We start from the raw sequence: 72,089 nt of genomic DNA on the forward strand, positions 1-72,089 counted from the left end.
ATAAGAGAAAGGGGATATACCTTAATATAAATGAAAGACATAAATTTCTATTTTCTAGTCACAAAAATTACTTGTATATTTTGCAAACCACTTAAAAAGGCTAAAAATTGAAGTCCATATGAACATTTAAGAAAGGAATAATAATTTTATAATAATCATTTTTTCGTAGTTGTAACTGGAGAGGAAGAAAACTGAGAAATGATAAAGGGAGGAAGGGATGCTGTGGGTTTCCATGAGTCCTGCTGCTGAGTGTAGCATCAGTTCTTGCCTTTGCCTCTTCTCTAGCCTCATCTCCATGAGTCCTGAGGACTCTTCAAGCTGTCATTTATTTGTTTGGAAACCAGGAGTACTGACCACAATTTCTGTTTCAGCTCACCCTCAGCCTCTGCCAAGGGAAACAGGAATAGAACAAATCTTTTCAATTCTAATGTAAAATTCTTTGTGTATATATTATATAAACTGAACTATAAACATATCACACTCCTTGTTCTGTCCATATATTCTCACATCTTGTATTGACTGATATCACCTCTGACAAAAGCCAGTCAGTACGAAAGGCACTAGAAACCTCTTTGAATATTCCTCACAAAACTTCAATAAGGGAATGCAAAATAAAATAAAACAGAGTTGAGGTGAACAGGGCACCTACCTCAGAATATTTTTTTTTTCTTGTGGTAGAAAAAACCTTTGGAGTTGGCCATTGGGGGATGCTTCTTTCAGCAATTTGAAGCATTTCTCAGGGGAAATATCATTGTGTCTTCTTACCTGCTATTTTGCTATGAGACCCAAGAACTTGATCTGAGGTATTTCTTTTCCCACAGACAAATAGAAAGGTAATATTTTATATGAAGATGAGCACAGTGCTCTCATGCAGCTTAATCTATATTTTATAATTCAAATATTGCACTGCCACCACAATGGGTCAAATTTGCCCATGGGGAGTTGATTTTGACGAAGTGACAGGAGGACTATGAAAGGCAGAGAGCAAGGTAAATATGTTGAATGTATTTGCCTTGGGAATGTGTCAGGTTCTACAGGAATGGCTTCTCCAGAGGAACTAAACACATCTCAGAGCCTCCTTTAATATTTTAATATTTAATCTCAGTAGAGAAGTGGTGAAATCAGATATGAATTGCATGACACACATTTAATGAGGGGACAATGACAAGCAAAGTTTAAAGAGGCTGAGCCTGGCTGACTGCACAAGTAACCCTCTTTCATGCTCCTGTCCATGCCTGCCAATGGAGTCAGCTGTGCTTCTTTTCCCTTTTGTATTTGCAGCCAGTTCAATCCAGGAACTGCAAGTGAATGAGAAGACACCAGCAAAGAGCACAGAGGAAGTGAAAATACAAAGGACAAGCACATACCATTTTCTATCTTCCAGAACCAGACCTTAAAAATCCCTGAGGCTTTCTGGAGTGAGTAGACGTATATGTAGGTGGTGACAAACAGATTCAAGGCCACAGCTGCCATGAAAAAAATGACAGCGATCTCTTGGTCCTTTGTGTGCCTAATGACTGGAGAATATGGGAATGGCTCAGACCAGCCACTTTGGGCCTCATGGTATTAGTAAGGCAACCAAGTGCCATGAGGAACAACACTTAGCTATGATTCAGGCTGGCAGAACCTGGACATAACTCTTCTTAAAAAGACATTCTTTTCTTCCACTGCTTTTGTCTCTGCTGCTGGTGCAGTAACCAGCACTTCAACCTCCCTCAACACACCCAAGCATGAACACTTTCCAGGTGAGATAAGGGTGAAAGAAGTAACTACTTTTCTGCTGTGCTTGCTTATTAGAAGATAACAAATGTGTTGGGGTGCTGGATGGTCAACTGCCTTATGATATGTGTTGCAGTCTGCCAAATCAAATGTAAAACACCATCTCATCCAGCTGGGAGAGGGGAAACCACGTTCACACACTTTGCTGAGGGTATGAATATGCAGGGTGCTGAGAAACAGTAAATCCCTCCTGAATTGTTTACTCTGCACACCTGGAGGATTTGGGGTATGTAGAAGGTAAAATAGATCTGGGTAGAGACTGAAATCAGCTATCTCCCTGAATTCTGATTTCTATTTGACTGATTCTTTCCAAACTATCCCTGATGAGAGGGCAATACCTTATTCTGACTTTAAAGTCTGACTTTTTCAGTAGGGCTTTGTGTTTTAAATGAGAATTAATTTCATGTCAGCCAATTCCATGATTTTATAGCCACAGTAAAGAAAGTACAAGAACTGCTTTTGGGTCGAAAGGACATGAATTTAGATTAATCACTGCACCTTTTCCCTCAGTAATCTAATTGTGTAAACATGGATTTGTAGAAATATGCGGCTGAGGCGTAGAGGTGGGAAAGATGATGTTCTTGCCTAAGGGAATAGATGTGATATAAACATTTTTCTCATGAATACATCTATTCCTGTACTGTTGTGTCATATTTATTCTTTTAAAGGTATACATTCTTTGGAACCTGAAGCAAATGTTACACCTCAATTGTCTGAGGGAAACACTAACTGCTTAGTTTTCTATTTGTATTTTGAAGTCTGAAGATAAGGGAGTGCTGTATCAGTACACTGGTTTTTAAAAGCTGTGTTACAACCAGCTCTTCATTCAACCTAAGCAATAGTAATGATGCATGGTAATAATCTATATTTTCATCACAATTGAAGTCAAAATTTTTAATTTATCATGAGATGGAGACGCAGGGGAGGAAGATTAAAATTTCTGGGCTGGACAATAAAATGTCTGAGGAGCCCCAGATATTTGTGGTCAAGGACCATTTCTGTGAATTGTTGCAAATGCTGATAACTTCATGGTAGACACAGTTCCTGCTCCCATGGCCTTGTGGGTGGTCCTGGCCTGGCAGTCCTGTGGTGGGGGTGGTCATCCAGCCTCTCCCCAGAAACTGCCCAAGTAATGAGGGTAAGATGTTCTGTTTATCTGAGTCAGTTCTTGCTCTGTGGCAGTGGGAGTAAGGCTGCTCAGCCAGAGAGGAGCTGTGAGGCTGGGGAGGTTCTCAGAGGACTCTCTGCGTACTTAACTACATGAATAGTGAGTCAGTGGGGCATGAGAAAACAGCTGTCACATTTATCTTCCTCACACTAGCAACTGAGAGTCATTAGCAGGATCCTAATACACCAAAGGATACTCGGAACAGAGATGATCCTCATTTATTTGTCTACACATACTTAAAATGTTGCTTTGTGGTGTAAGTTACTGGCACAGAAGGAAGAGTTTAAGCTAAAGTTATTTTAGGGACTATTTAAGTGCAAGAGTTTAAAGCTGATTTGTTCTTTTCCAATATCCTCTTTCTCACTGTACCGTAGGGAACCTGTTTTTGTGAGCTAATCATCATTTTTCTTAAACGTATAGAGAAATTATAAAAGATAATTATATCTCAGGGGCACCTTAATTGCCCCAATTACTTGGCCACTTTTGACAGCCAGATCTGATGAAGAGAGGGAGGAAGGGAGATCTGTAGACATAAGGCAACATTTCATGGGTTACTTGGACAATACCCATGCTACAACTTCAATAGTCAAAGTATCTGTGTTTAAAAGCATACTATATGCAATATAAAACTGGACTAGAAAGAGAGATTTTCTGAATTATAAGAAATCCTTTACCCAATCAGCCTTCTGTATGAGATATAGAGCATTAGCACTAAATCAATTATAATTAAGTTGCACGTAACTAAAATTGGCCAATTCAATTTCCGCAACTTTTCATTATGGCTTAACTATTATAATGATAGATTGAATTGCAACACCTTCCACAATATCTTCCAGGTATATTTATGATCAAACATAATTTTACTTTTTACTTTTTTTTAGTATGACAATTAAACAATATATAATTGTCTTGGATCAATGATGAGGTTACTTGTTCTGATACAATAGGCAATATAAAATCCCTGACATCATATTAGGGTGCACAGATGCTAAAAACACATTTCAGGAGTTCTTAGGAATAATGGGTATTTTTTAGTATTAAAAGATGAAAGCCAAATATTTGAACTCACAGTGATAAAGCTAGATGGAAGACAAAAACAAAAACCCCAAAGAACCTGCAGAACTGTCCACTCTCTGCAACTTCCAAAAATGAAGTAATTGTCCTCCTCTGTTGGAAGGCTTTGGTGTTTGTATGCTTTCAAGAATATGGTTCATGTTGAGCACACCCTTGTAGAGGTGCTCTCTTGAACTGAGGCCATAGCTAAGCGGATATGTATAAATAGGGGTCTTCCTCTTTTTCTGTCTGAAATGCTGTTACACTTGTAACAATATTTTTACATCTTGCCCAAATCACCAAAATGTTATTCACATCACTAATCGGCAGTTGCACAAAGGCAATTGGATCAGATACAAAATGGATGCTCTTCCACGAGGTTATTCTTTGGGGTAATCAGGGAGCAGGCAAATTATAGCAAAACCTTATTCCCTGGTCCCTAAATCTCCAGGAGAAGCCAGTAAAAATATCTATGTGCAAAATGCACATATTTTGAATACAGATGTAAGATAGAAGCATCCAGCTGCTTCAGCCTGGGGTCCTCAGTAAAAAGTAACAAGAAAAAAAGTTAGATTTGATAAAAATAAGGAGTGATTTTCAGACTCTCTGAAATCATTAGGGACATATCTATGCCTGCACAGACAGAATGCAGCACAAAACACATCTCCATGATGAACTACTAGTACTAGGCATAATCCATAGCCCCTGTCCATAATAAAAATTTATTCATCATGTGAAGTAAACATGGTAATACGGTCAAAAGCTTGCTACTGAGCCATTCTTACCAGTGCACATGTCATCTATCACACTGAGCCCCACTGGCAGATTGGCTCTTGAAGGGAAGATCATCTTCCTGCAAACCCTAATATTACTATAAGCCACTCTAGGCAAGCAGTGGGGTGCCTGTCCAATCCTTTTTAATCAGATTTGTTTTAGTGGAAAACAAATTATTAAAAGCAAGGAATATAACAATCAGCTTTAAGATTCAGCTCACTCCTGTTTACTGCTCTGATTCCAGAGATTAGCCTCTTTATTTCCTACAGAGATATTAGCTGTCATAGCTAAATTATATTTTAATTGAATAAATGATTTACAAGTACTTTGGGGTTTTGATCTTAAAGCTTCAGCATAACTGTAAAAGCTCTGCTCTCATTTCAAGTGTATTCAAGTGGAATCTATGTGTAAACTGGTCCTATCACCTAGAAATTCCAGATTCCACTGAAAACTATAACAAACAGATGTAAAAACCATTATCAGCTAGAGTTTTGTACTGAATATAATCCTTAGGGAGGGTGACATATTTTATAGTTTCTTTGGACTCAGGCTGCATGGCTACTACATGGAAGACTACATTACAGAAAACACGACAGGAGCAAAATACTTAGTAAATGCAAAAATGTCAAATAATCTCGATGCTGCAGACTGTGTGCTTGACACAGACAAAACCCACTGGATATATATCATACATCTGAAGGATGAATGGACTTCAAAATTCATAGACAAAGCTTGAGAGCCACAATTCATAGAATCATAGAGCACAAGGTTGGAAGGGGACCTCAATTCATCTACTTGTGACACATGTGCTCCAAGAGCCAAAAGTTAGTCATTATTTTGTAAATAAAAAGAAAATGAGGTCATACCTACAATGTTTAAGCACTTTTCATAGTTTTCTCTAGTCTAGCCTTAGTATCAAAGCTGTTGGTACTTGAGAAGTGCAAACAATGTATTCTGTACAAAAAAATCCCCTTATAATTACTTAGCAATATTATTCTTATTTTCAGTGTGTCATTAGGACTAATGTCCATCATACTCTTGGTGGAGGACAATGGATCAAAGGTAGAACATATGTGCTTGTGCCAGGACAAATATCCAATCATTTTATCTTTTACCAGGATTGAAACCTGCACTGCTTAAATCCTGCAGATGTCAGCCAAGCAATGCATCTTCTAGAGGATGAAATAGTAGTGCCCAGATACTAATTCTGTTCTCCTCAGTTTGCTTCCTTCTTGGCATTTTAAAATCTCCAAGCAAAATATTTTTTTCCAGCATGAAGAAAATCCTTCAAACAAATAGAAATAACAAGTGCCCCTGGACTCCACTACAACTACAAAAGTAGTGGAAAGCATGTTGACTCCTGCTTCTTTTCTTCCTGTTCCATCAGAAGTGATTCATGGAATTCTGCAGGGCTCACTCTGGCTCTTCCCTGGGTGTTGGAGCAGAAAGTACGTTTAGATGATGTTAATATTCACATCCAGGGATGCTTGCTGCAGAAAACTTGCTGGAAATGGACAGTTCCTGCTGATGAGCTCCTCGCTGCTGGCCCTCAGGGGAACTGGGAGTCTGATTTAAGTCTGCTGTACATTTTGGAGACAGAACAGAGCACATGTCCCAACCTCAAGTGCTCAGCTACCTTGGGCCATCAGTTTTCTAATTCACATTAGTTAGCACTTAGTGCCAGTGACAGTGATGTTTTAAGTATTGACCCACATACACAGGTAGTATTTAATTTTCAGTGGTACCCAGGACATCTCAGATAGTGGGTGGTATAATTTAGCACTCTATCAAATTGATGAGAACATTCCTGCTTTCACTGGTATGTAGAAGAGCACAATTGATCAAGTATCCTTATTACATTCTACTAACAGGATTGAAAGTACCAAAGATAATTTCACTGTAATGCTTGCCTTGCATTGGCAAAGTACACACAGAAATTTCATAGCCTTCCTGATTTTCAATCATTATGAGGAAATTAATCCATCTCTGGGGAACTAATAGAAATTCATCAGTGAGTCAGATTATAAAAGGACTTGAAGAGGGCTGATCAATAAGGTTGGATTTCACCCCAGGTTGCTGTGCTTTCATGTACACATGTAGAAATCAAATAAGCCATACAAATATCAAGTTGTCAATTTTTTGTATATACTTTAATATAGGCTATGGATGTCTGAATAGATTATTGAAGATCCCTGGAAGCAAAGGTGGACAATACTGAATCTAGGAAAAAAAAATAGTGCTATCAAAATAAGAGCAGTTTATTAAGCGAAACTTCAGTAGTGATATTGTTAAATATGATTTCATGGCTCCACCCCTTCTATAGAACCCACTTCATACAGTGTTTTCTTACCCTTTCCTTTTAGTTTCCTCTCTCGTATCCACTCATCCCCTCAGGTAGCAATAAAGATAAGCTGTACTTTTTACTCACTTGCTCCCATTTCTACGGTCCTCCAAAAATTTATAGCATATCTCAATAAGACTTTAGAAATAATTACTTAGGTTTCTATCCAGTAGAATCTGTGTTAAACACACAAGAGTAAACAAGACAGCGGATAGGGCAGTCAAAACTGCTTACTTACAAAAACTCTGGCAAATAAATGCCAGTGCTTTGGAAAATTTACCTTTTAAACATCGACTTTATCGTTGGTGCCATTATTAATTTTCTCCCTGAAAGCAGGTAAGGATATTGGGCACGTCCCACTATACACTGGATGAACATACACCAAAGAAATTTAGTTTCAGGCTTTACCTTGTAAGATGAAATAAAATAGATAAATACAGTGCAGAAAGCAGAAAATCATGCTAAGGTCAGGCTAGAAATTATGTGCCAGAAATATTCTCAGTGGAAATTTAAGTGTTTGAAAAACTATTTTTTAAAATGAATAATACATTTTTATTAGAAAGCAATTGAATGTTAAATTGCCCTACAATAAAAAGGGATCAGAAGCAGCTTAGGAGGCAGCTATAACTTCCCAGAAGCATCATCTGAAGGTAAACAAAACTTACCTTCCTTTTCTCAATCTTTTGATAGCTCTGCCAAACTGGTATTTCTAGAACATGGATCAGAAAGAACTTGTGTGGTAGCTGTAAGATTTTAGAGTAATTTCCCTGCTTTTGGGTCAAGTCATGCAAATACAGTTATAGAAATATTGAACAACTTAGATCACTGATAAAACAATGCTGCAGAACTAATTGATTTTAAGCAAATGATTCAGCTTGGAGGATCACAGGATGGCCTGCTGTGAAAAGGAGCATCTGGAGACCATCCAATCCAAGCCCAGCTCAGAGCAGAAGCAGCTAAAACAGGTTTCCAAGGGACATGACCAGTTTGATTTTCAGTTTCTAGCCCCTGTGGGCATCCTGTTCCAGTGTGATGAGAAAATGTTTTCTTATATTCAGATGGAATTTCCTGAATTTCAGTTTGTGCTCATTGCCTCTTGTCCTTTCAGTGTGCAAAGGAGTGTGGTTCCATCTTCTTTTCTCCCTCTGTCAGTAGTTTATACACAAGGAGAAGATCTCTGTGAGCCTTCTCTTCTGCAGGCTGAACAGTCCCAGCTCTCTCAGCCTCTCCTTCCCTGACAGATGCTCCAATCTCTTATCCATCATAATGGCTCTTTGATACTCTGTGATATCCACTGTTAAATTTAAAATCAATGAATTTATCAGGTTTTTAAAGTTCAATTATTCCCAAGAGTGAACAGAAGCTGTCCCTACTGGCACTTTCTACCCTCACTGCCATCATCTACTCTTTTGCCTCTTTTTAATCAGGCATTCCCAGCTGCACAGTTGTGATTCCATCAGGCTCCCTGGTTTCAGGGTCACCAAAGCATAGGGCTGAAAACTGCTTCAGCTGCCTCAAAAACAATGGAGGGAGGACATTTCCCTCCCTTTATTTTAGCAGCAATGAAATTTAGACTGCACCTTTGTGGTATTTTGGGGATATTAAATGTGACTGAGCAGCTGAATGGTGGCTCATGGTATGTTTGATCATGTGAAGATGTTGTCTCTTACTTTTCCAATGAGACAGTCTCAGAAGATGAATGCAATGGAGCATAATGGTGCACTGAAACCTATGCAACCCATTAGGTAAGAATATTGAAAGAAAAGAATTCATTAGTAAGTCTCACGAGATTTAATGCCCTGTAGACTTCTTTCAGAATAAATACTTTGATGAGCTGGTCATGTCTGTTCTCTATTTTAATATCTTTATATTTAATCTTATAATTGAAATTCACTTCCTTTCTCCTGGGCTTGCAGTTCTGATACCCTGTAAATTATGCAACCCACTGGGAACTTTCTTTACTTATAGTTTTGCATGTGGGTACTTGAGGGAGGATGTCTTTCCTTTTAAGTCATAACCTTAGGTCTGGAGATCCACTGATTCAATTGAGTACACATGAAGAGTATTACTACTACTGGAGTATGACTACTATCTATTATCTGCCTTTTGATCTTCACCTAAGCAGGGAAATGTCTTTGCTACATAGATTTGGGGAGTAGACTACTGGTGATTGAGTAATGTTGGATAAATGAGGAAAAACATGCTTTTGCCTTCTCTCACAGCAAAGTATTTTACTGTGTGCAGTGTCAAATCACAACAACAGTTCTAGTTACAGATTACAAATCCACCATGGTGAATATAGTTCAACCAGAGAAAAAACTCTATGTCATGCCCCCTTATGATATGTTATCACACCCGTATATAGATTCAGTCACTGTCATCTGTGACTTCTTATGATGGAAGCTGGCAAACAAAAAGGGTTGGAAAGAGGATTCAGGGAATTTCAGGTCTCTCAGCCTGACCTTATTTCTGGGGAAGGTCATGGGGCAAATCATCTTGTTGCCATGCCATGGCAGGTACAGGACAGCCAGGGCATCAGACGCTCTTTCTTCTGCTGAAGCAGTATCATAGAATCATAGAATCGATTGGGTTGGAAAAGACCTCCGAGATCACCAAGTCCAACCCTTGGTCCTACTCTAGTCCCTTTACCAGATCATGGCACTCAGTGCTACGGCCAATCTCAGTATAAAAACCTCCAGGGATGGTGAATCCACCACTTCTCTGGGCAGCCCATTCCAATGCCTGATTACTCTCTCTGCAAAGAATTTTTTTCTGATATCCAACTTAAATTTCCCCTGGCAGAGCTTGAGCCCGTGCCCCCTTGTCCTATTGCTGAGTGCCTGGGAGAAGAGACCAACCCCCACCTGGCCAGAACTTCCCTTCAGGTAGTTATAGACAGTGATGAGGTCACCTCTGAGCCTCCTCTTCTCCAGGCTAAACAACCCCAGCTCCCTCAGCCTCTCCCCACAGCACTTGTGCTCCAGTCCCTTGACCAGCCTTGTTGCTCTTCTCTGGACCCGCTCCAGCACCTCAATATCCTTTCTGAACTGAGGGGCCCAGAACTGAACACAGTACTCAAGGTGTGGCCTCACCAATGCAGAGTACAGGGGAAGGATCACTTCCCTGGTCCTCCTGGTCACGCTATTTTTGATACAGGACAGGATCCCATTGGCCTTCTTGGCCACCTGGGCACACTGTTGGCTCCTGTTGAGCTTCCTGTCAATTAGTACTCCAAGGTCCCTTTCTGCCTGGCTGCTCTCCAGCCACTCTGTGCCCAGCCTGTAGCGCTGCATGGGGTTGTTGTGGCCAAAGTGCAGGACCCGGCACTTGGCCTTATTGAACTTCATCCCATTGGAATCAGCCCGTCTCTCAAGTCTATTCAGATCCCTCTGCAGAGCCCTCCTGCCTTCCAGCAGGTTGACACTTCCTCACAACTTGGGGTCATCAGCGAATTTGCTGATGAGGGACTCAATCCCCTCATCTAAACCATCAATAAAGATGTTAAACAGGACTGGACCCAACACTGATCCTTGGGTAGATTATATGGAAATTACTCAGTAACTTATATTCTGTCTCACCAGACATAAAATAGGAAGATGAAACTAATTAAAGGTTGCAAAACAGAAGAGATAAAAATAAACAATAAATAGAATAAAAAACATTGCATGCAAATTAGATGTAAATTCTCCAATACATTAGATCTTTCTATCAGCAGTCATTGTTCTGCTTTCTTGCAGATTAGGAAAAAATACATGTCCATGCAATAAAGGTTAGCCTTTCACAATCAAATATAAAGATTAAATTTTAAAATGTGTATTTTCTAGTTGTCTCTTTACACTGTTCTATGCAGGGCAAATGTTTTTGTCTGTCTTGCTTCTGTCTCTTTTTTTCTCTTGTGTTAGAGACAAAGGAGAATGACTTCTGCATTTTTGCTGAGATATGAAAGTCAACCCAACCTGATACAAAATGGTGATGGTAATGAAAGATGGTAATGGTGACATTTCAGGCTAACATTTTACTGACATTTTAACTTAAAACTGTGTTAAATAAAGATTTTTCTGAATCGGGCACAATCTCAAAAAGTCTGAGACAGTGTTTCTCAAACTGTGCCTTACAGCTCTGTGGTGGTCATAAATGAGCCACAAAAATCATGCTATCTCAGATTTGGTGGGCACAGCTCTGTCCTCCAACACTGGCCTCGTGATTTCTATTAATTCTCATCCCTCTGCCCCAGATGAGCAGAGTTGCTGCCAGGAACAAAAGATGCAGGTGATGCAGGGATTTTCAGAGTGGGAAAGAGGGAAAGGAGAGTTATGAGAAGAGACTTGAGCTCTCACTGTTCACAACAGTTCAAGAAATACTGCTGTAATGAAAAGAAAATAGTTTAGGTTTTGCTGCATTAGTGCAAATATTAATGAAAGTTTCCTGTTTACAGCACCTGTACTGCTAGAAAGTGGAATAATTCTAGGACTGGCACAGAACATCTTGCGTCACCCTCTAGTCACTCAGCCATTTCAGTGCACTATCATGGAACAAACGTGGCTGTTCAGCTGTCCTGGCTGTGTCCCTTCCCAGCTCCATGTGCACCCCTGGCCTTCTCACGAGCAGGGCAGCATGAGAATCTGAGAAATCCTTTAGTTGGTGTAAACACTGCTCAGCAACAACCAAAACAGCAATGTGTTATCAACATTATTCTCTACTTAAATCAAACCTACAGTGCTAAAGCAGGAACTAGGAAGAAAATTAAGCTATTCCAGCTGAAACCATTGTGCAACTCAACAAATCCATAGGCCCTGAAGAATGGCAGTCTCACCTGAAAGTACAGGAGGCAGAAATTGAGTGCTAATTTTGACTTCTCATGGTCTTCAGCTGAGTTCAAGGTCTTGGTCCTGATCTTTGTGGGCTCCATTGCTCAATTGCCTTCACAGATGGTGGACTCTTTTCAGCCACTTTGCAGAATATGATATTACAACAAGGAAAATACAGCCATGACAAGAAGTCATATGGGAGCAGAAATGAAATTCTGCAGTGTGAAATTCTCCCTAAAACTCAGTTCCTCACAAATCTCTTTGCTTGAACTCCTATGTGCATTTCATTACTGTGGCTTTCTCTAAAATAAATGCTTTATAATAGATAAATTAAAACCTGTTCAATCACTGCTACCTCTCCCCCTACCCCCCCCCCCCCAAAAAAAAAAAACAAAAAAAAAGAGAATGGCTAAACCAGGTATGACAGATTTCATTAGTGACAGGCATTTTAAGGTGAAACTCCAGTGTTATTGTAATGATTTGCCATAGCAATTCACATGAAACAGAAACAATGTTTTCTAGTTGACTATAGAATAAACTGCCTGAGAACACAATATTTACCTATCTAGATCTTCACTTTTCATATAAGAAACATAAAATTACCTCTGCTGCTGCCACCAGCACCTCTAATATCAGCCTTATAAAATAAAAGTCCATATGTAATATAAATGAAGTATGAATGTTCCCAAGGTATGCTATGCTCTCATCCCAAGCCTTTAGAGACAAAGATCCAGCTTGATAAACAGTTTCTGTCACTGAAAGACATATACCTGAGGTTTTTCAGATGTACCCAAATCACTTAAAACAGGTCAGCAACGCAGAGCAGAAAAGCTTGGTGTAAATCTAAATCCAAACAAGAATATTTTCAGAATTACAGCTCAGAAAAATTCTGAGGTTATCTATAAAGAGAATATGTGAACAATCTTTTATAGGGAGTTGTACATTTTTCCTTTCCACTGTATCTCAAAACTGACTCTTTGTAGGCTCCAAATAGCAGAAACCTGCAGAGAAAGCAATCCCAATGCCACCCCCACCCTCTGTAATCTACTTTTTGTTATAATTAAAGAATAAATCACAGAAATTAAATTTTCACAAAAGCTTCTATTGCTTTACATTTACTTCCATTTTTATTCTGACATTGCAGAGATGATGTTTTTTATTTATCTTCAGAGATGTTGTTAAAATGTGGAAAGTGACACAATGGAGCAAATGTATGAAGAAACAAACCCCAAATCTTTTGCCTGGCTCATATTAGTGACTATCATCAGACAGCCTTCCTGCAATAAAAACATGAAAGATAAAGCACAGTTTAGAAAAGTGTTGTTAAATATCCCATTCCATGCTGCCTACAAAATATTTGTTGATAATTATGGTTAAAGCAATTATAGCCATGGGGAGGGTGCCATTGGATAATTGCAACCACTTGATGTAAGCTTGTTATAAATAGAGTGTTTCAAATTTCAAATTTTAGAAACATTTCAATTAGAATATGAAAATATTTTAATTACAGAGATAAAAACCATCTCAAAAAGAAGAAATGAAAACTTTGATTAGTTTTTCAAAAAAATATTTTAGGGAACACTTCCAAAGGGTTTTTTGGATCAGACTCTGAACTGAAAAGTCCATAAATAATACAATGTTGTTCTTTAACTATAACTACTGTGCTGTGGCATTCGAGTTATTACTAATTCTATTTCATATGCTTTGCATAACTAGCAGTTATTTTAGACAATGTTTTTGTCTTATATGTTTTCAGCATACTGGAGACCTAATCCCCACCCATGCCTGGCCATGATTACATTTTAGAAAGAATTAATTTAATAGGGAGAAAAGGAGTCTTGAGTTCCTAATTGCTGTTCGCAGCTATTGAAAAATTCTCTGACATGCTGTTTAACTGTGGGAGGAAATATTTACCTGCTGGAATGGCCATTTCCAAAGAAAAAAACCACACCCTTTTGCAAATTTTCTGTAAAAGAGGAGTAAAAAGAAAATAATGAGAGTTTTTCATGTTCATATCAGTTAGTCCCTGTCAAAAGATGCCTTCCAAATTAAATCATTAAGAGGTGCAAGACCTGCTCACTGCACTCTGTTGATGTTACAGCATTCCCAGTCCCACCTCACAGTTACAGCTTAGTTTGTTTTGCAGACTATGGAAACTTTCTAATTAGTCTTCTCTCACACATAATTACAATGTTCATGAAACAGAAGAGATGAATTAGTCAGCATTATTACAGTAGCAAGATAAAAGATCCTTAGAAGTGGCTTTTCTTTCTCAGATGTATAGGTATTACAGCGTGATTGAGGCTGTAAATTACCTCTGAAGGTCATCTTGTCCAATTCTGTTTTTACAATAGGTAAAAATAACCGTGTTGCATTTAAGGAAAACAGATTCTTTCTGTGCTCTGATCTAAGATGCTATGAAAGTTTACATATTATCAGATTTATATTCAGGAGACAAAGACTTTTTTTTTTTAAATCTAACCACAGAATTGGGTCTTCAGAGACTCAATTCAAAGTTCCTAATTAGCTCTTTTACCTATATATCCACTTTCTGCATATTACCATGAAATAGAAATTGGCCATGAGGGAGAAGGCTGCTGATAAAGAATAGAAAATTCAAAGATATGTGCTTAGATACCAACTGGCAACCAGGCGAAAGCTGAAAACATACAATCTAGAAGAATGCAGGGAGGGGCAAAGAGCAGCCTGGGCTAGTGATTGTACATGAGGTGGTACAGTGGCATGAGGACTCCTGGGCTGATGAAACCAAGGTGCAGAGCAAGAAGACCAGGACAAGTGAGGTGGCATTTGTGTACAAGTAGGTCTTAAAGCCACATTGATTTGCACTTGGCCACTGATCCATGACTTGGGATGTACTCTGAGACCTCAGTGGTTTATTTTCCCTTTCTGTTTGACAGCCTTTGTGTTTGCCTTTGAAAAAGTATTTTTGCTGCCCAGTGAGACAGAAGGAAAGAGGAAGGGTTGTAAATGGGCTGTCTGCACTGCCATGGCAATCTCCTTGGAAGATGGCATGGGGGTTCAGCCAGCATGGCTTTGTCATGCAGCCAAGTCACTTTTCAAACAGCTTGTCCAGAACCAGAGGCTTTTCCAGCAGCCTGCATGCTGCAGAAGGCCACAGGATTATTCTGCTACATAGGAGAACCTGCCAAGCCAGAACTCTGTCACTTTATTAAGTAAGAGTTAGTGAGGAAGCCGTGTGAATTAATCAGGGAGTCAGACAGCAACCTGACTAAATCACTGAGGAGGAGTCCTGCAGAAGTAATGAGTTATTGTGTCCCCTGCCTGGGGGAAAAGGAACACATGTGTCAGGAGCTATGCTGACTGTACAAAATGACCCGGACAAATTACCTGAGGATTTTTCCCAGAACAGGAGAAAAAAAATTGTGTGTAACTCTTCTTCCCCAGAGAACCATTGTCACAAAGCAGTACTTGGGTGTTTATTTCCTCCTCAGCTGAAAATCCAAGGATAAACCCAGGATATTTCATTTGCTTCTGTCCATTACACAGAGAGTAACAGGATTAGGTAAAAAGGAATACATTCCCTTTTAAAAATCACAGCTTTGATAGAGAAAACTGATTTGCAACTGTGAAAAGTTCAAGCTCTTTTATTCTGCAAGTGGCAGACACTGCCAATAGAGATTGCACAAAGACTGCCTGGATACTCTGTCATGTAACAGGACAAATAGAAAAATGGATTTGCTCAAGCTTGGGTATTTAATGGTTATTAATGGGAAATCTGTGGTACAGCATGTTGCTTACTAACATATGCACCACATTCTTGTATTGCACATCCATAACAGCAGTTCACCCAACACCCTGTCATGTAGGAAGGCCACAGTTAGATATTTAAAAGTGTAATATTCACAGAAGGACCCAAGGAGACCTTATAAAAAAGACATCAGCAGAAATAATTAGGAAATTTGAGTAAAAACCTTTAGAGGTTTTGCCTAATTACTTCACTTTTGTAAATACAAGTATTCTAATTTTATGTACATTAATAACTTCATGGGTTTGGCTCAAGATAATTAGCACTGTGCACAAGACAAAATTGGGATCGGGGAGGGATAAGGCCTGTTATCACATAAGCCACACTCATATAACACATTCATTTTCACATTCATGTAGCTACCAAGCCTCCCCACCTTTCACTGAGGCTGCATCTGTCAGAGCTGTGAAGCACGAGCTGCACTGCTAGAGATGTCACCATTTTATGAGCGTGAAAAACACAGAAGGAAAGTTATATGACCAGTAGTAAAATGAGAGGAGTCACTTTTGCAAGCTGTGGGTATACAGAAGCACCGAGAAAAGTCAGGCTTATTCTGATCTACCACTTTGGAGTATTTACAAGGGAGACACTGTTACAAGGCTTCTCCCTAAAATAAACAGTATACAGATTGTGATCTCTGACACACACAGACATCTAAATCTGCATTCGATGAGAACAAAATATGCTGGGGAAAAAATAATCAAAAGATGCTCTAGAGTATTTGCTTCTTCATTGTTTCACAAAATCTCAGATTTATCTTCAATTATCACTCAACTACCAATGGCTCTAGGGGTGAATCATTGTCTCTATAAAACCTGAGAAACTGGAGAATACTGCTGCATTCTCTATTCATCAGATATGGGGAGCCAGAGCTATAGCTTTAACCTACAAGAACTTCAGGGAGAACTGAAGCTTTATTTCTGTTTTGTTATAGATGTCACCACATAAGCAACTCCAGAGGGGAACTTTCCAGTATTCTTCCTAAGAGAATTAGAAAGTTTATGAAAACTCTGATCTTATGGTTCTTTATCAGTGACACAGTTGAGTATATAGCTTTGGGGTTTTTTAAATCTTTGCACGTCTGATCATTTTTCTTAGTCTGATCTGCAGTATGTTCCTCACAATATCTCTGAGTATGTTCCTATGAACGAGATGGTTTTAACCCTATCTGGCAAATGTGACACTGAGACACAGAGGGACTCACCTGTGTTTCACAGCAGCTGCCCAGGATGATCTGTTGCGTTTAAAGAGTCTGTGGCAGTGAGTGGGGCTGGTCTGTCCTCCTCCCTTCTAAAATTCACAGGGAGGGTAAAACCAGATCCAGGCAGACACCTGGGAAGATACGAAGTAATTCAAGTGACTATTTCTACAAGAAGATGATCATTATTAATTAGATTAATTTAATCTCCCAGGCTCTGGTCCAAGACCCTGGTCCACAAAGGATCCAGCTGTGTTCCCCAGACAATCCATGTTTCAGCTGAATGTAGCATGCTAGTTCATCCAACTGAATTAGGTTCTGCCACGTTCTCTGGTGCTTTAACTTCCTTTAAACCTTATTGTGTGTTGGCTGACCCACTGTAGCACACAGATAAACTAAAGGAGATGGCTTGCACAAATGCATAGTTAAAATAGCATTGTGATCTTCATTTGAGTGGGGTGGCGGTTCTCTCCATTAACACAGGATATAAACTGCTGCTTGAGGAATGTGGCAGCCTTTAACAGTTATGTGCCTTCCTGGACTTCCCGAAAAATTCAAGAAAGAGACAACAATCACCCCTCACTAATCACTTTTTCCCACTGAAATCTCTTCCCTCAGAATGTGACAAATAAAAAATAAAAACCAACTCTCACTAGGGGGTTATTCTCTGCACTTGAGGATTTAAAAAGGCAAATACAAATGCCTATTACTAGGCTAAGAAGTTATTCCCTTCCTGGGTGTATAAATGTTAATTGGATAAAATAAAAGGCAGTGCTAATGGCTGATTTAAAGCCAAAAGTCCAGAGACATTTACATTCTGTACATTCGCCCAGGGAATTCTCTGCTGAGGGAGGGTTGGTGATGCAGTTTTCAGCAACAAACATGATGCCTAACATCAACTGACTGAGGCAAGGACAAGGAGCTTCCCTGGCTTTTCATAACCCTTTAGTTTGACCTAATGATACTGTTTGTTCTTTAACACAATCTGCTTCTGAATGGTTGGAGTTTCTACAACAGAAATATACACACAGGGAGCTCTCTCCTTAGAATCAGCCTGACTTGAGCAGAAATGAGAAAGTTTAGTGGGCTGTAATAATATTGTAATTTTTTTTTCCACATGGAAATTAAGGTTCATTTGGCAATGCTGGCACTGCATATCATGCCTTCTCAGTCGTGGCCTCAAAAAATTCAGCAGCTACCTAGTCTTTGGTATGAATTGTGAACAAGGGAATAGAGACTGCACTCAGTTTATTTTTTCATATCCATTATTCAGATTTTACCTCCTATCTCCCAGAGAGTAACATGATTGCAGGGGTCTGGCAACAGGACAGACAGAGGGCTGATCTGAGTTCAGACTTCTATTTTGGGCATTCTACCTTGAGAGCTGCTGTATTTCTTCATTACTGCTCTGTTTGTAACCTCCAAGTGATAAGTGCAGGAAATAACCCAAATAAGAGTAATGGAAAAACAGGTTTCCTTTGCAGACACTGATAAAAAAATATCTAATTTCCATTCCAGCTGGCACAGAGACGGCCCAGGCCAGGTTTATCTGACAGTACATCTGAGCCATGTTCCTTCACACCATTTGCCATTCTGAATTTTAACCAAGAAAGTGTATTGACAAGGGAATTTGTTAAGAACTTTTATCTATCTTGTCTATGCTATTGCCACATCTTCAACTTCATTGAAAATGATAGGCAGTATAGCAAACTTGAATAATATAATTTAGCTTTGCTTCCATGTGCTTTGAGCCAGGGCTTCCAGACATTCCCAAAGGTCACATACAGCCTGCAAAAGACTTGCAAAGGAAGTCCTTGTTTGGGACATTGCATTTAATTTAGGCAATGCATTGAAGTTTGGTTTTGTTATATAACATTCCTACCTGATTTCTCACATTTAAGCAACTGTTTGTGAACTAAATTTGGAAGTCCCTGCGCAAGACTTTCTAAATCTCACTTCCTTTTTTTAAAAACAATAATGCTCAATTCTGTTAAAAGGCAACATTTTGGGAAATTTTGAGCAAAACACCCTGAGGTCTCTGATTTACAAAGCAAAGTAAACCTCACATATGCTGGTGTCCATTTGAATAAATGAGTGCCTCTTACTGTATAGAAACAGGCATTACCACAACAGTGCTCCTTATGATTACAAAGGTAAAAATCCCCATCCAACAGCATTAATGAGATGGTAAAGCTGATGGATCCTGGGGCCAGGTTTTAAAGCTCTAAGAAAAAGTGATTTCTGTGAATATTTATGAGAAAAACGAAATAGAATTGATATTGAAAAGGAGTCCAGTATGCTGTGTGAATCAAAGTGATACTTTCCAAGACTTTTTCTACTGTAAAAACTACTCACCTTTTAATCCAAACTTAAAACATTAATAGTACCATACTGAAACATAGAAAAAATAAAACAACACATAGGCTTAAATTTGTGGTGGGGGAAAGAGAGAATTGCAAGGAATAGAAGCAACAAGGAAGGCATATCCAAATCAGAAAGGGCAGTTTTTACATAACATTCTAATTTGGTCTGAAACTTGTTTTAATCCTTATGTAATTCTACAAAGCACTGACTCCAGGCATGGAGTTGAATTCCTACACAAACCTGATATCAAAGGTCGTGCCCATGCTGTGTGGGGGAGTGATATTACCCTTTTAGTTGACAGAGGTACTCCAGATACTTTTATATCATCTTTGAATAGTGAATTTGAACAACCTGGGTATAATCACCAGGAGCTTTCTCTCTGAGAGATTAAATATGTAATATTTTATAACCCAGTTTAAACATGTCCCATGCAAAATTCAGGACTGGATTTCAATATGTAATTTTCTTTTAATTTTTAAATGAGTTCTTTTTATTTTATTATATCTGTATCTATGGAATAACGAACAAATCAAAATACTAAAATCTACAGATCATTAATCTAGTCTTGCAAAATGAAATTTTAACCAATCATAAATGTAGATGTAATCAGAGCTATATCCATCACTGTATCATTAGATTACTCAGTTGTCAAATAATTGAAATCTATTATCCTTACATAAATTTCGAGTTTCCAAGACAATTTAGTCTCTAAGCTCTGAAGAGCTGCCAGTTAAATAACTATGGTTTTCTTTTAAGCATAAGGTAGAGAAAACTAAAATTCAAAATAAAAGAAAAAAAAGAGAATAATGGAACAGTAACAAAATTAAATCAAAGCATTTTTAAACATCAACATAAATTCTAAACAAAATTATTAAAAAAAAGAATGTTTGGAAGAAATCTTGAATATTAGTAAACTCCACTAAGATACTTACATTCAATGCCTTTTATCATTAATGAATGGACTCCATTAAATGAGTCTCCAGATACTTTATTTCATTTTTTTGCAAATCTACTCACAACGAGGTTTAGAAATAATGCACAAAAAAGCCTACATGAAAAGAATATTAAAGTTATAACTGGTTCACTGGGAAGGGATATGGACAGCTCCCATTTGAGCTTAAACGAAATCTATTCCACTGAGCTATTTTTTAGAGCAAGGCAAAAAGAGGTAAAATATATAGATTACAGATCTGCAAATGGAGGGCTCATTTTGAGGTGCATCGAATTTCAATATGTGGAATAAGTTGTGAAAAAAACCCAAAACAAACAACTCCCCTCCAATGAAGTTATCTGTTCTTTCTATTTATTGAGGCTTTTTGCTCCACATTAAAAATTAAAATAAACCCCAGACAAATGCCAAACCAAATACCCACTGCCAATTGCCCCAAACAAAACCCCCCAAACAAACTAGGAAAAGGGGTGTATCTTTGCAAGCCAAGTAACGATTCCTCGTTCCCTTTTCTCATTCCATTGCAAGGGGAAATATCACCTATTTACTGTTACTCTCTTGCTGTACTTTTCCAAGTTTTCCATTTTTAGAATTTGTATTCCCTCCACAACTTTAATTTCTATCCCCTTCTTCTGCTCTCTAATCTCTTTTCTTTCTTAGAATCTGAATCTGGGATGCTTTCCAGGAGGGGTGATTATAAAGAATATTACAAGAAACAAAATTGTGTGTGTGTGTATATAAACTCAGCTGAATGTGGAAGAGTCTCAGAAAACTGCAGCTTAGTGGGGCTCTTCCCTCAAAGGGTGAATACAGACCATGCCATGTCTTAAAAGAACTTAGGAAGCCAAAAGTGTTCCTAGAAAGAATTAGAGATGGAGTAAATTCAGAAGTCATGAAAATTTGTCTCTTCAATACCAGATCTCCTTCATGTCATCATTTCTCACCAGTGAGTTTGTTAATCAGTCTGGATTGTTCTTAATTTAGGTTTTTCCTCCCAAATCTGTGTGGCAATACCTTAGGACACCATGTAAAACAATTTTCAGAACGGGTTAATACTGTACAGCTATCGCTCCAGAAGCTCTAGAAAACAGCATCAAACACTGCTGGGTACTGTCTAATTTCCTCTAGAATGAACTGTATCCCAGGAACCTGAGGGCCAGGAGCTCCTCATTTGGTCATACTAAGTCCAACTGCACATGTGGTTCTGGCATATGAAAAGCAACACTCATAAGAAAATTAGGCCATAAACTTCACAGAAGGCAGGTAAAAAGTGTTCCTGTTTTGTTTACAAGCTCTCTTCCTTGTCACTGTGAATTAGGAAAGGAGGACAGAACTATGCTGTTAATGGCATTCTCACATAGCTTTTTATTGCCAAGCTAAACCCTCCTTGTCATTCTCTTCTACTGTTATGGACATTCTTCACACTCTTCTGCTATCAATGAACTGTTTATTGTCCCTTGATGTAACTTTGTTTTTTGCTTTTACAACAGATTTTAAAAAAATACTGCGTGCCACAATCTAAAATGAGGACATGTCATCTGATTCTGTGTCATCATATAATATCCACCCATTCTTCCCTCTCATCCCCTCATGCAGTCCAGTGCTGCCTTTGCCTTTTTGACTGCAGGTGGCTGTTAAAATTTTGCCCCAGCGCTCGTTGAGGGAGTTGTTGGTTTGGGGGGGTTTCAAAGGCAGGTATCCCTTTGGCTCAGACTTCTGTACCTCTCACTTCTGTTCATCCCACTCACAGTTCAGACAGTCAAAACTCAAAATGATCCAGTGTAAGGGAATTGAAGGCAGGAGGTGGCTGTGTCCTGCAGACCTCGATGCAGGACACAGCCACCTGTGCTAATGTCTGTGGGCCTGGCTGCTGCACATCCCCTTCTTCCCCCCAAATGAGGTAATTAGCAAGCAGGATTCCAGTAGGCTGTTATTTGGCATGCTGTACCTTCCCTTCTGTGGCATGAGCTTTCAGACAGTCTAAGAATTATTCATGTGGCAAACACCTGGATTTACATAGCAGCCAGGAGGGCTAATCTGTTGTGGCACAGAGAAGGGATGTGTGCAGAATAAAGCCAACAACCCTAAATCAGAACCCAGTAAGGGGCAGGCCAGTACCACTACGCTGTCCATCCGGCTGGAAAAGTAGAATTTGGGAAGAGGATTACAAAGAATTGCAAAGATTTTAGAGGAAGAATTATTTTGGCTGCTCAATGGCATATGGACGATAACTAGAACCTTCACAGAAGCTTTTTGGTCTAAAACCATAATAATGTGTGTTTTGTTTCTAGGGCTGATTTATCGGGAAGGCGATGAAGTGAATCAATATAAACTCCAGTACTAAAGGGCAACATCTGACAGGGCTTACAGGCAAGCAAACAAGGACCTTACAGCAGTGCTACTGCACCCTATTAACAGTTACATATGGGCCAGCAGAAATTGTCTGTCACCATCCAGAGGGAGGAACAACAAACTCTGCTCAAGCCTGTGAGAAACTATAGTTAGAGTTCATCTAACACAAGCAGTGGTTAGACCAAAGAAACTTTTAATTTAGGTCTAAAAGGGAGGAAAAACTGCAAGAGATAACCCAAGAGAACTCTGATTCTGCTAGGTTTTCATATATTGTTGTGTATTTATTTGCCCATTTAGATACAAAATGGATCAATAAGAAATAGGTTTTCCACATAAGTGTCAGTAAAGAAGAGGGATGTAGCTCTTTGTAAGCACCTGGCAGCATCCCTTTCCCCATGATACATGCCAGGCTTAGAATAGTCTTAAAAATGTCTGTAAACATGTCACAACCTTGCTTCCTTCAGAATACAATACTGTTTCCTGGGTATTTAATTTGATTTTGGTTTCACTGGAAGAACCAGAGATTGTCAAAAGGTGTTGTACAAAAGATGGAGTAACCATCACTTGCCCTTTGAAAGCCAAAGTCTTATGAAGGAAAGTGAGCCACCTGGAGGCACATGACTGCAGGCCACGCAGCTCCATTTGGTTTTGTTGGGAATCCAATATTTGTATGTACCTGTGAGATGAAATCTTGATGCTAACCATATCTCAGGTGGAGAAAGCCTGTATTTATGTGCAGTAATCATAAATCATCCATTTTACTCTCTTCCAATCAACTCTTCCTCTGATATTTCCAGAATCAGAAATACTGATTTTTCACATTTTTTTTCCTGGGGAAAATATTTCCACCTCTCAGCAAAATGGTGATTTCTGTATGGATTATACTGACCTGAATTATGGGATGGCTGGCCAAGAAGATATTAGGCTCTTTTTTGCTACTTGAAATAAACACAAAGGGCAAAACAGCTGGAAAACAAGCATTAGAGATATGATGAAAGTAGGTGTGAGAAGGCAAACACATCTTTTCCCATCCTAGCTGTTGATTAGATGAAGAGTGCCTGCTGTGGGTGAGCAAATAACAGCCATCTCTGGCTTTTATTTTCTGAAGTTGGAAAAAGTTGATTGCTAAACAGTAACAACATGTTATGAATCATTTTTGTAGTTTCAGTAGTATCTTCATTTGACTTCGGCTCCAAAAATTTTAATATAAAATTCTGAAAGGGCTAATGAGAGAGTGATACCTCAATGTTTCTTTCACTGATGTCACAGAATGGTTTATTGATTCTATTTAACTTCTAATTGGCTCACATTATTAAATTACCATCATTCAGGCTAGAAATTAGTTTAAATGATCAATCAACACAAAATAAGGTCAAGATTATTAGTGACAGACTGGATGGGCAGATAAATAGATCAATAGAAAGAAATAAAGATAAATCAATCAGAAGTTTAGACTAAACGGAAAAAGTAGGTCGACCTTTTTTCTCTTTCTTAATTACATACCCACTGGATTTTTCTGTGGAGACTTGAAATCTTCAAGTCTATTTCTTCACTGCATAATTAGAATTCTCATATCTGACTGATCATGTCAAATTTTGAAGCAGAACAAATAATGAAAACTAGGCACACTGAGATGTTGAGCCATCAAATTACATTAGGAAAGTCACGGCTTAATAGAATCCTCTACTAATTCCACCAAGTTAAGATACGGAGAACACTGAAATACTTTAAAAAAAAAAAAGGCTCCACATTAATTAAACAAACTTCTGATAAATCAGTCTAGACTGGTGCATAACCTTAAATTTGAACTGTTAGATTAGAGTGATCATAAACTGACTCTACTTTTTTTTTTCCCCTGCTAATATATCCCAGCAAATAATTGTTAAAGGCAATGCACGCTCTTAATTTAACTAATATCTCCAAATCAAAGACTTCTGTACTTGACTGTTCCATCACACCACTGATTCAGGAATGTAGTGTAATATCTAGTAAGCTTTCCATCTTCACAAACTGTGTCTGGTCTTTCCTCAGCCACATCCAGAACATGTTATGTTTTGTCCTCATTAGCCAAGAATAGGCTGAATTCTTCTTAATGATCTCTAGGGATCACTCAGATTTCTGCACAAATCAGGACAAGCTATTCCACTGCTTTGTGCTTTGACTTTCCCATCTGAAAATGAGGATGTTGATTTTGCCCTCTTTTCTTTAAACAAACTGAGATACATGTAAAATACTGTTTAATGTTAAAAAGAACAATCATTTTATTTTCTCTTTTCCTATCAAAATATCACCTCAGGTTTGCTGCTAACAATGTTAAAAGGTATATGCCAGTTGACTGTTTAAAGAAGAGTCTGCCTATACTGTTAACTACTCAGATGAAAATCTATGTCTTGAATTACAACTACATTATTTCTTGTAGGGTTTCCCAAAGCTCCTTCCAAGGGATAACGGTACAGGGACACCTCTGCCTCCAGGGACACCCAAAGCTGCAGCCTGAAGAATGGGAAACCTTCTATATTCAACCTATCTCCTTCCTTCCCAATCCTGCCTCCTGGTCACTGTGCCAGTGTTTGTGTCATTGGAAGGAGATGGGCAGCAGAAAAGGTTGTATTCACCAGTGGTCTCAGTCTCCATATGCTGGCTGGATAAATATGTCCAGTCATGATGATCCAGAGAGGTACTTTCTTGGGGTAGCTACCAGAGCACTTATGCACCACACAGTGAAGCCTGAGGAACACATAGCCAAGGCAGTTTCTCCCAATAGCAGAAGATCAGACTTTATGAATGAAGATTTTCTATGTTTCTATGCAAACTGAGCACTCACCCATAACTAATAATGTAAAACTTTTCCATTTGTACTTGCCAGCAATATGGGATTCCTCTTTCTCAAAAGGGCGAGAGGGTCTTTGCTCATGAGCTAGTGAGGATCACTGACAAAGCTTTAAATGAAGACATGACTGGGGAGGGGGATGATATCAGGCTTGACTGTGACAAGTCGTGGAAAATGTGCCAAGGTTAGAGGAACATTCAAGGTCAGGTTGGAGGGGGCTCTGAGCAACCCGATGTAGTTGAAGATGTCCCTGCTTATTGCAGCAGGGTTGGACCAGAAGACCTTTAAAGGTCTCTTCCAACCCAAACTGTCCTAAGAATGTTTCTGGATATATCCTTTACTCTCCTTTGTCTTTTAAACAATTTGCTTTCCTTTTCCTTTTTTCCCCTTCTGTTTCTCATTCTCCCCACTATTATGCACTTGCCCACAGTAGCAGTTACTATGTGTTAGAGCTGATAAAAAAATATAAAGAAATGTACTGAAGAAAGAAGCTATTGTAGTCCCTTCTGAAAAGTTTGCACACCCATTTCATGCTTTAAGAAACTAAAAAATAGTAGGGACAAATACAGGTGGAAAAAAATAAGGAATAATTAAAAAAAAATCTTCCTGACAGTAAAAACATACATTTCCAAATATTTCTGCATTACATTTTCAATTTCCATTTTCCCACCAAGTCTCAAATGCCCACCTCTGTGACCAAAGTAGTTTCTCTTGCTTCTATTCAACTTCAGTGCCTACTGCAGTTACTTTACTCACTTTTCCACACAGCAAAGTGCTTTGCTTTTAAAGTATGGAGAATTCTTCTACCTCCAAACAAAAATCAAAGCATATTTGCCTTAGAGCAGATAAGGCCAGTCCTTCATCAGTCTTCTGATGATGTGTATTATTTTAGGTGTCTGGTCTATGATTCTGAATAGAGCAGAACAGATGAGATGACTTTCTCTAGACACATTCCTCATCAGCCTTTCTGAATTCCCCCTGGAAAGCTGCTGTTTATTCTCTCCTCACACCCACTCAGCCTTGCTGTGCCTCAGCAGCTGCCGTAAAATTCTCCCCTTGATGCTGATGCACAACTCACATCTGCATTAATCAGAGTATATACGTAGAAGCAGTAAGAGGGAAAATATACCCTCATGTGAACTTGGAAGCTCCAAGAGCATCTAAAAATATGTGTTATCCTTTCCTTGAGTGTACTATTAAAAATAAAATAAAGCACCCCAAACACAGGATTCAGTTCAAAGTACACAGAACTAAGGTGAGTTCATTTTTTTCTTGTTTCTCTAGTGTTCAAGCCTTTCATAAAAACAAGCAAACAATAAACAACTGCAAGGCACTCTGGAGAATATTCCAGCCCAGTTGTGCTAAAGTAAAATGTGAAATACTGTATCCAATGACATTGAAACTTTGCCCAAATTGTCATAAATCACACTTGCCACATGCATTTACATTAGCTGCTGAATACTGAACTGACTCTACAAATTACAAACAAAATAAGGAGAAAAAAAGAAAATAAAATTACTTTTATTAAATAAATTTCTATTATATACACAGGTTATGAGGAAAAAAAGGTGACAGAGAAAACAGAACATCTTTTCTCAGTTTTGACAAAAAGTAATAGTAGGAAAAAATAAAACAAAAAAAGTGCATTAAAAACAAAAAATTAGGCTGAGAAAATTAGACCAGTTGAACTACTGTCACAGGGCAGATGAGCTCATCCTGTTTTAAAGAGAGAGTTGTATTTTCAGTGGCAGATATACAAATACCTTTCTCACAGATATTTTTTTCAATGATTTAAGGTTCAGCAGAAAAGAAACTCCTAATTTACCACATTCAAAGATATTCAGTATCTTGTCCCAGAGTGCCCAGGGAATATCAGCCCAAGTCTTCCCCCCTCTAAGCATCTCTCCTGTGTTTTACAATGCCTGCCCAATCCTAAACAATGCTATCATAATAAGAAACAATACAGTAGAAATGCAAGTGCACAGCATCCAGTTAGGGCAGTCTCTGAAAATAAATAAAATTATTATTAATAATGATAATTATGATTACGATGATACTAATAATAATAGGGAGAGAAGAAGGAAAAAATTAAATAGAAATATGAGAAATACGTTCTGGAAAAACACTGACAGTTTGGTTTATTGAAGTTTAGAAAGGACAAAAGATGAGAAAATGGGAGAAAAATGGAACTCAATTCATCACAGAAGGCAAATGACGTACTGTAATAAACTTATATTTGTCATCTCTTAGGTGGCTTCTTGCATGTAAATATAGGAGTTGTGTACATGATGGTCTTCATCGCTGTTCTGAGGACACTGATAGATTATAGAACTGACAAGGTCTCTCTAGGACTTAGACATGTTTGAAGTATTTCTCTTCTATCTGTGAATAAATCAGAGGGAATTTTTCAGTGGAAGGCAGGTGTGTCCTTCCCGAGTCCCTTTTGTGCTGCTCTCTGCATGTAGGTGATTTGTAGTCCCCTCAGCAGCTTGATTGAAACATGAGACAATTCTAGATATGGGCAGAAACAAATGCTTGCCATGGGGATATTTTCAACAGTAGACAATTTTTTTCCAAGTAGCTTAAAGGGTATAATGCCTTGAAAAAAAAAATCTTAAAGAAAAATAACACAAAAGTCACCATACTTAATGGTGCATTATGTTGCCAATACTTTTGGAAGTGTGTACGTACTTAATTCATTGTACTGCTTTAACTTCCTTTCAAATGTTCCCTCTAGAAATAGTTAATAACAGCAAATGGTCCTGAGCCACAAAAAAGTTATAGGAACCATTGACACCATGTCTTCACCCAACATTAAGGAATGGAGTAAGGATAAATCAAAGGTGTGCCATTAAAATTGACTGAGTGGGTAACATGCTGAAGAAAAGACCATTTTATATAAGCTGATAAGGAATATTGTAAAGAAACAATACGGCAAAAAAGCCCCAGAACTCAGATTCTACCTTCAAAAAGAAAGCTCTACCACTTCTCTATAGACAACAAAACTGCCCCAAAAGAAGCTGCAATAGACAGAATAAAGGAAGGACTGAAGATTCTTATTTCTCTTCCATAGCAGTTTGTGAAATACCATGTAATTGTCTCACAGGATTCTTTTATTTGACTTATATATCTTTATTCTTCTCTCAATTTCAGACCCTTTGCTTCCATCTCTCAATTTTTTTTTTAGTTATGTTAATTAAGTTTGTCAACTTAAACTGGTGCAGTTTTTCTTCCACAGTAGACAATTAATTGTATTTCCTTTCAACATTTCCTTTCTGCCTTGTAGAAGGGATTAGAAAGGATTCCCTTTCTAATTTCCCTGGAAGGCATCCAGGTACTATATGACCTCTCTATTGGCGATCACGACAGAGAGAAAAGTTAGAGTAAAACTGAATGGCCTGACCAAAGAAATCCCATTTCTGACAGGCTAAACCAAAAGCAACCACAGCCAAACTCTGACCTGAACTTGAAGTGCAGTGGAATAAAGGACATCTACATCTGCCTTTGAGGAGAAAAGTGAGGACAAAAATGTTTATGCTTTGTGCTCAAAGCATAGAGGTTGCATTGTGATTCTTGTCAGCAGGACAAGAATCCAGCTGGATCCTGATTAGTTGTGAGCTGATATCAACAATTTTCACCTAAAGATTAACAGTCCAGTGAGTTAGTTTCTGTGAAAGAGTCCAAGAGGATTTTTCCTCTTTATTTATATTTTTAATTTTACTTTCTTTCCTGGCTTTTTTTTTTTGCAGCTTTCACATTTTGCAGTGATGCTAATTAATCTTGTCACCAGCTCATATTGGTGACATCTCCACAGAGAAGTATCCAAAGTTAGTTTTTAACATCATAGTCATGCATTCATAATTCAATATTTACATATTCCAACATAGTTTTAAGGAAGGTATAAGCTATAAGATTTGTGCTGAATATTCAGGGGAGGTGAAAGAAGGACATCACTATGTATGAAGAGATTCATCTGAAATTGTTTACAGAAGAAGTCAATGTTCAGATTTTGTTTGTGTGGTTTTATGGTTAACTCTTTGAAGTCCATGAAAAACATACTGGCCCCAATAACCTTTAGATGTGTGTAAAGCCTCAACATGGTATCTAATGATCACAAATGTCAGTGGTAGTCCCTCCATGACTCAGTTGTCTGAACCCAATGACATCTGGCAGTAATTTCAAATGGCACACGCTGTGGTAATCTGGAGACTGCTGAAGAGGTTAAAAAGAGTCATATTTCTAAACCAGTGAGAAATATATTTCCCTACAGTGAGAAAATGACAGGATTTTACCTTTCTCCCTACCATTCAGTGGGAATTCACTCCACAACGGCAGCACAGTCAGCAGATTTACAAGTGCAATCTTTATATGAAGATATGAACTTCACCTGCTTTGAGTGCGTTAAACCAAGCAGGGGCCACAGATATAATAAGGGACTCAAAAACGTACACTGTGAATGTATGGAGTAATTTGGTAATCAGTCTCAAGGCACCAGCCAGAGTCTGCACAGCATTTAGTTCAGAAGTCATTGTAAGAAAAAGACAAAAGAGGCCTGACTGAACTTACTTTCTTGATTTAGTGCAGGGTATTAGGCTATTGCTTTTGGATAAAAATTTTCTCAGTGCTCTACTTTTGTACTGAGCTTTAGACATTCAGGTGTAGGTACTCTCAGTTAAAGTGAATTACCACTTTGATGATAAATCATGGCACACAGTGATGAGAGACAGATTATAAGATATAAGGGGTTTAACTTTGCTCTTTTCTGTTTTCAGATATATGAACAAGGATCACGGTTAGCTGTAAATGTAATATTTTTTCTCCCAAATGGAACTGAGTTTTATATCTGCCCAATGAAATTCAAGCACAGGTACCCCAAATAATTTATCTTTGCCCTGGCTTTTAACTCTCCAAAGATTTAAGTTAAAAAAAAAAAAGATAAACCACACCAAAAAGAAATCCAAAAAGAAATTTGAGATAGTATCAAATATGGCAGCAGCATTTATATTTGAAAGTGATCTGATAAGAGGAAGAAAGGGAAACACCTGTAGCAACTGAATTAAAACTCTGAGGAGTTAAGAATATTACAACAGAAAAAAAGGTATCACTTTTGAAGCTGAACCCAAAGCTGAGAGAAAACATCTAATCTGCAACACAATCTGTTTAGTGTCCCATAACTCAGCACAGGATTCTTCAGCACTAAGTCCAGAAGCCAACTAGAAACTGGAAACATCTGTAAGAACATCACAAAGGGCAATGGAAAAGCTCCAGCTGCCTTCATGAGACTGTGGATCAGACAAAAGAGTCAGCAAAGCTTGGATGGTAGGGGCAGATTATCCCTTGGCACTCCTGGGAAAACTTATTTTCCACAGTAGATTTTGGAGAAATTGCATTGTAAATTAAAAAATTCTTTAGCCACATATTTAAAATCTTCTTTCATTGTTGAATCTTTCTGACAATTTCAAGTATATTTTCTTTTCATATAAAACTTCATTTCACAATGAGAAAATCCTCTCCTATGTCCCTCTCTTCTGCCAAAATTATGGAAACAAAGATAAATTAAAATAGGTGATTTTAATTCTACAAGACATTTGATTTTCTCTACACACAATATCAAGTTTTAATTCATATCCAACGTTTCTGATGTGATTTTTTTAAAAAAGAAAACAAGATTACAAGTCTGTCTTATCTGTTAAAGCCTTTCATTGCAACAGTATTCATTATCGCCCAAGTCAGTGTAAGGAACAGATAATGTGTTTTGTCCTTTTGACAACTATTAATTTCACTGAAAGCATAAATGTCTAGGCCTGTGTAGACACATGGTTTAAGCAAGTAGTGTTTAAAACAGATCTCATTTTAAAAAGCTTGATTGACACAGCAGTATGCCATGTGACTGTTTTGCAAATTATAACTTTTATATACTGGAAGAAAGAAGTAGAAAAAGTTTGTGTTTTCTTTTAAGCATGCCAGATCAGGCAAGAGTTCCCTGCTTTGAAGACATTTTTTTTGTAGATGCCAGAGGTAGAACAAATAGGTATTTGGAAAAAAATAATTGAATCTAATGTATCACTTGTGAAATCCAGAGTGCATTCTAGTCTATTTTGAAGAGTGACTGCACCTGTTCCTCACACAGGTTTCAGCAAACATAACAATAGTTCATGTTCTCTGGGGCAAGATCTGGAGAGGTCTGGAGTAAAAATACCAATCCCCAGCTACATTCATGGGACCAGCAAGTTCTCTAGGTGTGGCAACCCTCTGGTTACAGACTGTGATGTGGTGAAAGGTTATTCGCAAAATGGGGCTTTGCCACAAGTCTTCCAAAATTCAATTGGAACCTAAAATAATCCTGCAATAGAGTTTTCAGATTTAAGGCCCTGAAGACAAAAAAGCAAAAGGTCACATTAAAAGCTTTACAAAGGAGTCAGGCATCGAGATTTGAGCTTGGCCAGAAGAATCAGAAGAGGAACAGTGTTATTCCCCTGATATCATACTCTTCCAGTAGAGAACTTTTATTTTTCAGGCCACTCAACTTAGCCCTTCCCCTCAGTACCTGTCTCTTACATAGAGGATGAAACAAGAGCTGCAGTGACGCAGGTCAAATCTACTCCCCCAGCCCCAGATTGACAGTCTCTCTGCTCAGGGGGTGCAGCTCTGACCTTTCCTTACACTTCAGAGAAGATAATCACCCTTTGCTGTCTCCCAAAATATTTCAGCACCTACCATAGCCATTTTTGTGTCTTCTGCTAAGACATTTGTCTGCTGAAGGATGTGAACCAGCAGCTTGTTTCAAGTACTTTTTTAATAAAATGTTTCTGCTTTCTCCTGGACAAAGTAAATTATGCCATTATATTCTGGTGCTTTATTTTTTGTGGGCAGCATTGACAACAGAAGCCTTTCACACTCACTCTCCTGTAATTCCAATATCACATACCTACTACTATTCTATGGCAGTTAAATGCCTCCCTGACATCCGATCCCGTCAGATCTCGGAAGCTCAGCAGGGTCAGCCCCGGATTAGTACTTGGATGAGAGACCTCCTGGGAAATGCCGGGTGCTGTAGGTTCTAGTCCTGAGGACTTCACTGGCACCATCCAAGCTCGCTTGGCTGTAGCAGATGAACCTCAGGACTTAAACAGCGGGGCCAGTTCTGCGCACGCTGAGCCTCACCTAAAAAATGCACTGCACAGGCTGGAAGGGCACACCCACGTGGGGAGAGCCCTTCCCAAATCTTCCTTCACGAAGCCAAGTCACACACACTACTATTTTGTTATGGCAGCCTTAATTCATAAAACAGGGAGTTTTATATCTGTATGTTTGCGATGAAGGTTTCTGAGACTGGCTCCAGTTTTGTCGCTGTGTCTTTCCTGTGGTGTTACCCAGATCTTTCCTGCTGCTGGACTGGATATAATTTTTAGCGCATATCCCATATTATCCACCAAAAAAAATCCTTTTTTTTTTGTTTGTTTTAAGAAAAAGAATTCTAGAGACTTCTACCATTCTTCAGAGCCAGATACAACATTTGGAAATATAATTTCCATCAAAATTTAGTTGTAGTACCTGAATTTAAGTTGTCTTCCTGCTTAAATTTGACAGTGACCAAAATCATGCTGCCTGACCCTCAGCCTTATATTCAGCTAGAGCACTTTCAGTCAGCTCTGAGCTGTGTTCACACTCTACCTGTAGCAAAAAGCCCATTTCGCTCCCATAGAATCATTAAAGTTCTCTAAGAACATGGAATCCAACCATGAACTCAGCACCACCAGGTTCACCACTAAACCACACCTTCAATGCCACACCAACACAGCTTTTGAACATTTCCAGGGATGAGGATTCCACCACTGCCCTGGGCATCCTGTTCCAATACCTGACCACAGTAAAGAAATTTTCCCTAATATCCAATGTAAACTGCTTATGGTGCAACTTAAGACCACTTTGTTTGGTCCTGTCAGTTGTTACTTGAGAGAAGAGATCAACTCCCACCTGTCTACAACCTCCTTTGAGGTAGTTGGGGAGGGTGATAAAGTCCTTTACACTTCCCAAGCTCAGAAATTTTCCTGATATTTACAGTATTTAACATGTGCCCATGACAGGCAGTAGCAGGGAAAGCAATTTTGTGCATTTTGACGTGTGCACTAGATTTGGGAAAGAGATTTTTCCACATCACAACTGTTCCCAAAACAAGATTGAAAATCAACCCAATTATATCATAAACCTGCAGTGAATCAGTCACACAAAATCAAGGATATGCCTAATTAAAGACATTTGCATGCACTTTTTTCCTCATGTCAGACCCAATCATGAATGCCTTTATAACAAGTTATTTCCTTCCAGCTGACATTAAAAGAGCATTTGCACTTATAGAAGAAAAGAGAATAAAAAACCATAGAGATTTACAATCTACACAGAGAAGCATCACTAAGGAGGACAAAAGAGTTACACCATCCAAACTGGTGATATAACAGGGCTTGTACTCAGCAAATGCAGTTGGAATATAGCACCAGAACCAAAGAAATAAGACTGATTTGAATTCATATTTTATATTGGTTTCTTGATTCTGTGTATGCAAACTGCCTGGTTATTAGCAGAGCCTACTGGATTGCACAAGAAATAATCTGCCATTTAACTAAATGAAAAAAAAAAAACAACAACTTTATTTGATTGTGTAGCTAAATTTTCCATCTTAGAAAATTGTGACTTCTACTATCATGTTTCCATTTATTTCACTAGAATGATTTCTTTCTGTTGTATGGACCTTTTAAGGCTTATTTCTCTTACAGCACAGACCAGTGCTGTGAAATATGTTTAAAATAACATGTGCTGCCCTAAGAAATGCTGAAATAAGATGTTTATTCCATGTGAATCCAAGGCTTGCCAGACTCAGCAAACTCACAAGTGTAGAGCTTATGAAAATGTTTGGACACAATTATTGCTTTGCTTAAAAAAATTTGTTAAACCTCCAACGTTTGAGTATACATTTGGATTCAAATCTATCTTAAAATTACCTTTATTTTGATTAATGATTACAAAAAATGACCAATCATAAATTCTAAAATAATAAAATATTTTGTTATGATTTTAATAGGACTTTAAACCTTATAATTTCTAGTTTGCATTCAGACTAACCCAAGTCTACAATATATTCAACATATATTTTACTATAGAGTGATTCAATAAGAGCTATTGCCTGCTCCAGCTCCAGTTCCAGTCAACTGTTAACTCCTTTAAAATATTGCTTTACAGTGAAGGCAGGACCCTGGTATCCCAAGTATTCACATTTACAGGTATCACAGCTTACACAATAATTTCTTCACTTTCAAGTCTAGCCTGTGAACCCCTTTCTCAGACAGACAATCCACAATCCTACAAAAAATGCCTGATTTAAATGCTATTTCCCCGCACGTAATTTAGAGACAGTTAAATAACTTCAGAACTCACTGCAAGGGTTGGGGTCTTTTTCTGAGCTTTTTTTAATAACATCCATTCTATAAGCAGCTTTATTATTATGGGGATCCCTCGCCATTACAACTACAATCCTTATACTGCAATTAATTAGTAGACCATAGTTTATGTGGTAATGTAGCAGTGAATAGTGAATATAAAGACAAATTAAATCACTCTATTCAGCCCAGTTTCATGATAAAACTGTGTTAACCTGTATTCCCTTCCATACCATAACCCGTCAAAGTTTAGACAAAGAAGTGCTTTGCAGATTGCTTTTACCTGTAAGTGTTTAAATCAAATTACCTGATTTTGTATATATTAGAACATGTAGAAAAATGCCTTAACAGTTCCATTTAAGTGGAGAAAAAGGATGATATTTCCTATGAAAATTGGAGCAAGAATTGATCTTGTTACTTTGTCTAAATTTGTGTTCAGCAGAACTCTGGTCTTACCTCAAACACTTAAGAATATTACAATTATTAATGTTCTTCAGGATATTTTGGTTAATAACCTACAGGTGGAGCTGAAGGCTCACAGGGAGCTGTTTCTGTGCCATTACATTTACCACAACTACTGGAGAACACCTTGCTTAAAGTACTGCTTTTAAACCCCATTCATCAAAATAAGCATTGGTGACATTTAAGCTTTTTTTTTTTTACCTATCTAGGTATGTTTTTAGAAGAAGAAAATCCTACACCTGCCACTCATCCAAGGCTCTTACCGCTTTAATGCTCTGTATAACAATTCTCATCCTGATTGTACCGTATTTTCTTCAGACATTGAAAGTTTCCATCCATTTTACATCCTCTTGTCCCCACCTGGATCCCCAAGCTCAGCTCCATGTCATGTCCTCCCAGACCCCTTTATATATCATGGCTGAGTGAATTTATACTGAATTTGCTATGGTTGAAGTGTGAGTGCTTCCCTTATATAGACACTAGAGACTCTCTACCCAGAAAGAAACACCACCTGGGTGGTATTTAGATAACTAGAAAGGACATAGCTTGGTACTTTCAGAATAACAAAACAGAAGGCGGCACATACTGACATTCCTTAATTCATATACAACATTTTAAATGCTTCTATATCACATATTTTAAGTGCATGATAAATAAGTCCAGAAAATTTAAATAGAGAGAACAATGGGGTGTTGGAAAGTATTTACCTATTCCTCCTAATTAAATGACACTGTTGAAAGCTTGAGTTCAAGATGTGTCTGAGTGAAGATGCGTGGAAGTGAGGCATACAAATCAGTCTATAATTGAAAAAATAGTGATGAGGAAATAATAGAAAGGAGATTTTTATCCTTTTTAAGTGACAGGTCAGTTACCTTGTTTGCTAGAAAAAAACAAACCACTTTTCTGCTAATGAGGACCAAGTTTTCAAATTGCAAGTAAATGGGGTTTAAAGTGTCAAATACACTTTGCCTTATTTTTCAAGGTTATAAATATTCTGCCTGAAAATCATGAAACCATGAAGTCAGTGTTTTCCACAAGAAATAAATATGCAGGCAATTTATCAGTTCCCACGGGAAATTAGTCATGATATGTTTCTCCTGTACAGTTAATAATCATGTATGTTAAAACATTTACTTTATAATTCATGAGATTTGGACATTAAAGACGTTCTGAAATTGGACATACAATTTTAGAAACTCATAAATACACATTACTAAAAGTCCATAAATAGCAACATGTCTATCCTGCTAAGAAATGTGCTACTTTTGTGGTTTTTATAATCATGCATTGAAATAAGATCAGCCAACTACTGGTGGCTGATGGAAAATGGGATACAGAGACCCACACCCTTGAGTTCCAGAAGTGATGGCTAATGTGTAATGTTAACCAGTGGTATGATTCGTTGTGTCTTAACATCAGTAGAATGTGGTAGACTCTATAAAAAGGTTCAAAAAAAAAAGGCATAAAAGGGAAAAAACCCAGGTTTTAGAGTATTATTCTTTTGGATCTCTTTCTGATGAGACATAATGCTAGAGCATGCAGCAAAATAAATTATATTTATTCCTTGCAAACACATTGAAGCTAGAACTAGGACCATGTAAGGATTTGGAAAGAATCCTGCCCCAAGGAATGCTCTGAGGAATCTGACACTGTGGTCATGCATCCAGCATGCTGGAAGGCTTCGGGTTCAGACTTTCTCCCAAGCCAGGCCAAGCTGGGCTGCACTCCCCGTGCCAGTCAGTGCCCTAACCCCTCGGTCCTGGCTGCCTGGGGAAGGGTGGGCTCTCCTGTCCTTTTCACTACTGCCCACTGTGGAACTTTGAATGAAACTAATACACTGCTACAACAGCTTTTCAGTTTAAATGCTCTTTGCTTTCTGATGAAAAGCCATTCAGCTAGGAGGGAAAAAACAACAAAAAAAGAGAATATCACCTTGTTCTAACAAACAGGAGGTGATGTCTGTTGCTCAGCCTTGACAATGTCTGACTTGTATGGGGGTGGACAAATGAACACCTGGAGTGTTTTACTGTTTCCATATTTCACCGTGGAAGAAAAGTTTATTCCCCACAGCAGTGGCATCCTCTGCTCCATTTTGGAGCCAAGGGGAAAGAAAAACACAAATGGTGCAGAGAGATAAGAAAACAAGTCTTATTATTCTGGTTCTGTCACAGACACAGGAAACTTGTGAGGGACGAGCTCATCAGGATTTGCACCACATGGGTCAGCTCAGTGAGTGCACAGTGTGGCCTGCGTGGAGAACAGCACAGGCTGCCATCAGCCAGGGATGGTGATGGGAAAGGGAGGAGGGACTGAGGAGCAGCTGCAAAGTGTATGGGGAAGGTGAATGGCACTGGGGCTGTGGGCACAGGTTCCAGCATGGACCCCCAGTAGGAGTCACAGCTGGCACTGGTATAGTGACACCTGAGGGGGGTAGAGTCTTGCAACTGCTGAACTTTGCCATGAGATAGGGAGCCCCTTTGGCCAATGCCTCCTCCAGCAGTTTCCTAAAGCCCTTAGGAAGGCTTTCTGTAGGCTCTAGGGTTCCTCTACCTCCATGGTGCAATCTGCCTCACGGGGACTTTTCCTGGATGGCTGAATCAACTATATCACCACATTTACCATTTTGAGGAAGTGCTTCATGTTTTCCTGAGGCTCTGAGATTAAGTATCTTGAGAGTTAAACAGTATCTGCAGGCTGACTGTTATTTCTGAAGAACTGCCAGACAGTAAGGGATCATAAAGTTGATTTTCTGAGGCTTCGTAAAAAAAAAAAAAACCAAAAAAAACCACAAATGGAAGTCGTAGTAGTAGTAGTGCTACTATGTGGCACATGGAAGAGCCTAATCAACAGTCTGACTAATGCATGAGTCATTTTTAATATTAAAACATTTATATTAAAAATAATTGTAAAAAAACCCAACCAACCAAAGTTATGTGGAATACATGCATGCAAGTTTTCTGTACAAACTAAAAATAATTTATATTCTTAAGCTTTATAAATTATTGACTTTTGATCAAAAAGCAGATAATACATTACTCATCCAGATACTCCTACCATCACCTTATGGCTTGTGCCCAAATTTAGATCTCATGTATAGATTTACTCTTCTGCTGGTGAATCTTAATATCTCAACCAATCCCTCAGAAAAAAAAAAAAAAAAAAAACAGCTTGTAGATTTCTGCAAACAGCCAGCTGAGTCAAATCTTAGCAGTTCTCACCTCAAACCTTAGTTGATTACCCTGAAGATTAAAGCAGACATGTTGCCACTCCAGGGTTTATTGCTTACTTTACTAGCAATAGGTTTCTATCACACTCGGGTCAATATAGACTTTCTATGCTCACAAACAGAAAACACAATATAATTGCACTTCAGAGTCAGGTAGATATCAGCAGAGAAAGGACTATGGATGTGTGTAGCTAGCAGAAACATTACAGGTTCAAAAATTGAACAGTGACTTGAAAGCACTAGAGAAAAATGATTTGAGATCCATAAATTTCTTTGGATTTAGAGCAAGCACACAGATGGGTGAGAAATAACGTAACAGAATTTAAATTACTTTGTCGTTCAGTTACTGCCTAAAATAGCATCCATTTAAATATTAAAGAATATAATGTTTTGGCACATGGTAAGCAATTATGACTGCTTTCAGTAACCAGAGAAATGTTTAGAAGCTTTTTGCTACCTGAACCTGGCTATGATGCCCTGCCAACCAAAAAGTAGCCTCAAATCAGCTGAGAAAATTCTTTCAGGAAAAGCCTACCTGAAAGCAGTTTTGCAGAAGCAGATTATTGAATTATTTTTTGCCAGTCTGCCAGAGGTTCACAGTGTCTTCATCTGCTTCCTGGGTCTTTGCAATATGTCTAGAAAATGTCTGTGTAAAATTCAAGAATTATTGACTGTGCTTTGATAACATCAATGTGCATGTGTAAAGAGCACTGCCAGCAGGGTCAGGTTGATTAATTAACAGCATAGGAACAGCAGAGGTTAAAAAAACCCAAACCTTTAAGTGCCCATCTGACTGAAAACGCATTAGTATGACAAGAGATGAAAAGATGTCGTTGTCTGAAATCACACCATAAAAAGGAAGAAAAAAAAAAGGGGAAGGAGGAGAGTAAAAAAAAAGCTGCAGAGGGCAGTCTTTCAAAGAAGAGGCAGGGTGAAAGATTCACATAATCTCAGGGAAATGACCCTAGCAGACAACAGTGGTTTCAGAAAGAGCAGGCATGGCTATATACACATGGGTGGACGTCCCTAATCCAGAATAATCACACCCAGAACAGGAATATTCTGTCCAAAGTACATTTTAATGATGAGGAAACATATTCTGAAAATTGTATGCAAGTCTGTTTATAGTGCGTCATCCATCTTCCCATTTCTCTTTAGCTAATTAATGTGAAGAACAGTTCATTTTTCATTTTTTTCTCTTCTTCCCCCTCCACCCCCCCACCCCCCACCCCGACATCTGTGTTATTTCAATTACTGTGTGGCCCCATAAGGGACAAATTGTTAGCACCCAAGGAAGTATGCAGGCTGTGGGACTGCAAGTCATCCAAGGAGCCTGTACCAAGTCTATGCCAAAAGTACAAAGGAGAAGCCATGAGAAATATGAGTCTCTCACAGGAAAAAAAAGTCTGAAATCAAAGAGGTCTGGTAGTCTGAAGCCTGAAACCTGCATGTTACTAAGTGTTCAGCTCACATTCAAAGTTTCTCTGCAATATTAGGGATAAAAACACAATTAAGTAAAGTCCAGGAGTGACAACACTAAGAGCATGTGTTTCAGGTGTGAAGTGAGCAGTGACCTCTATTTAAAGCAGATCACTGCCTGGCTCTAGATAGCTTTGAAAACACATGTGTCATTGTAGAAAGGAGCCTGGAAACATCATTATTCACTTGGAATTCTAGAGTTTACACAGGGATTACATGTTTTCTTTCCTCCTCAGTGCAGTTATGCAGGAGGAACAGCTACCTGCTAACTTTAAGACATTACTGCTGCCACAAGCCAAGCACAGTGTGACAAATCCTTCAGGTATCATAGAAATTTATGAAATTAGGGGCAACTACTACACAGACTTTTTTTAACTTTCTGAGACATTTAAATTCTAATGTGTGATATTTAGTAACAAATTCTAAAAATTCATACATCTTTTTCATCTGTACTCTTTGATTGTTTCTTTATTTGTTTGTAGGTTTTGTTTTTAGAGACTTATTTTGAGGGTGTGAAACCCTCTTTTCTGTTTTGCCACCTGACATTTTCCTTTCATATCTGTTGCACACACAGTAGAAAAACAAAGGCTAGCAACTCTGATTACAGTATTTACAGACCCAGAATCCCCATAAAACAAATCTCCTCCTGGTCCAAAGACATTATAAGCTGAGTGAATGATAACAATCTAAATATAAACAAGCTTCCATAATAATTGCTAATGTTTTCTAAATTAGATTTACTCAAGCATATACTTCCTTGTAGGTAGTTTTGAACTGAACTCTCTCACAGGAGTGTGTCCACCAGGAAACTGAATAGCTCAGAAGATGTGAATGATTCAGATGCATCATCAGGAACAACAAGATCCCAATGCATTTAGTCATATTTCACTGCCTCCTACATAATTAATTTAATTTATTTGCTATGCTCTCAATCCACTTCTCCATTATTATGAAAAGAACTGAGGCTTGAAAATCCTCTAAGTACCCATGGATATAGAAATGCATTATGACAGGTGACTGTGAGAAGAGACATGGTGGGGTGAGATTTATTTCAGTTTGCTGTGACCACACACTTTGTTATAGCAGCTATCCTGTCTCTTTAGCCAGTGACTCTCTCCTCAGAGAGGAAGAAATGCCCTCTGGCATTGACTGTGTATTGGGTTTGGATCCATTAAGTCCCTCTAATTCCCCTTGGCTAAGCATGCTGAATATAAGTCACACTAGGCACAGAGCCTTTGGTAAAATTCAGTACATTGGAGTCCAGGTCCAAAGGCTTTAAATTATTAGATTCATTCATAGGGACCAGAAATTGTGTGACTCAGGTAAACAAACCTCTCTGTATTCCTGGAATTGAAGGCAATCAAATTTCGTTTTCTTTCAGAGTTTATTTGCTATTAGTGTCACAAATTGAGTTCATTATTGAATATTCCTGTGGGAAAACCAAGACTAGGCTTTTGTATATGCAGCACATGCTGCTCAACACAGCAAATTAACCTGGGAGCTCTCTATTCTCCATTGCTCCAGGCTACATTGCAACTGAAGGTCTTAGGGGGATTTGAGGGTCCAAAAAGAAAGATTATTTCCCAGTTTAAAATAGGTGTTGCTGACTATCCAAATGTGTTATTGCTAAAAAAAATAATGTTTCCCCATCTATCTTTTTGCATTTTTTTAATGACTACAATAAATTACTTTGACATGCACCTTAATTATAAAAAGCATTATGAAACTGTATGATGGCACAGAAAATATAGTTAATAAAATCACAAGTGACTCTAAGCATAGAAGGGTCTCAGGCATGTTGGAGAACAGGTCTACAACTCAAACTGATTTTGACAAACTGAGAAAATACTCCAGATAAAGAAAAATAAGATGCCATTCAATAAAGACAGCAGTAAAGTTTAACACCTGGGCAGGGAGAATAAACTGCAAACATACTGGAGAGGGAACAATTCACCAGGCAACAGTGATGCTGAAAGGAACTGGAATAGCTCACCAACTCCAAGCTATTGAAAAAAAGAGGAAAAGGCCAAAGGAGGATGCATAAGAGGGCATTTCCCTATTGGATAGAGGACAATGAATGGCCTTTCCCCCTCACAGGCAGGGACCAGAGCATCAGTTGTGCTTCCTACTGAGAACTGCACTTCAAGAAAGAGAAGAATAGTGGTCCTCGGTGTAATTTTCTGATTCCTCAGTATAGACATTCTCTCTTTTTTAAAAAAATGTCCAGAATATGTTCAATTTTTCACAAAATACTACCTGTAATTGAGAATGTTGAAATAATTTACCTTCTGACTTATTGTTTCACATTTGATACAAAGATGACAAAAAATATCTGTCACATCAGCCTGGAATTTGACATGTTCTTTAATAAAACATGAAATTGTTACTGTTGTATTCATCCTATGTATTAAAAAAAATAAAAAATCATAAAAAATGCATGTGAAGATTCTGAAATGTTTTATTCTGTTTTGCTGACCTGAAATAAAATGTTTAATTTCAGCTGGCCAATAGCTGAGTTGGCTTATCTCAGAGCCTTTGCTGCCCAGTGGGAACCACAAAACTGTCCCCATTTGGCCAGGTTTCAGTTCCCTTCCTTATTGTTGCCTCAAACACAGAAAAGCTAAGGTTGGTCAGAAACAAGTTATTTCCTGACAAAGAATTTTTACCAACATAGACTTTTTTTTGCAGAAACACTGAAGTTAAAGGAAAGCACACTTAGTAGCAAGGATGCATTGGAAATGTAACCAAAGATTTTCAGATTTTTCCCTTTGAGAGAAAAAATATTAACCTTCCATTATGACTGATTTTACTTATCTCCCAGTGCTAGAGGTCTATCTTTAAATCCTCATGCAAGCAGAGCATCCCCCATGAAGCCACTAGACATCCCTTTCTGCAAAAGGGTCCTCTCTCCATCCTCTCTCCATCAGCCTGCTGACTCCTTGCAACAGGCAGGATCACACTTTCAGGTTGACTCTGAGCTTAACACCAAAGGTTTTAGGGATTTCCAATCTTTCTCCACTAAGATTGAGATTTTTTTTGCAGCTTGAAAGTGAAAGAGAGACTAAGGTTGACTTTCAAAAGTACATTTGCAGATCAGCTTATTATCATTTGCACTGAATTATTAATGCTGAGCTGACTGATTAATTCAGAATGGTTCTATCAGAGCGTACTGTGCTCCACAGAGCAAAGGAAATCGGAGCAGATTGAGAGGGGCAGATCCTGTGCAGCTTCTTTGCTGACCCCTGCAGGCACGAGCTGATTCCGTCAGTTTTTACCTTTGACTACATCTATTTTGTACAGTTCCAGCACAACTCGGAGCTCAGGAGGAAATTAAATATGGTCTAAATCTACATTCTAATGCAATTCTAATGCAGCTCATTATTTCTAGTAATAATCTCCCCCCACAGAAAGAACTGATGCATATTATCAAGCGTGGATATATTTAATGATTTGAAAGAGAAATGAGTTCATTAAAATACTCATTCGCCTCAAAACAGTATGAAGTCAGAGGAACAGGTGAGGAAATGATTTTGTCAGGTTTTATCAAAGAATACAAAACCAAATTAAAACATTTGATAGAAATGATTGTATTCACATTTCAGCTTTCAAAGACTAAAAAATATTAGATTTTGACTAATCTATGTTTTTAAGGTGTACCTCTGAGTCGAGGGATCAAAGTGAAAAATTGAACTTTTGACAATTTTCTGAGTTGTAAAATACCGAGTTTCTATTCATGAAAACACCACACCATATTTAGAGTGAAAGGTAAAAACACAGAATCATTTAAAAAAAAAAACTAACAAAACCCAACAAACCTAATGTATTCAACTTGTTTTGGAAATCAGACATACAGATCTGCCAGAGAAAAGAACTGGTGGGAACACCTAATGATATATAAATATTCCCTGTGGGAAAATAAACAAAACAATGCTCTTTTTGCAACAGTAGGCATGAAAACTGTATAAAACCCCACCTTGATATTTTTTAAGCTTTTCTGTGTTTCTTGAAAGTGTTTACATTACGGAGCCTTTCTGAACCAGGTGAGCACTACGAGATGATGAACCATCGCTCTTTATTTGAGTGATCAGAGAACATTGCAGGGACACCTGAAATAAGTTGGATTTGAAGAGCATCAGTCCTATACAGCTAAAACCACCTTCTGAAGACAGGCGTGAGTTACTTAAATGGGCAATGTCTCACCAGGTAATTGAAACTTCAGCTGTTATTCTAACAAGATCATGAGAGTTGAGGATGACTATTGATACCTTCTGTACTGCAGCAAACTTTTACTTGCTGCATGAACATGAATTCAGTATAGTGGAGGGCAGATGAATCCATGGAACTGTCAAACACGCTGTGTCATTGAAGAGCACAAGAAATCAATTTGTCTTACTAAAAAAGGTGATAAAGACAAATACTAGATAAAACTGTCCTAACATTAATCAGACATGGGTTTAGAATCAGATTTTACTGCAGTTACAAAAGAAGATAAAGCCTTTAAAAAATAAACTATCGCTACATCTAAGAAAGATTAAGTCTCCATATTTCCTCAAAAATACCTCCAGGTGAGATTCTCAGGCAGAGGAGGAGCAGTCAGCTCACAGAATTCAGCTGGCATTTTCTATCTGGTTATTTTGTTTATTTCCTTAAACATAATAAGTAAATAAACATAACATTCCAGGCATGTAAGTGAAAATTTCAGGGACAATATTTGGATCCATCTTCACACGAGGAAAAGCTGAGAACTCTCAGCTTCTACAAATCAATCTGTGCCTGTGTGCAAGATTTCTTGATCTATGCAGATTGAAACAAAGGAGAATAAATCAATGGCTAAATTGAAGTCCAAAAGGTTATAGTTAGTTCAGAATTAAAGCTATAAAAAGTAAAATTAATTCTGGATAATGAAAAATCTTTTTAGTTATGTCTTCTGTTAAACAACAAGGGCATATGCATCCATGAAAGCAGCATTATGAGGTGACATTTAATAATTGGTTGGAAAAACTAATTTTAGGCATCCCTCAGGGCATAATTTTGCATTGGATAACATACAGGAATGGTATTTTGCTTTCAGTTGTTTCTGTAATTCTATGATGAACTTAAAAATTGCTGGTCTTTAACCACTGCCTTCTGTATTAATACTTTTCTATGAAGTTATTGTTCTTTGTCAAATCTCCTATTTGATTGACTATTTCTGATAAGACAGGACCTGCTCTGGGTTTTCAAATGTGCAGAAACTTTGAGTTGTGCAGCAGACAGCAGGAAGACATGCAGACAGGTGAAAGTGATTTTTAGAATCATTAAAGGATGATCCATCTTAGAACAATTACCTACTGGGAAACTTATGTGCCTAAAATCCAAAAAATTTTCATCCTCAAACTTTCCAGTGGCATCTACAAAACCATAAAATTCCCTTCTACAGAAATGGCCATTCCTAAACAGTATTGTCTCTTCCAGATTTATTATTTGCAGGACATGAAAATATGAATAAAATAAAATTAACACAGAATAAGGTAGTAAACACCATAGGCTTTAAGTATTTCCCATTTATCCCTGCTTCTCCTCGGTCCTTACTGCCATGGATCCTAATCCTGGTCTGTGACAGTGCACTGAAAAAGTCCTGGTAAAGGACCACAACTTGGCCTACAAAGATGACTCAACTTAAAAATGTTTTCAGAACTTCAGTTAAACATGTTCTCTGAGAGCATTTTTATTGTATTTTTTCTTTACACAAGTATTTCTCTTCCACTCTAATTGTACAGTTTTAATTTGTCCTCTCTAAGGATGTCATTTATTGCTAAATTGCTCCTTTTTTTTAGGGTGAAGAAGTCCTCAGTCAAGTAGACTTATGAAAAGAGACAAAGGAATTAAAATTAGAAAGCAATAAGATAATGTCAGGAAAAAAACCCTAAAATTCTGTGACAAAAATCAATATATTCTCTATCTCAGTAAACAGATACAATATCCACAGGATATTTCCCTTTCTACCTATTCACTCACACAGACACAATTATTCAGCCTCTCTATTTAAACAGAGTTTTTTATCTAACTACCCAATTAGAGTAGTCTGAAAAGAGGGGCAGAGAATACCTTATACAGTTCACTGTTTTACCCAGAGGGCAGGTAAAGAACCCTCTTTTTTTTTTTTCTATACATAGATAAGTAACATAAATGAGAAAGAGTAAATAGATTGAGGTTCTTTGTCTATATTTCCATCAAAAGTGCTACAGTTTCTCATTTCAGATTCATTATTTCTCATTATTTTGGCTATTATGTTTTCTGTCTTTATTAATTCAAGTACTATGAAACTTTCACTGGGGTTTGTTTTTTAAATACCTATAAATTCTTCATTGACTGATGGAAGCAGAGATAAATCAATAATAAGTTTTAGAAAAAAGAGCCATTCATTACTGGACAGAACTAGTACAATTCAATGTTACACTGTTTCAATCAAGAATAAATTATGCAAAATAAATGAGGAAGTTTAAAGTATTTTATTGGAACTTTGCAAAGTTACAAAGTATTAAAGAATTAAAACCCATTAAATAATAGTGGCTCAAGGCTGTAAACCTTCATTCCACAGAAATGAAGAAGAAAATTACTTTAACGAGAAATATATGTAACTACTCAGGTAAGTGTACCCAAAATAGGAATATACATGCATACCTGATTGAATAAATCCACTAACTAAAAAATTCTCTCAGAAACTCCCCTAGAACATGCTATTATGAACAATTTAATTCATAATTTTGGATCAGAAGTGTTTCAGTCTCCCTCTGCCAATGAAAATGGTGATCTGTAAAAACACATAAAGTTCATAATTGGCAAAATTAGTGCACTATTCAGTCTGATTATGTTGCCATAATATAAGTATAGCTTAATAATTGAATGAAAAATGTGTCAACTGCAGCACTAAATTCTACTAGTTGAATTAAAACTGTAGATTAGATTAAGAAGAATAACCTATTTCAAGGCTTCTGGCCAGCAAGCCAAAGGCAGTGAGGTAGTGACACCTCAAGTGAAATGCATCTTTCTGGAGGCTTCCCCAATAACTCAGGCCACAGAATGAGTTAAATCAGACAGGCTGGTGGGGATGATGGAAGAGGAGCTCTAAGCACTCATTCACTGAGTAAAGCAGCTTTTCTGGCTTTGAAATGAACTGATCCAATATACAGAAGATTTTCCTATTCCAATTCAAGGAGAATTTTAAAGGCACTCTCAAGCATTCTGAATCAAAGGTAACATAAAAACTGCTTTTGGAAAAACTGAGGAATAGAGAATCAAAACTTCAAACCTCTGCCAAACAAAGCAAATGAACAAACAGAAATCCCAGAGCAAAATTATACTCAATGAAATCCTACATTAGTGTTTAATCTGTTGAGCTCTAGGGTACCTGGTGGGCAAGTTGGTTAATTTTTCTCTGAACTTCAATTTCCCCACATACAAAATAGGACAGCAATGTTTGCTTGGTTGCAGTGGTTGTGAGAATTTAAACCCTGCACACATCCCTGCTTTGCAGGCAGTAACAAACACCCATTGCACAGCACTGGGCTGGGAAAAGTACCATTAATCATAAAGAACATTAATCATAAAGAAGAGATCAAGCTTTTTTTTTTTCTGAATTGTTCTGACAAAGATATTAATGCTAAAATCCAAGACAGGACTTCAGTCTACTTGCCCTTCCTCCAGCTTTGGGGACCTTGCTGACCTGCTTAAATTAGAGGCCTCATCACTCTCTGCTCCCTCTACATCTTTTTGGGAGGGAGTGATACTCCAGATGGCATTGCAGATCCTGCCAGGTACAAATCACCCCCTGCAGCTGCCTCCTCTCACACCCAACCTAAGGGGAGCACTTCAGGTGCTTCAGTGGGAAATGACAGTTAAGAATTCTTTAGAGGAAGAATTCAGGATAAATTCCAAAATTATGGTAGGTATGCCAGTGTAATTGGGAACCAACCAATTTTTAACCTCCCAAACACATGCTTCACTTGTAACAGTAGAATTGTAAGTCCTTTTACTAACAATGTCTCACCAGCACACCCAGATTTCGGTGTGACACTCCATGCACTGCAATCTCCAAAGGAAGGAAGGTTTCCACCCCAGCTTTACCCAGACTGCAGGTGCATCTCTTAAAGCACAAATATTTATGCAGATCCATTGTGATTTCATAAACAAGGATGCTTTTACTCTATTTCTTAATTTTATGAAAAATTTGGTTTGGGGACCTAGATCTGTTTCAGTAGGATATATGTAAAGCAGATAGAATTTTCACTATTAACAAGAATACAATTGAATGGCCCTGAGCATGGGCTGTCAGAGACAATGTTATGCCACATTAATGGCGTTTTCCTGCAATAGCCAATTACTTCAGGCTACAAGGATAACCCATTTCATAGCAATAAGTCAGGATTTCAAAAAGATTTCCATATTTTATAATTATCTTTAGGAAACAAGTGAGGGGAAATACAAACATTGTCACTGATAACACAAGGCATGAGGAAAAAATAAAGAATAAAAGCACAGATGCAGCTCATGGAATAGGTGTTTGTTCCTGGGGGGAGGATGAGTTTACTATTGTAAAATCCTCTTCTGAAGCCAGAAAGGGAGGAAATAAAAATATTTCAATGGGCAATTTAGCAAAACAACTAAAAATCTTTCAAATGTTCTCACCAGTTTCAAGCATTGGTAGGATAGTTGAAGTTTTTTTCCCCTCTTACCTCTCCATTTTCTTGTTATTTATTACTTGGCTATTTCCCTCTCAAAACTTGTTCTAAGAAAATAATATTTTTGAACGTGATGTGTTCTCTTCCTTGCTCAAAGTCCAGTGGGACAGAGCAAGTCACATATTTGCTATCCAGTAAAGACCAGTTACATCCAATGATCCATTGATTTTTCAGCTACCAGGTAACCAGCCTCTGAGTTTTTAGCAACACATAGAAGAAAAAAAGAGGTTTAATCATATTCTTCTCCTGTGAGATACTCTACTTGGAAAGAGATTTTATTTAAAGAAATCCTATGAAGGAAAAAAAAATAAAATCACACTTTAGTCTGTTCTCTTCCTGTCTACTATTGTTAGGCAGCCTCAATAGTTCGCCATGGCAGTTGATTATCTCTCCCAACAGTTCTAACAGCTCTAAAAGCAACTTTTTTGAGAAACAGATATATAAAGATGTAAAGTGGAAGGAGAAACATAAACTACTTTTAACCTTTTCAACTGACCTTGAACTTTTAACTTGGATTTGTTTTAACTTTTCTAAGTCAGTTACTGTTTCCACTCTATTAACAAACTGAAAGTGTGGAATGTCACACATATTTGACTTCCTTTACATAGCACTACCTATAGAACAGTACTCTAATATAAACTATTTGAACAATAAAATTTTGGCCTGATTGATAGTATTTGGAGATTTGTCATCAATTTAAGAAACCCAAAAGTGCTGCAGTAATACAGAATATAAGATACATGATGTTTTAAAGATCACTGTAGGCCAGTCATTTCAGTCGTGGTAGCATAAGCAGAATTGACAGCACAGTATATCTCTGAACAGCACTCACACAGTTCCTGACTCCATAAGCATTGTAGATAGGAGCATCAGGCAAAATTTATTAGGCAATTACATATGATTAATTGTACTGTTACAAATATATAAAGATTATTCATCATCATCTCCCTCATAATTTGTTTCACAACTGGCTAGTATAGATCTGCATTATATTTTCATTTGCTATTTCTTTTGTTTATATTTTAGTCTGTGATCAGAGAAACAGGATCTTTGCCTGGTTGGCAGTCTTAATGTTACTTGGCTTTCAGTAGTCATAGCAATGGAGTTGAGCTCAACCTTGGGAAATATCCATCACATCCTATATGTGTCCATTTTCACCTTCTGATTACAGAACGTAAAGGGAGAGTAGAAGTGACTTGTGCAGGACATACTGTGGCTGATTAGCTGACTGGGAAATACAATTCAGATCCTCAGACTTCCATCCACTCAACTACATGCTTAATAACTGTCTCTAGAGTAGATAAAGGATCCTGTACTCAAGGAAATGAAAGAGGAGCTTTCACCACGAAGTTCAGGTCTTAAACAGGGGTTTATTCCACTGCAAGGTCTCACCAAGAACTTATTGAAAATAGATTAAAGTGAGGATTCACCTGTGTTGCCAAACAGAAAAAAATTTCCTTATTTGTCATCCCCAAAGTGCTCCTGATAACATTCTTAGATTTCCTTTTTATTTTCTTTTGGTTTTCAGTGGTGAGGAAAAAAAATGGAACAGGGAAATTTGATACCCCAAAAATATCTGTTCCTGGGCTTTCATTCTGATTAAGAGCTTTCTAATAAAAAAAAAAAAAAAAACAAAAAAAACCTCCAAAATGAAAGTGGAGAACTTCCCACTGGTTTTCCAGGCAAACTATGAAAAGCAAGGTTTTCAGCACATTTTTTCAGCTCTGGATATCAGCTCTTTGGAACAGCAAGGACTTCTTTGAAGCCAATTGCTTTGAAGATACCACTTTTGAATGTAAAAATAAGGCTTACTTATTAGAATCATAGAATGATTGACTTGCTGGGTTTTTTATTTTCCTCAGGTTTCATATTCTCAAGTACAGAAGGTTCATGTGAAGAACAGCACTAGAACAATGGGGACACTCATAGATCCAAAATCAGTTTACTTGCATAGAAACTTGCTTCTAGAAACCATCCTTGGGAAGCCACACTAATATCCATGTCATGCCCTGGCACTATTTGGACTGTGTTATTTGGCATGGACCTTCCCAGGGCCCTTTGAGCAGGTAAGCAGCTGAGGTGAACAAGCTGCAGCACCCAGGTTGGATGGTCCTCAGTCCTACTCAGCTCAGCAGTACGAGGTGAAACTCAAAGTGTGTCTCATCCATCACACTGTTGTTGATCAGATGAACAACACACACCTCGACTCTTTCCAAGCTCTTGTTTACCTTGCTCTTCAAGCTATTTTTGAAGATGTCCCAATGGCCCCAGATTGCCCAGTTCAGTGTTTAGGTGTCTTGCAAAGAAGTTCTCCCTGATGATATCGAGTCCACAAGGACACGTGAACAGTAATGTATACACAGAGTTTAAGGAAGCCCAGAGTAAGAAAAGTAACCTCACAGGACCTCTTTTAAAATGAAGATATAAATCTATGTCAGCCAGTTATTCGGGGGTTATTACTCTTCTCTACCGCATCTTTGTCTTTATTCATTGCTTGAACAGGCAAAGTTATTTTCAAAGTTATTGATGAGACCTTTTGTGTCTTAAGTTACAAGAAAGAGGAAATATATTCATTATCTATTAGTTAATGATCCACTTCCTCTAAATTTCCCTTGTTCTGCTACATCCCATGAGTTATATTATTGGTGCCTTAAGTACCTGTTTAGATACCTGAATTAATTTTTAAATTTACCTATGTTCCTGGTTGACTTGAATTAGCATCAGAATGATGAGTTGGTACAATAAATTTCTTCCCTAAAAACAAAATCACCTTCTCATACCTGAACCATTACTAACTCTGAGAAAACAAAAGAAAGCTCTCTTGCCTCAAGAGCCACAAGTTGGAATTTGCCTGTGCCCTCAATTGCATTAGGTATGTCTTGGGAAATCTGTCCCTAATGCAAACAAGAATATAGAAGTATCAACAGTTCCCTTACAGATTGAAATGAAGCAGTAATGAATCATGAAGTTGCATATATATATATAAAAAATTAAAAATCTATATTTTTCGCAAAATAGATCTCACAGCTAAATGACAGATTCATTTTACCAAGGCACAAAAGCAACTTTTTGTCCTGCTATTCACTTTCCCCCTGAGCTGTACATTCAATTATTGCTTAATCAGGGATTGGTTTTCTCCTTCCTATAAAATATTGCCTGATTTCACAGCTTAAACACCTCTGTGTGCTGGCACACCACCCAAAGGTATTATTGGGGCTGCTCCCTATACTTCAGAAATTTCACAAGCCTGTGCTGTATGTTTCAGGTGTGATGGTTTAATGACAAATAAGAGTAACAGAGTTGCCTGGGGTTTATTGTTTTTTTCTTCTAACTGGAAATAACTTGACAAGGAAACATCAGAAGAATGTGACTTGCTTCAATTAAAAAAAAAAGAGCAAAACGAGATAAAAGCAAATTTGCCTACATTGAAAAAGCTTTTCAGACCAACATGTAAATATTAAATGCACAGCTGTGTCATTAAATGATAAGCAAAAACAAGACAGTGACTAAATGGCATTGCTATCACTACCATGCCTACAGATTTTAAATCCTATTTCACAAGTGACACTGAAATGACTCCAGGATGAAAACAAGACTATATTTCACAGCCAGCTAGAAGGTGATGGCATTTAGAAACAATAAGACTCTGCATCCACCTGTAGCCAGAACAGAAGGAGCAGGTACCACTGAACATGGTTATGTTCCAGATATCACGTATAGCTGCAACATGCTCTTCCAGTATCAACTGGTGTGCACCTGAATGTGAAGAAAGCACATTCCTTACATTTTCTCATTTTCAACTGTTTTGCCACAAGCAGAAAAGAAAACAAACTCAAAAGACAGTGAAAGCTGCATCTTTTCTTTAGCCCAAGAGGTTAACTATCAGTTGTTTTTTTTTTAGCCAGCAGCCTGCATTCTCTGTTTAGGAAGACAGATCTAATAAATCTGGGTGGTGTATATGCAGGGGAAGTTATTTTTCAGTTTGGGAAAGTGGTACTGAGGCCTCTTTCCTTTACAATTTTTTTCAATGGTAATTTCCAGTAATACATTAAACAGAAATTCAATTACAAAGCAAATATATCTGAGTTAATGTGAATATTGGCTGGGCTAGCAAGGAGAAAGAGAAGGGAAGATAGAGTTACTGAACACCAAAATGATCGTCTCTGTTAAAGAGATTATTTCTAGGTTTATTCTCTTATACTTTAAAATCCAGGTGGCACTCCAATAGACCAAGAAACACTCAAAATTATTTCTGAATTCTTCAGAATAAAGTCAGAACTAAATAACTTTGAGTGGCTTTTTAATGGTATTTATTACCCTGAGGTTAGCTCAGTTGGTTAAAACTCGGTTGTAATAATGCCAAGGTCATGGGTTCAATCCCCTGTGTGGGCCATTGACTTAAGAGTTGGACTCGATGATCCTTGTGGGTCCCTTCCAACTCCGAATATTCTGTGATTCTGTGATATAAATAAAAATTAAATGCCTCCTCATAACCTCAGTAGTATATGATATAGCTTTTTTTTAAATTGCATAAACAGGAAAGATCTTTTATGTACGATCTTTAGTTTTGAAAAATAATTTCACACCCCAAACACATCAAAATAAACAACAGGAAAAATAAATCATCACTCTGCAAAGAGCCAGAGCTTTATGGTCCATAGCCTTGTGTAGTCATTCCTTCTTGTCCCTGCCTGGCTTGTATACTCAGTGTAAGAGGTGCACTCCAAGACAACAGACTCATAAAACTTAGATATCTGGACAGCAATTAATGTCAAAAATTATGACAACACTTAATAGCTTCCTCAAAAAATGGCCTTTTGGATTCCAAAGCATGTTACTGTCTTCTGAAACAACGTATCTATCATTCTGAGGCAATCACCATATTTACCTGCAGTTTCTGATGTATCAGTTTTCTGAAGATCTGTTTGCTATAACGCCCACCAATTCAGTCAATACCATCTTGGTCAATCTGAAGGATGTCTGAATGTACATCAGACAGATTCCGTGGAATCCACCACGCAATAAAGGCAAATGCATTAAACTGTCATCTGGCATACACAGCTGAGGTTCAGCCAAATTCACTTTGTGCAAATTTATCCTGTGTTAAGCCAACCAAAACGAATTATTGTCACAGAACAACAGACAGAAGACTAAAAGGTGAAAATAAACATGAAGTTGATTAAATCTTTGACTGGTAATAGGATGGATAATACACTTACTTTTTGGCCATGCTGTTCGTACCAGAATAGGAGAAGCATTCAACATATTATGTTTGCAAAGGAAGAATGGAGGTCATGAATTTTAAGACAGTTAAGAAGCAGTTCTAGAAACTGTTGGCAGATCATATTAGCATCCAAGTACCATGAGTTGGGGGACTTCTATCCTAATGATTTTCTTTTATGAAATTCCACTTCTGAAGAAAAAAAAATTCTCTGAGAAGATCTTGACTGTCCACCAGAAATTAAGAAAAATGTATTATTTTACTGAGAGTCTGCTTGACCAGGATATTTTGACTACATAACCACCTCAAATCACTTCAGTCAGATTAAACAAGTATCAAATGCATATTGTTATGTTCTCTCTTCTGATACCCACAGTAATTCTGCATTCCTTTTCTACCTTGCCAAAGTACCCAGAAGATGATTTTCATGAACCATTTTTCACCTGAATTTGCCATCATTCAAGCACCTGCTCTGTGGGAACTGTCTAGATTCCCTCTATGCTGAATGAAAGGAGGAGGGAAGATCTCAGCCTTCCTGATGATTCTTCTCTTTTCCTTCTCTCTGTCTCTCTCCCTTCCCAAAATAAGAGAGCACTGCTGTGACCACCCTACAAAATACCTAATATTTTTTTGGCACATTTGGGGCTGCATTAAAATCAGAGTGATCAGTAGGTCAAGGGAGGCTCCCCTCTACTCCTCTGTTACCAGATCCCACCTGGAGTCGTGCATCCAGCTCTGGAGTCCCAACATAAGAAAGACATGGAGCTCTTCAAGAGAGTCCAGATGAGAACAACAAAGATGCTCAGAAGGCTGGAGCATCATCTCCACAAGGACAAGCTGAGAGAGTTGGGATTGTTTGGCCTGGAAAAGAGAAGACTCTGGGGACACCTTAGAGAAGCCTTCCAGTACCTAAAGTGGCTACAAGAGAGCTGGCGAGGGACATGCTACAAGGGCATACAGTGATAGGATAAAAGGTAATGGCTTTAGACTGAGAGTGAGTTTAAATTAGATATGAGGAAGAAATTCTTTACTGTGAAGTGGGTGAGGGCCTGGCACAGGTTGATCAGAGAAGCTGTGAATGCCCGATCCCTGGAGGTGTTCAAGGCCAGGTTGGAGGGGGCTTTGAGCAACATGGTTTAGTGGAAGGTGTTCATTCCCATGGCAGGTGGGTTGGAACTAGATGATCTTTAAGGTACCTTTCAACCCAAACCATTCTACGACTATGAAACTAAGTCTAAACAGCTTCTGAGAAAGTCCATAGGCACCACTGAAAATATTGCCCCTTTTATCTGCAGTAAAAATAATTTTCTTCCTGTCAAACCTAAACCCCAGATGAGAATAGAAAGAGCTGTGTTAGCCAGCTAACTCAGTCAGCACCACAGTGACTGGGGCTCAAATCCCCATGTTAATCTTCCCAGAGGATCTTTCCTGAACTGCCTCTTTCTGTTCTTCTCACTTTGAATTTAACAGCAGTCCCTCCTGGATGACAACCAGCTGCTGTGTGCTATGGAGCTGGCTGTCCCTGCTCATGCAGTTGCTGTGTCACCTGCCATGGAGGGAGCCAGTTATGCTGCCTCTTCATGTTTCTGAGACACTTCCATTTGCAGCTGCACTTTTGCTGAGGTGTTCTCTTGTTTCTTCCCCACTTTCCTTCTGCTTTTCCCTGCTGGTTATATTCATCTCTGACCTTCATGCTATTTGCTAGATTTACTTTTTATTGTTGAATTTCACTCTTCAGTTTCTTTTTTTTTATAAGATGGTGCTTACTGAGCAATACTGTGGAACAGCAGCTTTCTTTTGTGCCTCTCAGTGCAGTACTGCTCTTGCTCCTTTACTTGGAGGGCAGCCTGACTCTCCTTTCTGAATTAACATCCTAATTTGTGCCCGTGTAATCAGGGGTAAATATATTGATTTTCTCTTTAATATACTGTGTTTTCATGTGAAAAGAAGAGTTCAGTAAGAAAAAGAGCCATTTCAGAACCTGAAACTTGTCTTAAATTCACATTCTGTGAATTTAAACAATATGCCTGAGATGCTGAGTGTTAGGGAACTTGTGTTTTTCCATCCCTGGCACAGAAGAAACTGAATCAGTCAGTAAAGACTGTAGAAAGTTCTGGGATTTAAGCATGAGCCAAACTCAAATATCACTTAACTTGCTAAAACTCCACGGGAAGTTGCATAACATCAAAACATCAGTTTTATCAGAAAAATTGCAGCAAAGGTTAGTTGATGAGAAAAGACAAATTCTCATGTATTCAGTCTCTTTTTTAATTGTTCTGTTTTATAATCATAGAGTGAATTTGTCTAGTTTTTTAAACAGTTAAGATTGCTAGCATGAAATGCAACTAGCTACAGATGCTCTGGGAAAGCAAAACCGAGCATTAGCTGCTTCCAGACATTTTTTTTCCAACAATTATACGCTCAAAACAATGTAATTCCAGTCAAGACAGAATCTACTGATTGTGCTTCCAGTGTCTTTTGTTAAAGAATAACAGCAGCCTTTCTCTACTCCATCCCTCCTCCCGCTTTTCTTGCATGAATCAGATTTTTGGCAAAGGGGTTGCACCCTCCTTCTATCTAAGACTTCTCCCTATATTCTGAACAAGATTTAACCTTTTGTACCCATTTATTACATCACCAGGCCCACATCTCCTGCTGCACATTGGGAAAACAAGCAGTACAGCACTGAACAGAATGGTAATTACAGCCCTGGCTCCCACCCCAAGGCTTCCTGCAAATGTTAGTGCACATACACAGAGTCAGGAGGGGGGGAACACTCATAGTGAGAAACTGTGGTCTAGCAGAGTTGATCCATGGAGTTCACCTTCCTGTGAACTGTTCTCTTCAGAGGGAGGTAACTTGCTTAGCCCAGGATGCAATCAGAGATTTACCAACCGTGTCTCACACGCCAGTACAACACCTTCATCTCATAAGTGTGATGGGTCCCCATGTATAGCCAATCCACTAAAGCTGTTATAATCAAAACACACAAATCCCTTTGCGTTCGACCAAATCAAAGCCCACCTGCTCCTTGCAGGAGGCTGCAGCCCTGAGTGAACTGCCACACTGTGAATCAGAGCAGAAATCAGCCAGAAATTCAGTCAAAGAAGTCAGGCTGGAAACTGCTCTTGAATCCCGAAATCCCAGCGGACAACTTTGAGAAATCTGACAGTAAAAAGTCATATCACGTTTCAGATCTTTGCATGGCGGCCAAGAATGTGGCTATCACATGAATTCACTATTTGAACCCTATTGAGTCTCCAGATTTGTGACTTTGTATCTTTAATAAATTGGATATATGTAATGCACTCTGTCTCACTACTCAAGTCATTTTTATAGAACATTATAGAGATTTAATGCCTTTAGACAGAAAGGTTATCTAAAATTTTGTTTATATAAAGCCCATTCTCCGTGTTCATGACTATGATGTTGCAAAAAATGGTAATATCTGAATTCCATGAGACTACTATCAGAATTAACTGATTAGAAAATGAGGATTAACTTTCTCCAATAAAATGCTTTGCATACTTTTTAATCCAAATCAGTGTGTGATTAAGGGGACTAGCCATCCAGCTAGCAATGTAGAATTCAAATATTCGATGGGCAAATCTCTTTTGACCATTGGAAAAATCAAATAGAAAATAAATCATATTAGTTTTGCAATTTGCAAATTGTAGATGCTGAATTCTTGGCAATACATTTATTTCAGGAAACACAAGCTGTCAAAAAGTTAAAGTTTCACTACGGAAAGCTTTAATTTTTCTAACACATATATGTCCACCTTAGATACCAGTATCTGTGAAGGATCCTTAATAATCCTAAGGATTTGAACCCTGACTTTTCATTTTGACCTTAAATGTTAGCTGGACTAGGAAGCTTTCCAAAGATTTAATTGACTACCCTTTCCCTATTACTGCTCACTGACAGCTACATTTCTCTATATTCTGATGTGAGGCAAATTAATAAGCCATGAGCAGAAAGGACAGCCGTGAATAACCTAAAACAGCACTGTCTGTCATTGTTCTTCCAGTAAGAGAGGGGTAAAAAAAGACATTAGGGAAAATTTCAATAATAAATTTTGACAAAATCTGAAATTGCATATAGCCATTCACAAAAATAGAACAGAACCACAAAGCAAATTAAACTCAAATCAGGTTGCCCTGGCTAAGCAAAACAGTGAAAGACTCACACAAACACACACATAAATAAATTCTCAAATTAATTTGAAGCTTTCTGTTGCTAGATAACTGCTTCTCCTACACACAGAAAACAATTGGGAATACTTTAATATAATTAGAGACATAATTTAAAGATTAATTTCCTTCATGAATGTATTAATTATACATTTTAAACAAGAAACAGAACTGTTGCTCTTATTTAAGAATTATGCCCTAAGAGCTGCATAAAGTGCAACTTTTCGAAGACGAGATAAAGCTCTTCTTGTCTACATTTTTTGCTTCAAGATTGGCCCAGCCTATTTTCCTTGACTTTTATTCTCATTACATGGGATACCTACTGTCTAAATGGTAGCAGGCATTTTTTCAATCCACCACCTGTGAGCTCCAAGCTCAAAAAGCACTATTTGATTCTAACAAGCCCATTATGTAATTTTTGTTGTTTACATCCAGTGATTATGTACTTCTGCTTGCATTTGTATGTCTGCTTAGGTCTTCACTAGCCAGATGACATAACATCCAAATATTCACAGCATGGAACCATTAAACACCCATCTCTAACTTGTAGTCACTGGACTGTTCTTCAGTCAGCATCTCCTTCCTAAATCTTAGAACAGTTTGGGTTGGAAGGGATCTTAAAGATCATCTGGTTCCACCCCCCTAGCATAAACAAGGACCCCTTCCAATGGACCACGTTGCTCCAAACCCCATCCAACCTGGTCTTGAACACTTACAGAGGTGGGACAGCGTTAGGACCTGATTATTAAAAGAAGTAGCCACAGCTTCTGAGGGCAACCTGTGCTAGGCCCTCACCACTCTCACAGGGAAGAATTTCCTAAGTCTAATATAAACCTGCTATTTCAGTTCAAAGCCATTACTCCTTATTCTGTCACTACATGTCTCCAGCTCCCTTGTAGCCCCTTTAGGTACTGGAAGGTGCTCTCTGGTCTCCCCAGAGCCTTCTCTTTTCCAGGTTGAACAATCCCAACTCTCTCAGCTTGTCCTTATGGAGGGGCTGCTCCAGCCCTCTGATCATTCTCATGGCCTCCTCTGTACTCCTTTCAAGAGATCCATGTCCTTCCTATGTCAAGGGCCTCGGAGCTGGGTGTAGCACTGCAGGTGGGGTCTGATGACAGCAGAGTAGAGGGGCAGAATCACTTCCCTTGAGCTACTGGTCACGCCGCTTTTGATGCAGTCCAGGACAACAACTGGCTTTCTGGGCTGCCAGTGCATATTGCCAGCTCAAGTTGAACTTCTCATGCCCCAACACCTCTAGGTCCCTCTCCTCAGAGTTGCTCTCAAATCACTCTCCATCCAGCCTGTGTCTTTGGTTAGGATTGCTCTGGCTTGCCTGTACTTGGCCTTGCTGACCTCTGTGAAGTCTGCACAGATCCATCTCTGAAGCCTGTCCAGGTCCCTTTGGATGCCATCCCTTCCCTCCAGTGTGTCAACCACAGCACACAGCTTGGTGCCATCAGCAAACAAAGGTACCCTTGATAGCACTGTCCATGTCACCGACAAAGCTGTTAAACCATACTGGTCCCAATAACAACTCTTGAGGAACGTCACTCGGGACCAGCTTCCACATGGACACCAGTATTGCGAACACCCAGCCAATTCCTTATCCATCAAGTTGTCCATTGATCAGACCCATGTCTCTCCAATTTCCAGAGCTTTATTTTTATAAAAGGAGGAAGTATATTTGAATTTCTGAAATTACTTTTCAGATGAGAGATATTTAAGGCAAATGAGTCAGATCTTGACAAATGAGGCAAGGTACTAATTACTGCAGAATCTTCCTTTTTGTGAGAGAAACATTAAATCACAGCATCAAACACCCAGCATTATATGAATAAACTCAGGTAAGAATATGTGGAGGTTAATTGTAACTATTAATTTCTTGCTTGAACCTTGATACCATGTAACACACTATGAAAACACTTCCTAGTTTAATTTTGACTACCATAATAAACTAGACCTAGCTGCTACTAGCAAAAACTTTATTTACTATCAACCTCTCCTGCAAGCTTGGATTTTTTGACTTCTCAAACTGTAAATTTCATGAAAATTTGGTATGACATTCTGGTCCAGAGGAGTATACAGGAGGAATGGTATTGATCACAAGGCTGGGATTTTACTTCCCGTGCTTAAAAGAGGACACAATTTAAGAGGTGTTTTGCAGGGATTAATGACTTTTTCATCCAAATCAATATTTGAAGCTCATTCCAACAGTCTGAAGTTACCACAAGTTATTTATCTGCTTATCTTTGCTCAATATGTTAATAGCTTCCTGAATTTCTGATAATACATCTTATAAACTGTTATCTCCTTCCTTCTCTTATCAGTGGCATACTACGCTACCTTATCAATGTTCACTAAATAATTCCTTTTGAAACTGTGAGAGGAGAGCAAAGGAACAAAATGTCAAAAAATTGATGAAATGTTTTGCAAATGTAGAACTTTAGCCTAGTTCTTGTCAAAATGAGGATTCCTGTGTCTTAGCTGGGATCACTTCTACATGTTTGTCAAAAATTGAAGTGTAGGTTTAATCAGTTCAATACAGTTAAAACTTAGGATAACCCTCAGTGGTTCTCAGCACTCTGCCCAGCAGAGGAATTTACAACTAGCACTGCCACCTATGCAGACTGGAGTTTCAGTCAGTAACTTCCCACATCCACAGGCACTGCAGGCTCTGCAGCTCCCAACAGTATTCACACCTTGAGCTCAATTCAGTCAGGTATGACACTTCATATAAATGTTATAGGACAACTTAAAGGACTACAGAAAAGTTAATTTCATCCTCCAGTTTAAAGAGAAAAAAAGCCCTCTCTGTCCTTATAGCAGTTGACACCAGCAGGGCCTAATGAACCTGTTAATTTTCTAATATGCAGTAATGAAAACTGTGATTAGTTGCAGGCCAGCTGGATCACTAAGTAGTTGATTTATATCACATTTAAAATGAGAGCTCAGAAAACACTTATCTCTAGTCTCCAGAATGAAAGGTTAAATCTGACCTTGGGATGTGAGGGCTTTTTTGTTTTGTTTTCTTCTTTACCAGAATTCTTGAGGCTCTTGGTGTTCATTAACAGTACAGAAGTCCAGTTTTATTGAAAAGAGGCATCTTGTAAATTAGACAAGGAAAACAAAGAAGCATTTTACATCTCTACTGCATGTCCTGTCTCACTCTCTTCCCTACTGAAATATAAGTATTTCAGCTAATAACCATGCAGTGGATACATTCCTTCACTTGTCTTATTCAGAATCTTGTAAACAGAATCTTAAGTTAATTATTTCATATTTTCATCACACTGAACTAAAATTAATAGAAAACACTGCAACTTTACATAGCTTAAAAATCCCATCTTCCAGTTAGGCAATCGTAATTAGTACTTTGATTTTGCAATAGGGTGAAAATCTTTATTCTATATCTTGCACAGTCTTTAAATTGTTTGCTTGGATAGTCCAATAGTCACAAATTGCTTATTTTACCTTATTATATTATATGGTTATGGCATTAAACAAAACTTCAATATAAGATCAATGAATTATTAAAATTTTAAAGGGAGATTAAATGGAAAAACAATGACATTCATCTTCATCTGCTGAATGACCCAAGGAAATGAGACTTCATTTGGTTATTTTGGAGATAAAAATTAATTTTAATTAACAGCAACCCCTCTCTTTCAAGAGTAAGGGGGAAAATAGAGAAAATTTTCTGGAGAACTGCAAATATTAAGGCCAAATGACACAACCATGAGGATGTTTGGTTTAAATATTTTGCAACTCCATTGGAGTGAAAGTAAATTCCATTTCTCAGTATTTTTTACCCACAGGTCTAGAAAAATCTGTAGTAGCTTTCAGGAAAAGTGGTAACAATATCAGAGAGAACCCCCAAACTATATGAGGTGTTTCAAGTTTCCCCTGCTGAAGGGAATTAACAAGCACATTTCCCCCAGTGTTCCACATCCAATAAAATGCTGGAAGTCAGCACCACTCTCAATGAAATTAAACCCATCTATAACTCTCATTCTTCATCTGTAGAGTCAGAACAGGAGCCTTGTTAATTCAAAATGCAAAACAAACTGCATGAAGAACGATGAGACATTAAGTTGAAATAGTTTTTTTCATTTTTCAAAATGCAAACTCTTGATTTTATTTCTTACCAATAAGTTTTACTGATACTTTATGTTTGGTCATTATTGCAGTTATCAAGCACAGTGATGGTTTTTGCACAAGGCAAGGATGTAATCTATTGATTTAATATGTATAATAGAAGGAAGACAGGTTTTAACTCTGCTATAACTGCAGCAGTAAAGAAACCTACCTGACTTAATTGTCTCCCTAATTTTACATGTCCAACAATAACTCTGCTGAAGCATTCTCAGACCAATTCTGCAAAGCACTTGGTCATTTGTCAGCCTACAAGGGTGTAAAATGTCAACAAGTCCTAGTTAGATTTTTCAGGGCAGACACAAGCTTACAGGGCAGACATCTGTCCTGAGTAAGGACATTGCATTTTGTCTATGCTTAGTCCTCAATCTTTACTGTACTTACTTCCTCTGAAATTAGGCCACCGATTTATTTGCCTAAGAATTTGGTTAGGAACAGAAATGTTGCCTACCTGCTTCATCATGGCCACCTACACTCAGCACTAGAGAAAAGAAAGGAAGAAATCAGACACAAAACCAATTTTCTTTCTGCATTTACCCATTTTCAAAAGTCTCTAAAGGTTGAAGCTAGAGGTTTAATAATATTTCTATATTTTTCCTAGTTGTAGATTTACTCTGAATACTCCTATTTACATTTTTGTGTATTATTTTGCCCTTGACAGCTTCCAAGTCCAGAGTTCAACACTAACTGCACATTGTGTGATTAAAGAGAAGTGTGTTTTCCTTCTACAATTTTAAGCTTATCTTTTTTCCCCATGTGAACTTTGATTTTTTTCTTGTCATCATGAGTACCCAAGGTAAAAAAGTTTGAAAATAGAAGCACAGGCTGCTAATAAATAACACTTACAATACTGAATCAGAATGACTCTAATTCTCAAAGATATTTTCATAATTAATTATCCATATATCTATTCACAGACATGATATACTGAAAATCCCAGTTTATCTTTGAATTCACTGAACTTAAATGCAAGTTTCTATGAAGTGCTTTGAAGTTTATAATCTAATATTAAAATCAAATATAAATGCACAGCACCTAAACGTTTTGGGTTGTTTTCTTTAAAGGAGAAAAGAATTCCATACATTCAATAGATTTCTGTTATTAAAAACAGTAACAGTGGCAATGTTAATGCCTGGCTTCTAGCTGAGACTACCTTCCTACTATTAGGAGAGATGAGGTCTGGGACCTAAACAAAACATTCCTTTTCCTTCCAAGAAAATTCCAGAAGCATAATAAATGTAGGCACACTCCTACTAACACCACTAAAACTAAAAATTGTTAATGGCATTCCAGCCCTCCCCAAAAAACTGAGACTCAAATGTGGTATAATCATATAAAAAGAACACAGTCTTCCATCTGTCTCTGTGGTTGAGAAGAAAGATGTAAAAAATGGATCAATTAAGGGGAATAAAGAAAAACATCTACCAATATAATTGAGGCACTGGCACTATTATCAAGAAGATAATCCAATATTATCTTCTAACTGTCTTCAAAGAAGATGGTCTTGTCCACAGACATTTTAAAATAACTAAGTGCACTATCAAACCACAAAACCATTTAAAGCAGAATGCTGAATAAGCCATTTGGGATTCTATGGCAGTCACAGAGCATTTTAAATTATGCTCATAATATTTTTTCCTCAGGAAAGTTAGGCAATGTACCTTAATGGAGTGGAAATTTTCATACCTAGTATAGAAATTTGATGAATTGAACATCACTAAAACATTTTTTTGCATACTACCAGTATAACCTTGTCTTTAAGAAGAGCTACAACACACTACATGCAACTTTATCTACTGATGAACAAGTATTCTTATGGAAGTGCATCTAAACCCAGTACCACGATAGTTGGGGTGGCAGGATACGACATGTCACAAGTCTTGTAAGTTACTTCCAAGGATATGAAACTTTTCCCAGTATCAGAAGGGATTATAGTATTGGAACATCAAGCAGAAACTCTGATGAGATCCCCTGCAGACTGGTTTTACTGTAAATAAGACACAATTTCATTGAGAGCATGTCTCCAAAATTACCTCAGTGTGATAGAAACTGTTATCCTGTGAGTTCTGAGATGTCAAAACAGAACACAAAAGAAAGTAAAATACGTCTAAGGAAAAATCACCCCCCCCACCCTGCCTTAACATAGTTTCTAATGCTCTTGGGTGCTCACTAGCATAACATAAAAAGACCTCCTTCAGGTCAAGTAAGATGTTCATGTTGACCTCAGATCTTCAAAAGTTAGAAGTTAATAAAATGTGTGAGTGTATTTATCTATCTACCTATCTATATCTACCTGTATCTATCTATATATGTCTATATCTTTACTTACTACTGCACAAGAATCTGTCAAGAAAGAATTATTTACCCCTGACATATTTGTGGAAATCAGTGATATGTTGTCTATATTTCATAACTAATTTTTTATAACATCAGAGAAGTTAGCTATTAATTATCAGTTAGCTATTAATTATCAGTTAGCATTCCCGTAATCTTCTGAACTGGTACAGACATATATAAATTTTGAATATCACTTCTTGTCAATAGCCTTTAGTGGAAGTTCCTTACCACTGCTCTTCAGAAGCAAATAAAAAAGCAGAAATCTCAAAAAATTATGTTCTCACATTTCTGACTAAGCTGTAGCACAAAACTATCCCCCTTGGACTAGTGTGCAAAACCTACTTGGAGGCTACACTATCAGTAACTTTTGCAATTAATTGTAGTCATTATGGAGTCAATGTTAGTGCTTTGCCTTGGAGTGATGCTCACAAACAAACCAAACAGCTGTGTTGCAAAAAAGATAGAGAGAGATAAGCAAAGAGGAAATAAGGAAAAAGTAGTTCCTCAAACATTTTTGCCTGGAAACCAAATCATCATGAACAGACCTATTTTCATTTTCTCTTTGACCAGAGTATCTCTTCACTACTCTCGCACTGCTCCAAACAGCTCAATGTCTGATAAAAGAGCTAATATACATACTTTCAAAAGCTCTTCATCATATCTGTATAAATTTATTTCTGTCTGCCACCCTCCTAATGAAGTGTCATGGAAAACTCAGCAGTAAATAATACTCAGACAAGAAAGTAGAGTGCTTGTGTTATGGTTTTCAGGTGACACTTTCCATACTGCTTATTAATCTGTCAAAAGCATGAAGTTGTTTAATGAACTAAAATAATTTCTCATTCATGACAGTAATTATGTCAAAAATATTTGTATTTGAAGTCTTGATTGATTTTGTGCTAAGATCACCACCTATTAATATATTTATTCTGAAAAATTACACCTGCACTACCTGCAATGAAAATGACCTTGTGGGGAAAAAAAGTGAAACTGAAGTACCTTCTCTCTTCTATATATAACATACATTATCACAAAAGAAGTTAAATATAATTTCCTTAATGGAAAAAGGATGTCCTTAATTGCTTTATATAAAAATCAATTTAAATAGCAGAAGATGGAAAATGTCAAACCTTTCAAAACTCACTAATTATATTACCAAACATGATTTACCATTTACTGTTCTGTTATTGACAGATTTAGAAGGCAGAGATAATTTTTTCAGTCCGGGAGGAACAGTAGCAATATGTGTTACAAAACAGAGAAACAGTATATAATAGCATTATATTTTAAGAGATACCACACTCTGATGTCTGAACCAAGGCATTTGTCAATGTTTCATAAAACTTTTCACACTAAAAGATACTGTGGAAGTAGATGAAGTACCAGGCCTGTGTATTGAGCTACTCAGATTCTGAAGACCAGATCAGAGTAAAATATTACCTGGTTTTATGACAGAGTTTTGTGGGTTTTAATATATATGTGTGTATATTTGAACAAAAAAAGATGTCACTACTAATGTTGACAAGATTGACAGAGAATGACACACAATTTTGAAATCCTATCCCAGAAATACTGAGCAGCTCTGGTAGCATAGCTTTATTTCACTATCATTTTATCACTCTATATTTAAGTGTAAATGCCTCTGATGAGGTAATTCCCTCTATTTAAATCATCTTCAGAACCAGTGAGGAAATAACATTGGAAGAAAAGCAACATCAAGTTTCAATTAGAAAATCCCTGTGGCAGTCAACCTTTCTCTCACTCAAGCCCACCATGTGAGCAGCTCTGCTGACTAAAAGAGCTTCCTCTGACTTATACTGGGGGAGATGAGGATTACTATATATTTCATGAGAAGGACTAAGCAAGGAGGCTTGTAAATCAGTTGTAAATCTTGTCTGGAACAAGAGTGAAAGCAGGCCCAGGGTACAAAGGCTGAAATATTATTCTTTTAACTTGGTTGGGTTTGTGCTTTAACAGCTTTGGGGTGAGGGTTGTTATACTCTTGCTCTACTAGATGCTCTTCTCTAACAGACATGCCATTACACATTTTGTTCCCTACAGCCATTGGATACAATGATTCAGCTCCAACACTAAAATACTTCCCTTCCTCCCTATTGATTATGTTCTTTATAGCTGTTGATGGAAAAGACTGTCCCCCTGTGATCCCCTGAAGGGTGCAAGGCACCTCAGAACGCTGCCAGTCATCCTGTCACACCCTGCTAGTAGGAAACCTGCTCTCACTTCTGCCACAATTGGTTCCAAATTAACTTCAGGCCACAATGATTTTTCCTCAAGTCATTCTTGTTAAATTGAATTCCACATCTACTGAATTTAATCTAAGTACTTCTCACTTTAATCAAAGAACTCTCTCTTTCATATTTTCACCTTCACAGAACATCTCTAATCAGATATTGTCTTTCATATGAACTGGAACTAAAAATGCCAGAAAAAAGTATCTGAATAGGAAATCCCAGGAAATTAGTCCATTTCCAGAAACCTATCTGTTCCCTGCTGTATATGGACTGATTTAAACACAGAAGTATGAGGCTTTAATGTGAACCCTGGTTATTATTTTTATCTATTTGACTTTAAGCATCAAGGAATTTCAGATGAGATTCAGTTTGTTTCTGAATCAGCTTCTCTTCTAGAGGAACATGAAGATATTCACAGAACATGGAGTTGACTAGAAATGAACCTTCTTAAAATAATATATTTGCCTGTGTCTCCATTTTATCATCATTTTCAGGCTTCCCTGTTAGCCATTTTTTTGATGGAAACATAGTCAAGAAATGTCCCTTTTGAAATTAAAAAGGTTGAATGGAAAAGCAGCAGAAGGGCAGCAAATCATGTCCCTTTACCCATACACTAGTATGAAAAATGTCATGCTATGCCTCAAAATGTCAGACTTATTGCTTACAATAGAACATTTCTCTTGCAGAGAGTTGTAAGAACTACATCTGTTTTCCAGACTATTCCTTTTCTGGCTTGATAGAAATAAAATTGAAATTTCAAGTGACTGTGTCAAATAAACTTCTAAAACCTGCTATATTTTAAAAAAATGTTTTCTTGGAAAGGCAAAATAGAAAATTTAAGTTATCAAAAAATAAGACTGTGTGAAGTATACACTGACTTATGGTCTATGACCATTATTGCCAGAAAATATTTGAACATAAATGAAATTACACATAGAAATATATAGCAAAATAATGCTAAAAATTTTTCTGCCAAACCAAAGGAAATTAAGGGCTGCTAAATTAAATAAAATAAAAACAGCAGAGCTGACATTGATGAAGAAAAGTTTGGAGAATAAGAACCAATCCAGTTACTGATGCTTTTCAAGCAAAGCAGGATGTCACTGTCAAGAAATATCAGAGGCAGTTAAAGCATTTCATACTAAAAACTATTTTTAATTACTTTGATGGAAATAGTCATTAGGTTGCAAAAAGAGCCTAAGCATATTAAAATCAACTATTCCCATTTTCCTCTTTTAAATTTTTTTTTTCTTTTCACTTAAGGAGCAGCAGACATGAAAAGCATTCAAGTACAGAGTTAGAGACACAAAAATTCACACAAGTACACAAGTGCATTGGATGAAGTCGGTGTGTAGCAGGTTTTGGGGAAGAGGAAGACAGGCTAAGAGAGTTGGGGCTGTCCTGCCTGGAGAAGAGAAGGCTCCGGGAAGACCTGAGAGCACCTTCCTGTACCTAAAGGGGCTACAAGAGAGCTGGAGACTTTTTACAAGGTCTCGTAGTGACAGAATAAGAAGTAATAGCTTTAAACTGGAAAACCCAGCCAAACAACAAACCCAGTAGTTTTAGATTAGATATGAGGAAGAAATTCTTTACTCTGAGGTTGATGAGGCATTAGCACAGGTTGCCCAAAGAAGCTGTGGCTGCCCCATTCCTGGAAGTGTCCAAGGCCAGGCTGGATGGGGCTTTGAGCAAGCTGGTCTAGTGGAAGGGCTCTGCCACAGCATGAGAGTAAAAACTAGATGATCTTTAAGTCCTTTCCAACCCAAACTATTCGTTCATTCAATGAATTCCTTTGGCAATGCATGGATATCTTCCTCATTTAATGCATAGTCCATTCAGGGCCGAAGAAACTATTAACAGGTAATGAAACACTGTGTTATGTGGCACCAACATGAAATCCAGCTTTGCTAATGGCATCTCTTCATTATCAAGTATTTCCTTTCAGTACAGTTCTTCTTATTTCTTTTCTGCTTCACTATAGTAATTTCAGTTAAAGCAGGGTGTACATTAAAATCATCTCCTCAGCAAGCTCCTGTGCAGCAGGAGTTTCTGCAGGCTCTGCTTATAAGAACAGCAGCATTTTTAGTTAATCTTGCTCTAGGTTTACCAATTTTCTGTGGAGAAATCCAAAGTACAGAAAATTGAAAGCATATTGTTTGTGAAAACCACCATATGCTCAGAGCAACTTATTTCTCAGAGCAAGTGGCAAAACAGTTGGACCATTTTTCTTAAAGATCTGACAGCCAAATGCTGAGACTGAACAAACACAGCAATTAAAAAATGACATCGTGAGTGGGGATGAATATGGTCTATCATTATAAACTAGATCCACACTGTGACTGGCAGGTGACAGTAGCTTAAATTATTTTGGAAAAGTACATGCCACTTAATGGTCTTTTCATTTTACTGATGTAGTTACAGTTTCACTATTCCTTCTAAGTGCCAAAATTAAAACATGCCTATTTCTCTTTAGAGCAACTAGACCAAGGTTTCACTGTTTGGATGTGTGCAGAATCAGGAACAAAAACCAAACCACCTTCATTTTCTTATTCCTCCTTCTCCTCCTGCACCTTTCCACCTCATAATTTCAGACTCTATATCTGTGCTTTATAAAAGTAAATCACAATCTCCATTGACATGAGACGGCAGAATCTCAGCTAGCTCCTCCTAGGATGATTAGAATGTGTACTTGCAGTCAACATATTCTCTGACTTCTTGTGTCACTAGACAAAAGTTCAGAGAGTTAGTGGCCCTAAAGAAAAATGCTAACCTCTTCTGCACTTAAAAGCACAAGAATTGTGCTATAAGAGAAAAGTTTTAGTTTTGTGTCTAACAAAATTGCTGTTAGGGGGAAAAAAAATCAAAGATGCATGAGTAAAGTGATCCTTAATTTCAGATGACATCTCAGCTGTCAGACTGCAACTGCAACTGCAAGTGGTACCTTGGCCACCTTATTTTGTAGTTTCTCAATAGTCCATCCTCCCCTCATCTGTCTAATTCCTTCCTTTGAAATTATAATTTTGGCTTCTAAGACTTCCCATGGCAATGCTTTTCCTGTGAAAGTTGAGTGTTATGTGAAGAAGTATCTCCCATCTGATAACTTCAGAGGCAACCAATTAAAGGACTATGTGACATCTCTGCTCCCTGTTCACTTTCCCCACAGAATTCATTGAAGTCTGCTGCATCTCCCTGTTGCATCTTTAATGCAGCTCTGGCTTGAAGCATACTCAGAGATAACACTTCACAGGAGCACAGAAGACACGATTTTAAGTCCTGGATCATTCATAATATAATTCCAGTAATGTTTACCATTGCCTTGGGAGTCTTTTCAGCCTTTCCCGGCAGAGTAGATTACATTAGTTGCTCAAAGAGGAAGCTGATTTGCATAATGCCATGTGTTAATACGAAAGGTTTTTGCAGTTCATTGAAAATTTCCTATTATCATAAAATCTGGTAGTTTGGGCTTGTTTTTTTCTTTTTCTTTTCTTTTTTTGTTTTTTGGGTTTTTTATGTGGGTTTCTACTGAACCATGAGCCAGATACCACCTTTGGTGGTCAACATTGCCTTCCTGTGCATACAACTGGGAGAGATGCACTTCTCTCACCCATCCCATCCTGTGTATACCAACCAAAACCCTAGAACAATTTTGTAGACAATAATTTTGTGAAACTTTCATTTTCTAACACACACACAAAAAAATGCAACAATCCTGAAAAATTTCGATTCATGATTTGTGCTTGTGTGGCAGAAATGAGAATGAGCAAACCAACAAAAACCCAATTATTCTCGTGTCAGCGGGAAAAAAAGAATTTTTAGTTCCTTTCTCCTTTAATCTCAGGCATAGTTTTTATAGAGCCATGTGAAACTAATTTAAGAACACCGATTTTGAGGTCAGACCAGGCAGGAGACTCAGTGCTTTTGGAAGACAGGTCATTGAAAACATAACATGATCTTATGCAGTCATTTCCCATTCCCAGGAAGCCACCATCCTGTGAATAGGAAATTGTGTTATGGAAACCAAAAATTACATTTCTAAAAGAAAATTAAAATCTGTTGGCAGGGAGGAAAGCATAACATTAGAAATGTCAAGAAAAGTAAGCAAAAGTCAGGAAAATGCATTCATTAGACATATCAGTGCAGGATCACAGAGGAAAACGAGTTAATCAGCATAATTATACCAGAAAAACATATTTTTATGAATAATTTTGCCTATGAAGATCATAGTGCTGTAGATGTCTAAGAGAAAAGGTGTCATGGCTTATTAGTCCTGTTAGTACTTTTTTCTCTTCTGCTTTTTACAAAAGTTGTGAAACAATATTCTTTAAGTTTTTTCCTCATCTGATAACATTTTACAAAAAGGTATATTGATAACTTTGAAAAAAGCCTCATGCTAAAAATTTATTTTTCCTTTCCCAACATCACAGGAATTAAGAATATGATCATAAAGCAAAATCACTTACAGTCTACTGACTAACTGATGTTAAGACTTTTTAGCATTCTTCTCAGGTCAGGTATTAGGATAATTATAAATAGTTACTTGAGAGATTAATTCCCATAGCTACTAGCAAAATATTGAAAACTGAACATATAAAGGCAAATATTTTACCTTCATACCAGTTCATTTCTTTGTGGATGAGATCAGACAAAGATGTGCTTGTGAGTGACCTAACAGCACATAAGGCATTGCTCTGAAGAGGTGTTACTATTGACAGCGTGACCAACTTCTGGCTATAGTTCCACTTTTAGTTATCGGCAGTCTGGTAATGAACTTCTCATCTTTTTAATTAAATGTTTGGAAACCAGTTACATGTACAACTGACTTAATTACATTTCACATTTACACCTTCAGATCCAGTTTGGTTTTGAAACGACACCCCATTCCCAGATGTAGGTACAGTGGGCACCATAAGCACTTTTTGTCTCTAATGTTCCGATGCAGACAGTAAAACTCAAAGACAGTACCAGAAAAGGTAAAGAAAATGAAATATTTGTCTGCTATAACAGCTGCAACTGAATCTGATTTCCACAGCAGTGTGAAGTAAATGCACGACAGTTCAGCACTGAGCCAAAGTTTTGGGTCGCAAAAACCTCCAACTCCCTCTTTCCTCCTCCTCCTTCTACTGGAGCAGACAGTTCTGCCTCCTGCTTGGTTTTTAGAATACTAGTACATAAAATAACAAAATTCAACACTACACTTACTCATCAGACAA

This window comes from Pithys albifrons, chromosome 14 (assembly GCF_047495875.1).
Source record: "Pithys albifrons albifrons isolate INPA30051 chromosome 14, PitAlb_v1, whole genome shotgun sequence".
Lineage (NCBI taxonomy): Eukaryota > Metazoa > Chordata > Aves > Passeriformes > Thamnophilidae > Pithys > Pithys albifrons.